The sequence below is a fragment of the Protopterus annectens genome, chromosome 16.part0 (genome assembly GCF_019279795.1).
Source record: "Protopterus annectens isolate FY-2018-M chromosome 16.part0, PAN1.0, whole genome shotgun sequence".
NCBI lineage: Eukaryota > Metazoa > Chordata > Ceratodontiformes > Protopteridae > Protopterus > Protopterus annectens.
This window is the reverse complement of record NC_056750.1, coordinates 808,852,978-808,925,066: the sequence shown is the minus strand read 5'-3', so window position 1 is coordinate 808,925,066 and position 72,089 is coordinate 808,852,978.

Here is a 72,089-nt window from a genome sequence, read left to right as displayed (position 1 = left end):
AAACCTTGCAACTGACTGCCTGGAACATCACATAACAGCAACTAACCCAGACTTATCCCAAAGGGTTAAAGACATTATCCTTGAAGCCCGCAGACCTTCAACAAGAAGGAACTATGCAGGAAAATGGAAAAGGTTTGTCATTTGGAGTACTGAAAGAGGAAAAGATGTCTCGAACATAGATATTGCTAACATCCTGGAGTACTTGGCAGAGCTTCTACATACGGGCCTGTCCTATTCCTCCATCAAGATACATGCATCAGCTATTTCCGCAGAATACAGCTTCGATCCACCTGTCTTTTCGCATCCTCTACTCAGGCAATTCCTCAGAGGGATCAAGAATGTAAAACCTCCTAGGAAACCACCATTACCAGCATGGGACTTGAACTTTGTACTAGAAAAATTGACACTCCCTCCATTTGAACCAGCAGCAACAGCAGATCTTCAACACCTATCATGGAAAACTGCTTTCCTACTGGCAATTACTTCAGCAAGGAGGGTTTCGGAACTACAGGCCTTAATGGCAGTACAACCCTTCCTAATCTTCCATCAAGATAGAGTGTCCTTGAGAACTAATCCTACATTTATGCCTAAGGTGGTATCCAGAGTGTCTTTAAACCAGGCAATCCACCTACCTACCTTCTTTCCCGATCCACAGAACAGGGGGGAAAGGCTGCTGCATACCTTGGATGTACATAGACAGCTACGCTACTACCTGGACAGAACCAAAAGTAACAGAAAAACTGACCAGCTTTTAGTAGCCTATGCAACAGGAAGGGAAGGAAAAGCAATTTCCAAACAGACAATCTCCAAATGGATAGGAAATTGCATAAGATTCTGTTACTCCTACCATGGAAAACCAGTTCCACAGAACATAAGACCTCATTCTACAAGGGCTACAGCCACTACCACAGCTTTCTTACAAGGAGTGGCAACCAAGGACATTATTGAGGCGGCTACTTGGACCTCCGTGCATACATTTGCCAAGCATTATAATTTACCTCTATACTCTAGATCCCGAGCAGGGTTTGCCACTGCTGTATTGCAAGGGATCCTAACTACACCATAATTCTTCTTCCTCCTCCCTAGTTTGGCTATGGTATTCTACCCATTTGTTATGACTGCAGATGCATCCTTGAAGGACATAGTACAGTTTTGTACCTACCATAAATGTAGATGTCTGAACAGGATAGCATCTGCAGTCAGGATTACCCACCCTCCTTCCCCTCTGTGGTACTCCTAGGGTATTTACCCTCCTAATAGCTAGCTGGGGGGAGTCTCTTATGGTGTATTTGTTTGTATATATGTACATACATGCTTATTTTTTGTGTTTGCCTTCTACTATTTTGGAAACATTGGCATTTATCCAAAATTTAGCTTTCCTAGAGGGCATCTGGCATCTGGGGCAAGAAACACTGAGGAAAATGGCGTCAGCTGATGCCTTTATACCCGAAGACCAGCAGAGATGACGTTGGGTGAAGTGCGACATCAGCCGGACTCAGACTTTGGAATCCGGCCGACCGAAGGGCTGCCTGACGACAGGACAACCCATTTGTTATGACTGCAGATGCTATCCTGTTCGGACATCTACATTTATGGTAGGTACAAAACTGTACTTTTCTAATATTAGATATTCGCATGAAATGTCCCAAGCATTGCAGTATAAAAACACATAATTTATACTTGTGATTTAATTAAACAGTGCAGACAATGGATATATAGTCAGTTTTTTTCAATTCTATATGTAACGACCCACCATTGGCCCAGTAATCAAGGAGCCTCAATCATCATCACTGCAACATTGGGGGATGCACACTGAGAGGATAACAAAGAACCCACAAAGTATTTCCAGGTGCAGCTCTCTGCATCAAGTGCAGTTTCCCTTAAGAGCACACAGAGACCACAGTCAGTCTGGGGCTGGTTTCTCTCTCTTTCTCCAGCTCCCCATTAAGACTCCCCACTGGCACAGCTATGGAGTTGAGATCTCAGCTGAGTGACCAAGCCAAGACCTCCAGCACCATCTCTGTCCAACCAGTGCTTTATGTTCCTGCCCAAGTAGGTGATGCACAGACTGTTTGAGGTTTGATTTATCCACACACCTGGGAAAGGCTGGCACAGGTTTACTAGCTATGCCCCCTTTTGCCAAGGCAATAAGTAGTTATCTCTGCCACCTGCCAGCTCCTTATCAGCTACTTTAATGCCCTTAACAAAGGGTGTCCAACCTTACTGTGTAATGTTACTGTCAATACAAAGGGTACTTTGACCAAGAGCAAGGCTGTTAGGAGTGGCCTACACAGTGTCACCAAATAAATATGCAAGTACTGTCAAAACTTAAATATCTCTACACAGATCAGCCACAATGAAAGGTTGAAATATATTTAATAATAAAAGAACAAGACAATGCTAAATATATCTTTACACTGACATTGGAGTTCAAAATCACAAGAAATATTTAAAATAACATTGCAGAACAGTCTCCAATAAATAAAGAAACCTAACTAAGCTTTGCTGCCATGGTGGTGCAGTGGTTAGCGTTGTCGCCTCACAGCAAGAGGCTCTCCGGTTTGATCCATGGCTGGGGTGCCTTTTGTGAGGAGTCTGCATGTCCTCCCTGTGGTCGCGTGGGTTTCCTTCAGGTGCTCCAGTTTCCTCCCACATCCCAAAGACATGGTGTAGGTGGATTGGAGACTCCAAATTGGCCCTAGGCATGAGTGTGTGTGTGTGTGTGTGTGTGTGTGTGTGTGTGTGTGTGTGTGTGTGTGTGTGTGTGTGTGTGTGTGCGTGCGTGCCTTCCGTGGAAGGTTGGGCGTAGGGCTGGCAACTCGACACCATAAAAAAAATTGTACTGCCAATCATGAGCGGACAGGTGATCCACTGTGGTGACCCCTAACCGGGAAAAAGCCGAAAGAAGAAGATCTAAGCTTAGCTGTATTTCTGACTATATCGAAAAGAATTATACTGTTCCCTAGAAACTTACTTCATCAGAGCAAGGCAGATATATTGAATGGATCTTCTCTAGTTGTTGTCAGGTCAAAGACAGGCTATAGAATGCTATGTCTCTCTCTAAAAGACTTCTTAAAGTAACATCTCAAATATTACTGCAGGATAGCATGCAGAATGACATAATTTCTTGTTATTTGACTCTATCGCAGGTGAAACCCTCACTGCTGGAAGCTAGCAGTATTTAGCATCTACCTGTGAAAATATATAGACCTGAGTTCTTGGCAGATAATGGAAGTCATAAAACAATAAAACACTTCCAAGACAATACAGAAAGTTCCCTGGTACAGGCATTGTGTCTCCTTGCTGCATTGAAACTGAAAGACATAATCTTTTATTGTGTAGCCATAAAATAATATAATTTCATCTATTTTTCTGAAGTTTTGCTGGACTGAAGCTAACCTCCTGTGCTCCAGTTTCCACTGTTAAAATATATACATTTAAACAGTTACAGTAGTATATGTACATTTCCATTCTCTTCCAGCAGGGCACACTGTGGATATATCTTTAAGCTGAGTACTTTACAAAATGCCTTTTCAGCACACACTTCTGTACCAGCTGTTTGATATACAGATGACATACAGTTCTAATACGTGTGTAACACAAGCATCTTATATAAATCATGTTGATATCCACAGGTAACATATAATTGTTTACAATAGTCCAGGTAGTGGTGCTGGCAGTATCTCCCTTTGTCACACTTCTTTGTAAATCATGTTGATATTTACAAATGACAAATAATTATTTACAATATTTCAGATAGCTGTGCTGGCAATAACTCCCTTTGTCACACTATGTTATAAAACAGAAATTAAGATAAATTCCCATTATATTAATATGGCCATAACATGTTTTATTCATTCCCTTAAAAATTTATGAAATTTTTATGTAACTTTCTTTTTTAGTTGTAAGTTGTCTATCAAAAAGTAAGATGAAAAGAGAATCGCAATCAAATAAAAACTAATAAAAATAAATGCTGAGAACTGTGGATTGTGCTGACTGCAGTTCTTATTGAACAACATATTATCTACATTTATGAAATGCAGTAGCAGATTGGATAAAATAAGAACATAAATATGCAGATATGTTCAAATTTAAAAGAAGAGGTGTGGTGAGCTTCTTGGAAAAAACATAATGTTTAAATTTACTGCAACTTATAAAGATAATACATGAATGCTTTCAATGGTTATTACAGAATTTCAATATATACAAGTGCAAACGTACTGGATTCTGTGGTCAGGTGTGAAATTTGCAAAAACACTTTTTGGAAAACCTTCTAGAAGATATGAACTACTATTTGATATTTGTTAATGTCTTTAAATGCAGTTGACTTGCCTAAAATATGTTTAACATTTTATTCCATTGACTATTAGGAAGCTACTTGGTTCTTCTTTTTATGTCTTTGTTTATTCATTCTTGATTATAATTTATTGTTTTACAGAAATATAGTCAGGCTAATTTTAAAAATGGATTTCTGTTATAATTCAGTTTTAAGATATATGTACTCTATTTTGATTCTGATGAATGCACATTGTATAATCCTATTGATAGGTTTATAGGATGATACTAGGCTATTGGCCCGGAGGCCCTTGTAAGCCTAGCCAAGAATTTCACCCACGTTCCCTCAAAGTCAGCACCTGTTTCCCCTGTCCAGGAGGGACACAGGTGGGATCCCAGGGGTATATTTTCTGTTTCCCATCCAGTCGTCCAGGTTCCTCTTAAAGAGGTACTCTGCTTGACATGGAGAGGGGGGCTATTCCACAGACGGGAGAGTCTTTGAGACACAAATCTATCCAACCAACAAGTTCTGTTAATGTCACAGACCAGATTAAGGCATTGCGTGTGGGTTGTGCGAGTAGAGTTTGTATTACAGATATGCAGCAACTCCATCAAGGCTGGTTCTGAAATAATCTTGTATGCCAGACACAAGTCACCTCTGAGCAGTCTGTATGAGACTGAGTAGAGGGACAGGGCTTTTAGCCTATCTGTATAGGATAGGTGTTTGAGACCCTGGATTTTCCTGGTCAGGGACCTCTGTGGTCTCCCCAATTGCTGCATGTGCTTGGCAAGGTACATGCCAAAGGGAGGATTGTACTCGATAATGGGGTCTGATAAGGGATAAGTACAGGGATGTTATGACCTCCTTGTTCCTGGATGAACTACCCTTATTTATGAGGTGGGCCATGTAGAAAATTATTATAGAAAGTAAAAACAAATCATCTAAAAACCAGATGATTACAATGTTTGGCTATAAAAAGGAGAGTTCCAATCATTATAAAGGAAAGACATCAAATGTGAGATCAGAGAACACAATGAACACCTCCCCTTAAAGAGAGTAAGGTATCTGGCAAGGATATATAACCATGCATTTCTACCCTACTATTTAAGGTGCAGGGAAGTACTGCTAATGATCTAATACAGTATTTTGCCCTCCATGTGCATCAAGGAAGGAAAAGGATGATGGACTGGAAGAGAGAATCATTCAGTGGACTAGGAGGAAGAGGGTAGTGCTCACAGAGTTCAGAATCTGTCAAGAGCAGACTAGGAAATTCTGAGCTCAAAGGTAGATCTGAAGCAGAAATTAAGTCCTTGGTTACAGGGAATTCAACTGTCTGGTACAGAGTGTACAAAAAAAGGCTGATATTTGGAGCAAGACCTGACTGAGAACTTTGACTGGGAAGGACTCAATCATCTGGTACGAGACTCTCCCAAAAATAATATAATTCTGGATGTGGTCCTTACCATATCAAAAGGGTCATAGATGTCCAGTTGAAGGCACCATTAGCAAACAGTGATTTTATAACTTTGTGGTTTAGGGATGGAGAGAGGCTAAGAATACAAAGAGAAAAATGGTGTGGGATTGTAGGGCAGTGAATTATGGTGTGCTGGCGGAGAGGATCAAAGATGAGTTGAGAGAGAAAGCAAGTAGAAGTAAGCAAGCTATGGGAAGGGGTCAGGGTGGAGTACTTCAATTCCCAAAATTAAGAGATAATACTTGTCTTCTGCTGGAGCCTACTTAAACTACACATTATGGATTTTTGAGTTCTGGAAGCTACACAAGGAGATGGATATCAGACTGCTAGAAGGAATCCAGTAGATATCCACCAGAAAGATGCATATGATGGTGTGGAGAGGATATGACCATAAACTAGAGTAGTTATTGTTCTTTTCATTAAAGGCAAGAAGAGACAAACACACATATAGTGTTGGTGCACACAGTCCTGGCGGGGAGGTGTGAAAGGGACATCATGAGCAAGAAAGACAGAAGGGAGATGAAATAGCAAAGGAAGCAGATTGTATAGACTAACTACTCTCCTGGATTTCAGAAAGTAATTTTTCATAGATAAGTATGTGAATAACTGGAATGAGCCATTGGAATGGGTGTAGGAGATGGAATCAACAGAGGCATTCAAAAAAATGGGAGATACGTGGATAAAGGGGAAGGGGATGGTGGGAATGAAAGAGAGGTTGGATATTAAATGTGGTCAAACCAGAGGCTAAACAGACATACTGTCTTCTTCTGACTTCAAGGAGATATAATGCACTGTAGTTTTACAAAGTCTGACGTTATACGTGCCGACAAAGGCAGATTAGCTAATGAAATACTTGTAACACATAAAACAATATAATTACCAGTGACATCCCAGAATCATGGACATATCATTATGCTAACAAACAGCAAGTACAAATGCTTTAATTTTTGCAATTGATATGAAAACAGCATATCTTTTAACAATAGATCTGAAGTAGTTAACTTCATTTTATCTGCAACCTGTGGGTATTCGGATCCATATCGGGTCCGAGCCGGAAACTTTACAAGTGTCTGCTCCGAGCTCCAAGCTCCTCCCCCTTACCCATAACACACCACTATCTCCTGCCTTCCCTCAGATGTTTGTCACTTCGTGATCTCCACAGCTCTGAGCTTTAGAGTTTATTGTAAGTGCTTTTTGGGGTTTTTGTTTTGAAAGAGTTTCTCAGTTAGTTCCCTTTTCCTCCCCCTAACGCTGGTTCATCGGTTGTTGTCAAAAAAAAAAGTTTATAGATATTGTGAGGTAGTTTTTGTGTAGGCCCTTCCCTTCCCTTAGTGTGTGCATGGTCAGGTAGTGTGTTTGCGTTTTCCAGGTGTGGTTGCTGCTGTTTTTGGGATGTCTGAACAGCCAAAACCTACCTTTAAAAAATGCACAGTGTGTGGCCATAAGCTTTCACCAGTGGATGGCCACACTCTGTGTGTTGTTTGCTTGGGCGTAGCACATTTGTCCTCCCAATGCAGCATTTGTACAGAATTTAATCTGAGGGCTCTGAAAGATAGAAAGGCAAAACTTGTGGCAAAAGGCCTGCTTCCAGCATCTACCTTGGATTCTTCAGCCTTGGCTTCTACAACCCCCCCCCCCAGGCTGGGACTCACTCTCCTGCTAGATCTGCTGAAGGGGATGCGGCCAAAGGGAGAGACAAAAAACACAAGGATGCAGAGAGAGGGCGAGATAGAGAGAAGAAATGGGATAGGCCCCATAAACGGCCTCCAGATCTTGAGTCCTTCCCTAGCCCGCCTTCCAAGGTCTCGAGACCCGTTTCTCCTCGGCTCCACCCCCCTCTCCAGCTACCCTAGCCTCAGCCCCAATCCTCATGACTTAGCCGGGGAGAGTTTCCTCCTTGCTGGGCTCTAAGGAGGTGCTCTCTCCATCAGCGTTCGACGTGATGCAGAGGGTTCTCTCCCAAGGATCGAGACCCCAGCCTATTTCCTTGGATTCTGCCCAGACCCCCCTCGGATTCGGTTACGACTCCCTTCAGCTTGTCTCAGGGAAAGCCCATGCTAGAGGAGCTCCAGGTGGTTTCCCTGGAGGAACCCCCCCCCCCCGCGGCTCAAGAGCCCTCTTCAGAGAGTCCCAATGAGGAGGGTCATCGTAAGCACACATGCAAAAGGAGGTACCTGGTCTCCCCTGAGTCCTTTACAGAAGACACTGATTTAAATGAAGGAGAAGGTTCCCCCAGGTCAACTCCCGAGGATGTCTCCTTTGGGAGACATCATGGAGATCCCTCACAGATGGGAGGTTGGTCAGCCCCAAAACCTTCTACGGACGAATCAGTGTTCCTGGAGGCTTTTGGCACGGGCCCATCTATGTCCTGGGTGTCCTCGCCGGCGGATCCTTTAGTGGATCTTATCGTCACGCGGGCATGGAAGGAGCCTGACACCATAGAGCCGATACCTAAGCACCTGGACAAAATTCTCTCTCCACCCTCTGACAGACAGGCATAGTATAAGGGATCCCCTGTAGATGCTGTGATAGTTGAAGCAGCCACCAAGAGGGAACTGGCTCAAGAGAGTTCCTCAGTCCACCCACCGGATAAGGAATCCAGGACGGTGAATCGATTTAGGAAGTGAGTGTATTCTTCAGCGACGTTTCCTATCCGAGTGCTGAACTACTTGGCACACGTTATACGACTGCATATGAATGCAGCGAGACCTAGTCATGGAGTTAGCTGAGTTGCCCCCAGAGTCTTTGTCGCAGGAGGACAAGTGTCTGTTCTCCGCGAAGATGTCTACTCTGAAATCAGTGTCAAACATGTCCATGCACCTCCTTTCTCATGCTACGGAAGGAGCAGCTAGGACCGGTGTAGCTATGAGATGACACACTTGGCTCAGACTGTCAGTTTGTGGACCCCCTCAAGGCATCTTTTACGAATGCTCCCTTCGATGATTCTTCTCTCTTTGGGAAGACCATAAGTGACACCCTTGTCCAGAGTGAAAAAGACGGGAAAACTTCTCTAGCCCTCAAAGATCCTTTTCCAGGAATCAGAGAGGGCAAAAGAAAATGTGGTTCCGGAAATTGCAGTTTTCCCAGGACTCTCAGGACATCTCATCCCCTAGAGGCAGAGGGGGACATAACAGATGCCGTCATAGAGGCAGAGGGGGTCCGAGGAACTTTGGGTCTAGGGAGCCTTTCTCGGACAGGCCCACGCAGCAGCCCTGAGGGGTTGTCCAACTGTCCTACTCTGGAGGCAGTCGGGGGAAGATTATCATTGCACGCAACGGCATGGGAGTCCATAACTGCAGAATGCTGGGTGCTTCAAATAATATCCAGAGGTTACACCATCCGGTTTGTTTGCCCTCCTATCCAATCAAAACTCCACCCAGATGTTCCACCTGCTCAAAGGGAGACGGCAGCACTAGAGGTTTCCAAGCTGCTTCAAAAACGAGCCATCGAACCGGTCCCCCCAGATCAGTCCGGGTCAGGCGTTTACTCCAGGTTCTTTTTAGTGCCAAGAAAAGACTGGGGACCTCAGACCCATTTTGGACCTGTCAAACTTAAACCTGGCTGTTGCCAAACAGAAATTACGGATGGTCACCCAACAGTCCATTCTACCTTTTCTTCGAGAATGCGACTGGATGTGCTCGATAGACCACCAGGATGCTTACTACCATATCAAGATTCACAGAAGCTCCAAGAAATTTCTCCGCTTTTGGCTGGGAGACAGTCATTTCCAGTTCGAAGCCCTACCCTTCTGTCTCACCGCAGCCCCCAGGGTGTTTACCAAGGTAATAGCAGTTGTAGCGGCTCACCTGAGGCTTCAGAGGATTCAGGTATTCCCTTACCTAGATGACTGGCTCCTCGCTGCTTCCACCAAGCGTCTTCTTTGCCAAGCCAGAGACTTCTTCCTACATCTTGCAGCCCTGTTAGGGATTACGGTCAATGTTCCCAAGTCACTCTTGAATCCGGTACAGATCTTGGACTTTATTGGGGCACAGCTGGACACCCTTCAACTAATCGTCTTCCTCACTCCAGACAGGGTCCAGAGTCTAAGGGCTCATATATCACTAATTCTTGGCCCCAGGTTACCGAAGGCGGCGGGCATTCCCAGAGCCCTGGGTTCTATGGGTGCAGCAATTTCTATTTTCCTCTGTGCATGTCTTCACATGCATGTTCTACAGTGGACTCTAGCCGTATAGTGGTCTTGGCTGGATCTCCCCATGGAATACCCAATTCATATCAGCAAATCCTGCAGGATGTCACTTCTCTGGTGGGTCCAGTCTCCGGAGATTGTTGTGGGACGTTCCTTCGTTCCATCCACAGCCCAAGCCACAGTGACCACAGACGCCTCCCAGCTCGGGTGGGGTGGGCATTATCTGGAGAGGATGGTCCAAGGCACTTGGTCTCAGATCGAGACCAGATTGCTCATCAGTGTTCTTGAGATGAGAGCAGTGCTTTTAGCATTGCAGGTCTTCCATACTGTTCTTCCTCTGGGGACTATTGCAATTCAGTCAGACAACATGTCTGTTCTCTGGTACATCAACAAACAAGGAGGAACCAGATCTTACCCTCTGTTTTGCGAGGCCATGAGAGTTTGGGAGTGGGCAATCTCCACCAGTCGGTTTCTGATTGCAATGCACATCCCGGGACACTCCAACATTTTAGCGGACAAATTGAGTCGAGCTATTTTAATGCTATACGAGTGGTCTCTGAAACAGTCGATAGCGGAGGAGATCTTCCTTGCCTGGGGACAGCCTTGTTGCGATCTCTTCGCATCTCCTCCCAACCCGAAGTGCAACGCGTTCTTCGCTCTGATTCCCTCACCAGGGGGACCCCCCCAGAGACACTCTAGTCCATGCTTGGCTTCCCGGGCTACTGTACACTTATTCCCTATTACAACTCATTCAGAAGGTTTGCCGACTGAGGTGCAAGGTGATCCTCATTACCCCATTCTGGCCTCGTCAGGTTTGGTTCCCCTTCCTCTGGTCTCATGTTCTAGCTCCTCCTTGGATTCTAGATCCCTGCCCAGATCTCATTTCTCATCCTTTGGGCACCTGTCTGCCCAACCTGGACAGCCTTAAGCTGACAGCTTGGTTGCTCCAGTTCCCTTAATTGCCAGAACTCCCAGGCCCGGGGAGAAAAGCTCCAAGGGTAAGCAGATACAGCATTACATAATACCAGCATTACATATTACAAACAGACTATTTACTATTTACTATTTTTGACCTAAGGTGGAAAGTAAGGTAATATCAGCTGGAAGAGAGTTCCAGGATCTACTTACAGAGTTTGCAAAGAGGGAATCACCGGCTGTGTTGTTAATTTTGCTAGTCTGAATTAGTAGTTTGTTAGAGGATTGAAGCGGACTAGGATTGTTATAGGGGGTGATAATATTTTTAAGTGCAGGAGTATTGTCCAGATTATAGAGGATTTTATAGGCCATAATCAGTTGGTTATACTGGATTAGGCTGGGTAGTTCAAGCCAACCAAGCTGATTTAGATTGATGCAATGATGTGTCCTAAAAGTCAGCCCAGTGGCAAACCTGGCAATGTGGTTGTAGCAAATTGAGAGTTTGTTAAGGACAGTCTTGTTCAAATTCGAGAGTAGAGGGGATGCATACAGAAGGGTTGAAAGAAGGTGAGAGCGAGCTATGGCAATTTTAGCTGGAGGGGTTAGGAAGGCTTTTATTCTGTAAAGTGACCCTAGTTTTTTATTGATGGTTTTGATAGTTTGGTTAACATGTAGGTCAAATTTTAGATTATTGTCAATCTCCACCAGTCGGTTTCTGATTGCAATGCACATCCCGGGACACTCCAACATTTTAGCGGACAAATTGAGTCGAGCTATTTTAATGCTATACGAGTGGTCTCTGAAACAGTCAATAGCGGAGGAGATCTTCCTTGCCTGGGGACAGCCTTGTTGCGATCTCTTCGCATCTCCTCCCAACCCGAAGTGCAACGCGTTCTTCGCTCTGATTCCCTCACCAGGGGGACCCCCCCCAGAGACACTCTAGTCCATGCTTGGCTTCCCGGGCTACTGTACACTTATTCCCTATTACAACTCATTCAGAAGTTTCTTCAGAAGGTTTGCCGACTGAGGTGCAAGGTGATCCTCATTACCCCATTCTGGCCTCGTCAGGTTTGGTTCCCCTTCCTCTGGTCTCATGTTCTAGCTCCTCCTTGGATTCTAGATCCCTGCCCAGATCTCATTTCTCATCCTTTGGGCACCTGTCCGCCCAACCTGGACAGCCTTAAGCTGACAGCTTGGTTGCTCCAGTTCCCTTAATTGCCAGAACTCCCAGGCCCGGGGAGAAAAGCTCCAAGGGTAAGCAGATACAGCATTACATAATACCAGCATTACATATTACAAACAGACTATTTGCTATTTACTATTTTTGACCTAAGGTGGAAAGTAAGGTAATATCAGCTGGAAGAGAGTTCCAGGATCTACTTACAGAGTTTGCAAAGAGGGAATCACCGGCTGTGTTGTTAATTTTGCTAGTCTGAATTAGTAGTTTGTTAGAGGATCGAAGCGGACTAGGATTGTTATAGGGGGTGATAATATTTTTAAGTGCAGGAGTATTGTCCAGATTATAGAGGATTTTATAGGCCATAATCAGTTGGTTATACTGGATTAGGCTGGGTAGTTCAAGCCAACCAAGCTGATTTAGATTGATGCAATGATGTGTCCTAAAAGTCAGCCCAGTGGCAAACCTGGCAATGTGGTTGTAGCAAATTGAGAGTTTGTTAAGGACAGTCTTGTTCAAATTCGAGAGTAGAGGGGATGCATACAGAAGGGTTGAAAGAAGGTGAGAGCGAGCTATGGCAATTTTAGCTGGAGGGGTTAGGAAGGCTTTTATTCTGTAAAGTGACCCTAGTTTTTTATTGATGGTTTTGATAGTTTGGTTAACATGTAGGTCAAATTTTAGATTATTGTCAATGATGACACCTAATAGTTTTGTAGATGGGTCAGGGGATATTATTGTGCCATCATTTGATTTTATGGTAAAGGTGAAAGCGGTAGACCTACGTGTTGGTGAAAATAACAGCATTTTAGTGTTTTTGGGATTTAGGATCAGATGATGTTCAGAAAGCCAGTTTTCTATTGTATTAAAGGTGGTCTGGGTAGCTGACCATAACTCTACTGGAGATGTGGCTGAGCAAATCAGAGTAGAGTCATCAGCATATTGGATGCAGCTGACTTTTGGGATGACAGTATAAAGGTCATTAATGAAGATGGAGAACAGCAAGGGCCCTAGTATAGAGCCTTGTGGTACTCCGAGGGTGTTAGGTAGAAGGTTAGAGAGTTTGTTCTGCCAGAGGACAGCCTGCTGTCGACCATTCAGGTAGGATTGAAACCATTGGATGGCTCCAGTATCTAGACAGAATGTTTGCAGGGTGTGGATTAAAAGTTGGTGATCAACCATATCAAATGCCTTGGAAAGATCCAAAAAAGAGGGCTGAGGATATATAATTATTGTTGCGATTATGGTTTATGGTGTTAGTAAAGGCTAGGAGGGCTGAAGTAGTGCTGTGATGAGGACGGGAGCCATGCTGAGTGTCTTCCATAAGGCGATTTTGGATTAGGTGTTGCATGAGTTGTCTACGAATACATTTTTCCATAATCTTTGCAAGTGGTGAGAGTATAGCTATTGGCCTATAATTGGAGAATTCAGTATAGCTGCCTCCTTTAAGGGCGGCCACGGTGGTGCAGTGGTTAGCATTGCCGCCTCACAGCAAGAGGTTCTCCGGTTCGATCCTCGGCTGGGGTGCCTTCTGTGCGGAGTCTGCATGTCCTCCCTGTGGTCGCGTGGGTTTCCTCCGGGTGCTCCGGTTTCCTCCCACATCCCAAAGACATGCTACAGGTGGATTGGACACTCTAAATTGGCCCTAGGTGTGCGTGTGAGTGTGCCTTCTGTGGAAGGTTGGGCGCCGGGCTGGCAACTCGACACCGTAAAACTCCACTGCCATTCAATGTGCGGACAAGGTGATCCGCTGTGGCGACCCCTAACCGGGAAAAGCCGAAAGAAGAAGAAGAAGTATAGCTGCCTCCTTTGTGAAGTGTGATTACATAGGATATTTTCCAGATGGTGGGAATTTTAGCTTCTACTATGGTTCGATTGATTAGTATTGAGACTGGGTAAGCAATAGCATCAGCTGATTTTTGTAGGTACTCGGCAGGGAGTTGATCAGCAGAAAGTGTAGTGGGTTTTAATTTTTTTGATCAAGGTACGGATAAGTGAAGTGGCGACTGGTTGGAAGCTGAACGCAAGTAGGTTTGTAGGGGTGCTACTTTCAGGACCAGGGGAGCTGGGAGGTAGTTGGCTAGCTAGGGCTTGAATTGTCTCAGTAAAGAATTGGTTAAAATTATCAGAAACATCTTCAAGGGTTTTATCAATAGTAGTAGCAGGGATTGGGGTTGAAGTTTGTCCAGGATGTAGTAGATTATTTAAACCTGCCCAAAACTTCTGAGGGTTATTTTGATTTACTGTCTGTAAATTACAGTAGTATTGTTTTTTGTCTTGTAAAATTGATTTTTTGGTTTCGTTCCTAGATTGCCTGTATTTAATGTGATCTTGAGGGTCTTTAGAAGAATGCCATAAAGCCCATGCTCTGTTTCTAAAGGTAATTTTGAGTTTAGACACTATAGAAAGCCATGGTGCAGTTTTTGCCTTGGTTCTCTTTGAACGAACAGGTGCATGCAAATCAAGGATCTCAAGGAATTTGTTGTTAAAGTAGGCTACTGCTTCCTCTAAGGGGAGGTGTTTTAGAATAGACCAATTACGTGAGTTTAGTTCTTGTTGGAATTTGACAGGGTCAAAGTTTTTATTGTTTCTAACCTTTCTGAGTAAGGGTTGTTGGGAATTAATGGTTTTGTGCTTAATTACATATGTGAGAAGGTGATCGCTTAGGCCATTAAGGAGGGTACCAGAGGTGTACCGTTGGGGGTGACTGTTTATGAGTACCCAGTCAAGTATACTTTCTTTTTGGTTGGGTTTACCTATCCTGGTAGGGGTGGATATGATTTGTGTAAATGCATGCAGGTTAATATGGGTGGTTGGGGATTCTAAGGAACAGGTGCCCCAGTCTATGTTAAAGTCTCCAAGTAGTAGGGTTTCTTGGGGGTAGTGACATGATAGCCAGTGCAGGATATCTTCAAATGTATATATATATTGTTACCTGGGGGAATGTACATACAGATTATATTAATGCATTTATTTTTATTAAGTTGCAATTTGGTGGCAAGAATCTCTGAGTTATTAATCTGAGGAGGTTGTATTACATCTATGGTGACATTAAACTCAGATTTATAGAGTACAGCTACCCCACCCCCCTTCCTCGAAGCACGATCCAACCTATGTATGTTGTACTCAGATGGTAACACTTCATTGTCTTTAGTGTTAGGTTTTAACCAGGTTTCAGATAAACAGAGAATCTCAGGGGAGTGGACATCCAGAAGTGCATGCAATTCATGTACCTTGTTATTAATGCTTCTAATGTTGAGATGACAGACTAGGAGAGAGTTAGTTGGCCTGTTAATTGTAGGTTTGTAGCTTAGATTACAAGTAGAGGGGGTATGTGTATCTGAAGTGAGTGGGCCAGGGTTGGGGTGAATATCAACACCAAGTATTAGGTTGAGTCTATACTTGGTGATGAACTTCAGGAATTTGTTTATTAGTTTGTGGTAGTGTTTGGATCTAGAGCTAATGTGCCTGGGGTTGAGATGTTGATAGACTGAACAAGATGTTGGATAGGATCTGGTACTGTAAGTATGGTTGAAGGTGGAAGGATTTACAGCTGGGGTGATAGTATTGCCTTTTGGGACCTGAAATCCCGTGAGAAACTGGTTTTCACACAAGGTAAGGAGGTATGGTGTGAACAAGAGGGGTAGTAAAGAGGAGTATATCATTATATGTGATTCAGCTAGTGAGTGAAGGAACTGTTTTACCTGGTGATGCAACACCAGAAGATAGAGTGGTGAGGTAAAGGTACTGGAAGGGGGATGGGAGAATGCCAGATGAAAGCTAATAGGTGCTATTAAAATGTAGGTAGTAGAATGGGGTGGGTGAAATTATCCCAGATGAAAGCAGATAGGATCTAGAAAGTGGGGGAGTGGCTATAGTACTATAAATTTAGAGGTACTGAGGGCGGGAGGGAATTGGGGGCAGTGAGGGGAGCGAAGAGAGCCTGAGCGTAGCGGGGCTATTGCAGTTTACAAGGTTTCCTAAGGTGTCCTAAAGCTATAAGGTAAGTATTACAGCTCTTAATGTAAGAGTCAATTTACTTCAGTTACAGGGGAAGGAGGCAACCACTCAAGTAGAAACAAAGAGCCCTATGGCTGACCAATATGGTGACCTGCTTAATTACAAAGCACTGTAAGTGAAAGCTTAACAAATGCTTTTTGTGTGTAACCTATTCTGTTTAAATGTTGAGAGAAACTGATTGCAGTCCTGTAGACACCATTTTGTAGGGAACTGTAGAGTTCAACTAGGAAAAGAGAAAAGCAGAAATTCTAGGGTAAGCATGAAGGCAACAACAGGCAGTTATTATATAATAATGCATTCAGAAAGGTTTGGTGGGGGGGTAAAGTAGCATACTTCATAATGAACTAAGATTTATAGCTAAGAAACCTAAGCAAGATAGCAATGCAGTAAATAAACACTTGCCAGATTTTAAAGACATACCAGAAAAACTAAATCAATTATTCACAATTGTACAACTGGAAAATTGCCAGTAAAAGCACTTCAGGTATAGCTAGCCCATGTTATTCAAGTCATAAAAGCACTTCTTCAATGTGTGTGTGCTATTTAAACATTAAAAAACACATGCAGCAAGGAGGAGCTCTGATTATACACTTTCTCTAGTTTGTCTTCCACTCCACCAAATGTATATTAAAATAAACAAAACAAAAAAATGTGACATATGAATAACTCTAAAAGAGACTCCAAAGTCATTCCAAGAATGTTAGAAGCCCACAGGCATCCTGACATAAATAACATGTATATATGTCAATACGTCTGCAGTGCATTATGATAAATGCATTTTTTAAGGAGTCTGGAGTGCAGAAGCATCCTGTTATTTATGTCAGGATGCCTGTGGGCTTCTAACATTCCTGGAATGACTTTGGAGTCTCTTTTAGAGTTATTCATATGTCACATTTTTTTGTTTTGTTTTATTTTAATATACATTTGGTGGAGTGGAAGACAACCTGATTGTACTGGTGTTCTTTTTCTCCACTTAGTGGAGTAGAAAACATGACAGCTGCATTTTTTTAAATCAGTAACTGCAGATACTGGACTTGTTCTCATGAGTAATGCTAGATTTACAATGGCCACACTGATTGTTGTCACCAGTCCAGGGGCACACTGTTGAGTATTAATGAAGTTACACCCCCAGATTTACGAAAGCTTGCACGGAGTGCAAGAAGAGTGTAGGAGCTCACTCCGGCAATATGCCTGCCGTGCGATCCAGGAACAGCCGGCAGGGGCGTGCACGAGTGCTGCTAAAGGTACTCTTGCACGGACAGCATCATGGTATGCAAATTCCTTCATTTGCTGGTGAAAGCCATGCAAATGAGGTAAATGTGCGATCCAGGAAACACTAACCTGTCCGTGGAAGATTAGTGTTAGCTGCAGAAATGTACTCCGTTGATAACGGAGTACATTTCTGCAAATAGCTAAACGGAGCTATGACAGCTCCAAATAAAGGATGCATACAGTTGAGGAAGCATGCCAGTGGCCAAATATAAGGCCATTGGCATTTTAAAATGTTTAAAAATATAACAATTTAACTTTTTTCCCCCGATCTCCGATGTTTAAGCATAGCGCAGCACCGCGCAAATGTGCGGAGCTTATAAAAACAAGAAATTAATTAAAAGAAAAGGCCAAAAATAGGCATTTTCACTAAAAAGCTTATTCTGCCATGCAGGTGAATGGCAGGCTGAAGAAAACATGGCCACTGACTAGTGTTTGCTGAAGGGGGGAAGCTCAGTGTGAGAGATGTAACCATGCTTTACTAGGCAATCCTATGCAAATGAGGCTAAGGATAGTGAATCCCAATTTTCCCCAGCATGTGAGGCATGTCCCAAGAGTGTAAGAGTAGGAGTAGAAGAGTAGAATATAGGTGACATCATGAGGGGGTGTAAGCAAATTGGAGCATAGTGGCTTGTGTTTGCTCTGAGTTGCTCAGGATTGCAAGAGGCGTGTCTACAGTTGTCCTATTTGAAAACCTCAAACCCAAGGTGCACACTGTTAAAAGGTAGGAAACTCCTTGTAAACATGCACACAGCATGTGTGCGTTTGAGCGGTGCTGCACTGAGCAGAAACAGAAAGGCAAAAGGAAGGAAAAGAAGTAGTAGGAAGTTAACCAAGGAGAACTAGCAGAGCTGCCAGGTGAAATATATCAGAATCAGCCAATTATACAGGCAGCAGACTAGCCCAGCCCAGCACTTTAAACTCTGCAAACATCATTCCCCCCTGTTTTTTTCTCAAGAACTCTGCAACACTGCAGTATACAAAGAGGGAAAGCTTAAAAAGCTTAAGTCAGACAAAATGTTAGGGGCTGCTCTTGCTATCATAAACCAACATGTGCAAGGTGCTGAGGGTGGTGATGTGAGTGCTGCTGAGCAACCCACAGTGAGGAGACGGAGAAGAGTGTACAGACCCAGGGTAACCTACCAGGGGGCTACATGAGCTGGAGATAGTGGAGCACTATAGGGTAGACAGAGACCTCCTACAGCAAATTGTTGAGCTGTGCTGGCCACGCCTCACACACAGAACCAACAGAGGGGAACCCATCTCAGTGGATACCAAGGTATGTGTTGGCCTAAGAATACTAGCTGCAGGTACCTTCCAAAGACCAACTGGTGATATGATGGGGATTTCACAGGCATCAGCATCCGGGGTGCTCCACCAGTTCCTGGATGCCATGTCAGCACATGTCGGTGACCATGTATATTTCCCCAATTCCCGTGAGGCATTGGCCAGCAATAGCGTTTTTTCCACCAAATAGCAGAATACCCTGAGGTAGTGGGTGCAATAGACTGCATGCACATACGCATCAAAGCACCACCTGGTGAGCAGGGTAAGGTCCACATCAACCACAAGGGCTTCACCTCCATCAACTGCCAGGTCGTGTGCGATGCCCAGGGCATAATAATGAATGTGTGTGCTGGCTGCCCTGGAAGCTATCATGATTCCCGCATCTGGCAACTGACGCAGCTGTACCAGAAATTTGCCAATGGGGACATCCCTGATGGTTACCTAGTGGGGGATGCTGGATATGCACTGGAGCCGTGGCTGATGGCACCCATCAGAAATGCACACACACCTGAACAAAAACTCCATAATGAGGCACACGCACAAAGAAGAAACATAATTGAGCATGTGTTTGGGATGCTGAAGTCACAGTCCCAGTGCCTGGACACATCTGGTGGAGCCTTGCAGTACTCACCAACTAACATCTACCCAAATTGTTATGGTATGTGCCATGCTCCACAGTATGATCCTGCGGAAACAGCTGCAGCAGGAACAGCATGGGGCAGGGCCAAACAGCCCCCCACCATTGCCAAGGCCTGCACAGGTACAGCGTGACTCGAAGGAACAGTCTGTGCCTGTCCCAGTAGGCAGAAGGAGGTGTGCCCATTATGCCCTGGCCTTGGCAAAGAGGCAACGCATAGCACATACACTGACTCAGTAGGAACCCTGGAAATTACACCTCTCTCTAACTTGCACATACAGTAAAAGGAATGCCTAACTTAACACTACCTGTTTTCAAACATGTATAGAGATTGTATTATGTGCATCCGACATAGGCAGCCCTGCAGCACCACCTGAGGCATGAGTGCCCTATTTTAAGCAATATAAAGCACTGCTAAGAACATTTTACCAGTATTGAGCATATTGCAATACAATTGCGCGTAGCTGCGCACTGTGCTAACCAGCGCAACGTCAGGCAATGTTGAGCAAAGTTGGGCAAAGTTGAGTAAACACTCTCACACCTGCTTTACTGTTCCTTAACCAGTCAGGTCTGCCCTGCAGGAAAATAAAAAGCAATGACAGGACTCAAACTCAGAATACTGTGCACTATAGTCACAGTACTGAATCACTAAGCCATGACAGCATTTCACTGGCACAGACACGACTTTAGTCACTCACACATACCAGTTGGGGGGGGGGGGGTCACATACCTAACAGTCACAGCCAGCAGGACAATTGTAGACAAACGCAAACACAAACAAATGCTGTATCATGCCCTCTGAAGAGGCATATGGGTAACCTCCCCCCAGGCCTATGCAGACAGATAACAGCAGGCCAGGCGATGTGATGTGGGTTGGGTAGGCTATGAAGTCACAAACTAATATGCGTGTAATTGAAAGCTAAGGTCTGTAGTACAGTGGTATGCCTCAAGCCAGTACGATATGCAACAGTACAGACTGAAATGGAGTACCTGACGTAGCAGTGCAGGCCTAGCAAATGTGTATAAGTGTCAGGTGCACCCTTCGTCCTATGTACACCCACAGTAACAATCAGGTGTACCCCCCGGGTAGAAATGTACAAATAATAGCTGTCCCTCCTGTATGGAGAAATGTTGATAAGTCTATGCAAATTGACTCATGGAAGCCCTTTAGGCACAGCGTGCTTCCTGTCGATGTACAACACAAATTTGAGCCTTGAAGTAAAAACCAACTTGATTTTTCATACACATATAGTATATGTGCCCATAGTGGGCATGCTCACACACTTGAACAAATTTCAGTCAGCAACATACTGAAAGGTCATACTGGGCATGCTCACACACTTGGGCCATGTCTGAGTACAGCAGTGGGCCACACATCTGGCAGTTGCAGTTCTTACTCCAGACACATGTCATTATTCACCAATCCTGCCTTGCACACACAGTGATATGAAAACATATCCATATAATATATTGGACCCCTGTCATAATCAAACTATGTAATACAAGTACTTAAGTTGTTCAAAGAAAGTTAAAATACAAAGAAGATCAGTAAATCTCTGATCAGTATCAAGAAACAATGAGCACTCCTAACATTATCCAAGCCAAACTCTGCCAAAAATATTGCCAAAGATTCCATAGAGAACCATGAAGCTTTCTTTAGCTATGTCATAAATATCAGTGTAAACTCATATATGTTCTGAGTTGGTGCAAACTGTAAACGAATACATGTACATGACTGACATTGCCAACATCTTGTCAGACAGGGTCATACATATTTACCCCCCTCTCACTGACAAAAGGGCCCATTACCATACTTGGATATTGTGAAAACCCATAAATCACATATACAATGGTTAAATAGCTCTATCCAAACCTAAAAACACAGCGTCTATGGGATGACTTAGTGTACCTGGCTGTGTCATATGTGAACTCCAAAACAAACAGACCCTGCACCTGAACAGTCTGTTGAGCCTCACCCTCTGTACAGGATATGAAACTGTTGAATGGGTTACAGCAACATTTGGCACACTCTGCAATTGTTGGTGCACAACAGACCATGGAAATTATTGTCTTATAAGCCTGATCTGCAAAGCCATGGAGTCCATCATTATGGAACTCATAAACAGAGCTATTGGGAGCCTACAAACACCCAACCCTACCCATTTTGGTTTGGTCAGGGGCTGATCATAGTCCCTAAACCTGCTAGACAGTTTGCAAGGCAGTTACCCAGGACATACATCAATGAAATGAGCTCCACACAGCCTACATAGACCTTGAAAAGCCCTTTTCCAACATACCTCACACATGTTGTATCCACAAAATCAGCAACCTGTGCATAAACACGTATGTCATCTGATGGATTGCCAACTGGGGCACAGATAGATCCCACAAGGTAAGAATTGTGGACTCCCTGTTGGGACTGTAAGCTGGTAACCACTGCTGTCCCCCATGGCTCGGTCCTGGGACCCCTCCTGTCTGGTGTATTTTATTCAGAAGTACAGTCAAACACACGAGGGCTATGGTTATCAAAGTTTGTGGATGACTGCAAAAAGGTTGTCATAATCGATGTTAGGGACAGCAGAGACATCCTTAAAAGGGTCTCAGTCAGACAAATGTGGTGTCAAAATTATGGCCACGAGCTATAGTCATACAAATACTACATAGGTGCCGACACCCTAAATATGGAGGTAATATTAAGGGATCTATGAACACATGTGGATAGTCATTTCTACTTTCAGAAACACATTCACAAAGTGGTTAGAAAATCATGCTATGCATTCCCACAAATTGCCAAAGTCTTTTCATGTAGGTCAAAGGAGGTTCCCTCTACTCATCAGTCATCAGACCCATCAGAGAGTACCACGACACACTTGCGATAAATCTGACGAGACACCTTCAGCAGCTGAAAAGACCACTGAAGTACCTCAACAAGAGGATTACTGGCCTCAAACAGTTGCCCCATGCAACAAGACTGAAGTAACTCCATCTGTACTCTGTTGCATACCGTCTACTTAGGCGATCTCTGCCCAACAGACAGTTCCATGTCCAATGCATAACTGATGTACATGCTCTATCTGAAGTAAACCCAAGCTCACTGTGCCACATGCTCTAGGGATATAATCATCATAACAGTAAATAGAACATGTTCAAGGGATATATTACTAACTCACAGACTTCCCTTGCTTTGGAACAGGCTCCCAACCTACATTAAGCTGAGTCCCTCACTGACACTCTTCCAGAGGAGCCTTGATGAGTGTATGTGAAACTGAACTGTCACACCATGGATCACTTCATCAGCTCTACTACACAGAGGCATAGGGAACTAACCCCAGGTGTGGTGATAGCTGCACACTCTGGCCATACTAATATATGCCTTCAGGCAGATAGCCTATTGCATACCTATGTACCTATATATGTAGGGGAACACAGTATAATAAGCCAAAGATGGATGGGCAGAGATGTGTGTAAGAGGGTGACCATGACAGGGAGCCATCCAGGACTGTCCCACCAAGCACACATCCCAATGGCACAAAAGACATGAGGAGCACATCTCACCCCACTGTACATAATAGCCACCAGTATCTGTAAGCATTACAGTGTATGTGGTGCATGTGCCTGCTGTACAACATGACTGTACAATGAAGTACACATCTACTATCTGTAGACATGTACCTGTCACATAGGTTCATAGGTATGCAGTAGACTATCTTCACGAAGGCATATATTAGCCTAGGCAAGTTGTGCAGCTTTCACCACCCCATTGGTTAGTCTCCTAAGCCCTAGTCCTAATAGTTAGTACCCTAAGCCCCTTTCTAGTGGGGATGCTGATGTGATCCCTGGCGTGAATTGTCTGTTTCCCATCCACTCATCAAGTTTCCTATTGAAGAGTGTCAGTGAGGGGCTCTGTCTGATGTACATTGGGACTCTGTTCCACAGTAAGGCAAGTCTCTGGGATGGTACTCTATCCCACCAGCATGTTGTATTCATTGTTGCGATGAGGTTCATATCCCTGGAGTGTGTAGTGCAACTCAGTTTTGTTTTCCTTAGATGGAGCATGTTCAACAGTTATGCATTGGACATGGCTCTGTATGTTAGGCAGAGTTTGCCTCTGAGTAGGCAGTACGCAACAGAGAACAGATTTCGTTTTTCCAGTTGTGTTGCATAACACAACTGTTTGAGGCCAGTAATCCTCTTGGTGAGTACCTCTGTGGTCTCTCCAGCTGCTGGATATGCCTAGTCAGGTACATCCAAAATGGTGCATTGTACTCAATGATGGGTCTGATGGCTTAAGAGTAGAGGGCCACCACTACCTCTTCTGATCCTGATGCAAACCCTTTGTTGATTAGATGGGCCACACAGGATTTCCTAATCACTTTGGCAACATGGTTGTCAAAGGAAAGATGACTATCTACTTGTGTCCTCAGATCCCTTATTACCTTGTCAGTTTTTAGGGGTAACACCTATGTGGTAATTTGTGGGTACTTTGTTTCTTTCGCATTGAGCTTGAGGCCATGATTCTGACACCACACATCTGTCTCATAGAGTCCCTTCTGGAGAATATTTGTGTCATCTGGGGAATCTGTTGTGGCAAACACTTTACAGTTCCCAGCAAACTTAGTCAATCACAACCCTCCTGTGTTGGCATGTACTTCTGAGAAGTATATACCAAACAGAAGGAGCCCCAGGACTGAACCCTGGGGGACACCAGTCGTTACCAGTTTAGAGTCTGACATGTAGCCAGCAACTCTTAATTTGTGGGATCTATCTGTGAGCCAGTTTGCAATCCATCTTGTGATGTATGGATTTATGCCCACGTTGGTGAGTTCATCTATGATACCTGACTGGGGAATGGTGTCAAAGGCCTTAGCAAGGTATAGGTAGGCTGTGTAGAGCTCCTTTCAATCATCTGTAGCCTGGGTAACTTTCTCAAAGAAATCCACCCAGTTCAGGAGGCATGATCTGCATTTGACGAAGCCAAACTGGGTGTGCTCAACTGTGTGAAGGTTCCCAATGTCTTTATTGTTGACTTCCATTATGATTGGCTCCATTGCCTTGCAGATCAGACTCGGCAGGCTCATAGAGCAGGAATGCCAAGGGTCTGTTTTGGCCCCACCCCTGTGGAGTGGGAAGAATGTTGCTGTGCAACATTTTGTGGGTACATATCCCGTAGAGAGGATGTAGAGAGAGGTGTAGGTATCCTTGATGAATATGGATACATCCCCGCCCTATGTGCTATGATCCAGGTTCTGATGCTGGAAGGTATGGAATGAGTAGTATCCTGGTAGTGCTGGTGTGCTCTCTGGTGCCTTGAACTAGGTTTCTGTTACTGCACAGATATCAATATTCTCCATACTGAGAAGTGCCTGGTGTTTGTGCATTTGGAGGCTTAGACTTCTGGCAATGAGTAGCATTTATCTCACTTTGTGGTTATTTTTGTTGGTTATGGGGTTTGGTTTGTCCTGAGTGACCGGTGTTCCACACCTGAAGTCAACGCCTCATTGGTCCGATCCAACCATAAGCTAATTACCCTAGATATCCACATTCTGCCCCCACACCCCCATTAAGGAAACCATGGTAAAAAATTTCTCTAAAGCCAACTTCATGCTTCTTAAGACAAAAGTGGTAAACTTCATGACACCCATGCAGATGGACAATACAGTTACAACTACTGAATCCTACACAATTGCACTTTATAAGCACTTGCATGAGTGCATGGATCGTGCTATCCCAAACAGAACTAAGATGCTATCCTCCAAAAAAGGAAGCCAATCTGGTGGTCCCCTACCATAAACAAACTGTACAACGGAAGGAAGAAACTGCTGCAAAAGAGAGTAAAATCCCATGAGTGTAGGAGCTCCCTGGTCAGCCTCAGTAAGAAGCTGCAATCCATGATAAAATCCCCCAAAGCTAGTTACGAAAACAAAATTGCCACTGATTATAAAGACAACCACAAAGCATTCTATAGCTATGTCAAGAATCTCAATGGCAACACTCAGATCTGCTCTGAGTTACAGCACAATGGCACTAAATATACAGACCCAACTGATGTTGCCAACATCCTGGCAGATAGGTTCATTGCTAACTTTACCCCCCCTCTCACCCATTAAAGAGCCCATCTCTATACCGGAAGAATGCAAAATTCCTGTAATCACGGCTGCACAGGTAAAAACCACACTCTCCAAAGCCAGGAACACAGCATCCAGGGGACCAGACAACATCCCAGGCTGCGTTCTACATGAACTACAGACCGAACTGGCACCCCACCTAAGTACCATGTTCAATAATAGCCTCACCTCAGGCTTTGTGCCTTCTGAATGGCGCACAGCGACGGTTATCACACTCCACAAGGGGGGAGCCACCACGGACCCCAGAAACTACCGCCCTAGTAGCCTGATAAGCCTGGTATTCAAGGCCATGGAACGTATCATCATGGAACTTATAAACAAAGACATTGGTAATCTCCAAACTCTCGACCACACCCAGTTTGGGTTTGTAAAAGGCAGATCATGTCTCCTAAATCTGATAGACTTCTTTGAAGCAATCACCAAAGCCGTAGACAAGGGTAAGGTGGTTCACATAGCCTATCTAGATCTTGCCAAGGCTTTCAACACCATCCCCCACTCTTGAATTATAGATAAACTCACTAAACTAGGTATAAATCCCTATGTCACAAGATGGGTTGCCAACTGGCTTCACTGACAGAACCCACACTGTGAAAGTAGCAGACTCCAAATCCGACTTCAGACCAGTGACAAGTGGAGTACCACAGGGTTTAGTCCTGGGTCCTCTCCTGTTTGGTATCTACTTCTCTGAAATACAGGCTAACACAGAAGGTCATTGCCTAACGAAGTTCGCAGATGACTGCAAACTAGGAGCCATAATCGAAACTCATAATGATGTGGACATCCTACAAAAGGGCCTCACTGAGACAGATGCCTGGTGTCAAAGCCATGGCCTCAAGCTCAATGCCAAAAAGTGCATTGTCATCCCCTTTGGTAAAAACTCTGTACCCATGAACTACAACATAGGTGGTAGTATACTTAACACCGAAAGTGTGATAAGAGACCTTGGGACACAGGTGGACAGTAGTCTCTCCTTTGATAATCACATTGCCACAGTAAGGAAATCCTTCTATGTGGCACACCTCATCACGAAAAGTTTCTCATCCAGAAAAAAAGAGGCCATTGTTCCCCTCTATTCATCAGTCATTAGACCCATTATAGAGTACAACGCCCCTTTTGGTATGTACCTCACAAGACATCTACAACAACTGGAAAGGCCTCAGAAATACCTCACAAAGAGGATTACTGGCCTCAAACAGATGCCCCAACACATACCGTCTCAAAAAAATCCAGTTTTACTCCGTCGCATATCGCCTACTCAGGGGTGATCTCTGCCTAACATACAAAGCTATGTCAAACCCAGAGCTGTTGGACATGCTCCACTTAAGAAATCCCAATCCCTCCAAGCTACACGCTCTAGGGACCTAAACCTTGTCACCACAATAAACAGAACATGTCGGAGGGATAGATTTCTGTCCCAGACACTTCCCATACTCCGGAATAAATTACCTATATATATCAAACAAAGCTCCTCATTAGCACTCTTCAAGAAAACTCTTGATGATTGGATGGGAAATAGGAAATTCACCCCAGGTATTACCTCTGTGGCTCTGCTCGACAGTGGCACAGGAAAATAATTTTCTCGGGTGGCAAAAGCCAGTGTATCTTTTTAGGCTGGACTTGTATAGTTCCCAGGGCCGATAGCCTAGTACCTACCTATGAACCTTGGAGCCTTGCCTAAAAAAGGTAATATGGGGACAGCAAGAGCCTTGGCCAGTATTCAGAAGCATAGGGGTGACATAACGAGGCATGTCTATCATGTCATCCCAGGCAGACAGAGACTGGATACCCTTTGAATGACACCAGAAGCTCAGCCAATTGTTGAAGTTTATCATCTTTCTGTTATATTGCAGTATCATGTAGGTGAAGGTAAGATGCTACTCAAGGCCAGGGTCATACCAGCCTGGGCTACATGATCATAGAGCTACTATATATCTTGTCATGTTGTCCTGGGAGGTATGTCTCAGATCATTCACACTAACATGTATAAAGACCCGCGTCATATATGTACTTTTTCTGGAGTGATCTAAGTGCTTGTGTTATGTGGCGGATCAGAGCACCTGACAGACAACTGACAGTAATCTTCCCCTTGTCCAGCCTAGTGGGTGGAACATCTGTGTCCCTGACTATGGTGTCACCTATTACTAGTGTGTTGGGTATGTTGTTTTGCCTTAGGGCCTGTTGTGAGGCACACTGCTTTGGTGTATTATGTGTTTTTTGGATGTGCTTGGAGGTGCATGCTGCTTGCTTGTCTGCTTAGGAGGACACTCTCTCTTTTTCAGATTAATATTTGTATTCTCCAAGTATGGTAATGTGTATTTATGTGTGTGTTTTGCTGGTGCTTATATTGTAGGTCTATGTGAGACTGTTGGTGTTGTGCTTGTATGACCCCACTCCTCTTGACTGTATTGTCCAGTATTGGGTTAACAGAACTTAGCCACCGGTTTGACCCTGTGTGTGCCAGCATGTGGTGCATCAGCCCATATATGATATGGTCATGGCCTATGCATACAATACACTCACAATACACCTAGTATGATAAGCCTGCTGAGGTTAGCAAATGTGAAAAAAAACTTTGGGCAAACTGTCAGCGAGTAATGTCTGTATTGCCTCCTGTAACTCCATATTGATTGCTGAAGTGTAGAGAAGTACTTAGTTTGGATTAAGAACTCTGCACTTGCCAACTGTGTGTGTGTGTGTGTGTGTGTGTGTGTGTGTGTGTGTGTGTGTGTGTGTGTGTGTGTGTGTGTGTATGTGTGTGTTTGTGTGTGTGTGTCTGTCTGTCTCTCCCTGTGGAGAGAGCAACCTTTTTGGAGACTACTCACAGCCCTTAAAAGTGATATACTCATCTTTGTCAAGTCTGTTGATATCACCATCCTACAAATACACCTGTGGGAAGGTGAAATCCCAGTAGTGTGTATAGTGCATCGTGTGAATGCGTACTGCTGTAGTATCATAATTTAGTTAGGTAGGGGTTTGAATCCTGCACTTGCCAACTGTGTGTGTGTGTGTGTGTGTGTGTGTGTGTGTGTGTGTGTGTGTGTGTGCGTCCCCCTGTAGAGGGAGCAACCTTTTTGGAGACTACTCACACCCCTTAAAAGTGATATACTCATCTTTGTCAAGTCTGATGATGTCACCATCCTACAAATACACCTGTGGGAAGGTGAAATCCCAGTAATATGTATAGCGAGTCATGTAAATGTGTACTGCTGTAGTATCATAATGTAGTTAAGTAGGGGTTTGAATCCTGCACTTGCCAACTGTATGTGTGTTCCAGGTGTGTGAGAGTGTGTGACACTGTTGGTCAATGTGGAGTGGGTTTTGATTTTTCTAGTGTATGACATATCACAATGACAACTGTATGTGCATAACACATGTAAGGTAGCTGTGGGGTAAAGCCATATGCATACATGTGACCTCAATTATTTCATAGGAGGGTACTCTGTTTTCTCCACAAACACATCTGTTATCTTTGCCAGAGTGTGCTGGTGCTTTCCAGACCTTAGGTCACTTCTGTATGCTTGTGACAAGCTTAGCCACTGCAGTGATCCCTGGGCTACGTCTTCTGTTTCACATCCACTCATCACGGTTTCTATTGAAGAGTGTGAGTGAGGGTTTATGCTTGAGGTATATTTGAATTCTGTTCCAAAGCAAGCAAGGTCTGGCAAAGATGACTAATCATTATAGGTGTGCAACAACCTCTGTGGATCTGCATGCAAACCCTTTATTGCTTATGTGCTCCACAGAGGGATTTCCAAAACCCTTTGGTAATGTGATTATCAAAGGAGAGATGACTAAACACATGGCTCTATGTATACATTAGTACCTGTTCCACATTTTGGGGGCTACTACCTATGTGGTACTCTGGGGATACTTTGTTTTCTAAAAGTGGATAACTATGCTTTCTTTGACTTATAGCTTTACAGTATGATTTTGACACCAGATATCTGTCTCTGTGATACCCTTTTGGAGGATGTGTGTGTCATCTGGAGAATAAAGTATAGCCCACAGTATGCATTTTCATCAAACGTGGGCAGACGTATCCCTACTGTGTTTGCTTGTACCTAAGAAAGCTATATGCCAAACAGGAGTGGTCCCAGGACTGAGTGCAGGTGAATACCACTTGTTACTGGCATAGAATTGTACATGGAGGCTGCAGATGTTACTGTGTGTCCTACATCTGTGCCTCAGTTGTCAATCCATCATTTAACAATTGTTTATAGTCAGTCTCTTGAGGTTATGTATAATACCAGAATGTGGAATGGGTATGAATTGCTAGTGAGCTATAGCTTAGCTGTGTGGACCTCCCCTCCCTCACCTATAGCCTTGTTAACTGGCTTGAAGTCTACTAGGTGTAGGAGCCATGATCTGGCCTTTAGAGAACCTAAGTGGGTATGGTGCAATGTTTGCAGGTTCATAATGTCTCTGTTAATGAGTTCCATAATGCTGTGCTCCATAGCCTTCCAGATAACATTTGTCTGGTTTATAGGGTGAGAGTTTCCAGGATCTGTTGTAGCTCTACCCTTAATCAATTGATGTTGACATTTGCACTGGGTCAGGATTAGGAATAAGTATATTAGAGGGTCAGCCCAGGTTTGAAGGTTAGTAGACCAAGCCAGATAGGCAGGATTACACTGGTTTGTACATGTGCTGAGGAGAGATGCAGAGTAGATTATGAAATAGATGCTAAGGATGAAGCCGCCAGGTAACAGGAAAAGAGGAATGCCTAAGATGAGGGTTTATGGCTGTGGTGAGAGAGGACATGCAGGTGGATGGTGTGACAGCACAAGATGCAGAGGGCAGGAAGAAATGGAAACAGATGATCTACTGTGGTGACCCCTAATGGGAGCATCCGAAAGGAGGAGAAGAAGTTGTAGCTCAACCCTTGTGGACTGTGAACACCATTATCTGCCTTATTCCACAAGTATGTAACCTGTATAGAGGCTGCATCTGAACAGAGTGTTTAGGTGAGTGGTGACTTCATATGTCAGCTTGTGTATGACACAGCCAGGGACACTGTCCAGTACCATTGCCACTTGGTTTGGACGTTGGTAAAGAGATGTTTTAACTAGAGTGTCTGTGAATTATCAGGTTTTACATTCTTCAGGTCTGGAAATGTGGCCCTTGTGTAACGACAGGGTGGTGAAATCCGCATTCAAACTGTCTGACAAGAAATTGGTAATGTCAGTCAGATAAGTGTACTTTGTGACCATTTACATTAACTGTGACCCGATCTGAGATTTCCCCTGTAGATTATAAACAACACTAAAGAAAGCTTTTGTGTTGTCTTTGGAATCCTTGCCAATTTGTATTTTGAAGCTTGCCTTGTATATTTAATGAGGGCTTGTATTTTCCCAATGATACTGACCAGAGAGGTTATCCCTTCTTGGTATGTAACTCTTTTTTGGTACAACTTCACACCTTCTATTATATATTTAGTTTATGGCAGGGGTCCATGAGACTAATGCACTTTTACTGTATAAGCGAGAATTTCTTGTGTTTGTGATAGCACGGTCCATGCAACTCTGTAGGTGAACAGTGTGCATTACTAAATGATTATGCAGCTGGGACAGTGTTAACCTTAGTAATGCAAACCAATGACAGCAACAACAGCATCACCCACAGCACAGTGTCAACCCGTGTCATACACACACATGCGTACTCCAAAATGTGTGTAGTACAATGCATACTGGCCACCAATAGAAAGTATGGAGTGTTAACACTGGCCAATACAGGGCATGTCACCCTGCCCATGTGTCCAATATGCATGTACATGAAGACAGTGCACCTCCACCATGTTCACAAATGGACACCTGCAAACCTGTGTTGCACACACCCCACACTTACTGTCCACTGCATAATGCATGCTGACACAACTACACACATCAGCCAAGTGGCACATGGGCAAACAAAACACAATTGGAATAAACACTGGTGAAAACAATACAACATTGCTAATTACAGCTTTAATGCATCATGCCTGCTCAGCTACACCTTCAAGGATATCATAACACTTTACTGCTGACAACATGCTACACATCCAGCCATTGCTATACTTTATTAAAGTCACCCTGTGCATCAGCACCATGTTAGCCAGTTCCTGCATCAATGTTGCAGATGACAGGAAGTGGCACAGGTTTCATCATATGCACAGGGTGTGTTGTTGGTTTGCCAGAGGCCTACACTGAGCCATACAATCGACGTGTGTGTGTGTGTGTGTGTGTGTGTGTATGTATGTGTCTGCATGCACACAATTCCACCATGTGGATGCCATATACGGGGATTTGTGAGACAGCTACAAGACTGTACCTGGTAGGCTTTACAGATCACCATCTCTGGCCATGGATACGGAACCTGTGCCTGGCAGGGGTGCTACAGACAGTATCAGGCACTAATCCAGATTGGGTACTATCCAAAGAGGTTGACAAATGTCCACTGGATCCAGGTTCCTCCTGGGACTGGCCAGAGCCATGTGCACATGGTCTGCTAGGACAGTCTATGGAGAGCCCCCCTCCCAACATTGCTGGGGCTGGTACTGGCACTACGGGAGTGGCTGTGACTTGCTGGACGTCCACAGTGACCTCCAGCTGGTGATGTTGCTGGCATACAACCACGTCGACGTCTCAACCGTCCCACTCTGTCCTGACACATGGACATGACATTGTGGAGGACATCCAATGTCTCACCCCGACGTCTATCAATGACCTCAGTGTAGTTACGTATGGCACCTGCTAGATCACGGATACTGTCATTTACAGAGGTGTAATGAGCCCTCTGTTCCCTTAGCCCCTGTCTGATGTACCGCTCCATTCACGTCTATGCCTCCATGACTGCCTGGATCATGCGTGTGGTAGAAAGAGGTGTGGCACGTCTGCCAGGGGCATGATGTCCAGCAGTGCTCTGATGAGAACCCCCAAGCATCTGCCTATGTGGTACCATTCCAGACATCTGGCTATGGCTGCTGTGTTTTGATACATGTGCCATAAATACCACACTGTCCTGGCCAGTGCAAACCGTACACTTTCCCAGGCAGTATGACTGTGTGCATGGATGGGGTGGAGACTTGTGTACTGTCAATTGGTGGCCCAGCAACAGACCCTGACAAACCTGCCTGTGCCTCAACACACCTATCCTCATGATCACTGTCTGTCTCATTGACATCAGGTTCCCTGCTGTACTGAACCAGCCCCACCTCGCCACCTGTGAGAGGAAAACAGGAAACATACTTTAAGACCTGAACATGACTTCAGACGACATGCACACATGCACACCCACAAAACTACACAACTCCTGAAAGCAGACTCACACAACACCAGCAATCACAGAATATACACAATAGCAGGTGATGGTGGAGTACAGTATCACAAGCAAAACAGTCATATCACACATGTCAGCATGCAGGACATGTGTTGCTCAACAGCATGCAGTGCAAGTGTAGTCAGCCCTTGTTACTAACAGTATACATGGCTTTGATGCATGTGTTTTGTTATTAGGTGATGGCCCTCCCCCTGGAACACAATGTATACATGGACACAACATTGCTGTGCAGGTATTTATAACCCTGTGATGTACTGTGCACCATACCTTGCAGGTGTACATACCATTGCTGGATGTGTATCTGTGTGTCAGATAGGTATCCAATGCTGATTACAGCCTCTGTGTCTTTAGCAAATAATTGTGGACACATTTTTAGCACATGCATGATGAGTATTCACACAGTATCATCAATGGTGCATGGATAATAGATGGAATACCATTCGGCCACATACCCAATGTACGGTAATTATGGTGAGTGTAGATCATATTGTGAACATGCCAGTCTCATCCATGACATGGCATGCTAAAACACAACTGCATATTTAAACACTACACATACCCAATATGTGTCATATGCCATAGCCACTCAATAGCATCACAAGACATGTATGTGTCAGTTGTGCAAATGGTGATTGGTATGCATACTGTTTAGAGGTGCATATGTGTGCACACATGCATCATTATGGTGTGTATCAATGACAGCTATGTGTACTACTGTGGTTACAATAACTGGATGAGGTATAGTACCATAGGCCATCATCATGAAGCATCAGGTGGTCTCTCAAGGCTACAAATGTTTCACAAACCAGCACAAATCATGCTGTGCCTGAACTGTACTACCTTGGCTAAATTCACCATTTCACAACCAGTTGTTACATGAGTTTGTAAGGAGGCCAATAAGGAGCAATCCCTGACATGAATGTGTTGTATGTTGCAGAGTGTTTAAATGCCCCAGGATAGGCCTCTACCCCTCAGGTATATTATGTGTAATGTGTGGATGAGATTTTGTATACTGGAGTGTGTCCTTATAGAGGGTTTGGGAATCCTTTATGTGTAGCATGTCAAAATGCTCTGTGTATGACATAGATGTGTATGTTATGTGCATGTTGAGTACCAACAGTTCCTATCCAATGGTCACTACAGTCTAGCCACATTTGTTTGAGATGGTCTGGGTATTGCATGTGTTTGAGGCAGCTAATCACATTAGTGAGATGTGCGTGCTCTTACACCAAACATGCACAGCATGCATTATGGGTAGGTGCGTTACATGTGTACATGGCTTACACCTTAACTATGACATGCACTTTTTATTAACAATAATAAATGTAGAACATACTCACCAGCATCTGTCCGCTGCCTTGACGTCACCCCAGAAGTACCTACATAGATATGAGACAGTTTGTCAGTGGCCACAACTGTGGCATTGCTACTGTGTGTGTGCAATCTTACAGTACAACAACAGTTTACATTCACAGGGCTACAGATTATGTTCCAAATGATCAGTATTGCACAACAGGCTCCACATCTTTGAACGATACACTCCACATCTCACATATGCAACATCTACCAATACAGATAACAGTAGTCTACAGATATGCCATATTACCTACATGCTTCATGTGTGCTTGCTGGCTGGCTCCAACCTCCATCATGCTGTATGTCTGCTGCTGTTGTTGGGCAGGTGCCACCAGGCTCATGAGCAGCTCCTCCACTCTGGTGAGGGGGGGATGGATGTTAACACCACCCCCTGTTGCAAGCTGTTCTCTGCGCACATCAGCTGCACGCTGACGGACATGTCGGAGAAGATCACTGCAGTTGTGGCATACCTGCTCATATGTGCAGTTATGCAGGCCTACCTCATTAACCCTGCGGCAAGATCTTGCCACATTGCAGTCTGCTCCTGCTGGTCCTAGCTGGTTCGTGACAATATTACACGGTAGTGCTGAATCCTACTGCTAGTGATGATATCATCTTCAGCCCTACTGTAGCTTGGGTTCCTGTGGTGGGCCATGATCCCTGGAAGACATAAATACAAAAATATGTCTGAGCAAGTCATATGCCACATTTAACATTATACAGTACAGATATAACTGAACTGCCATATATAGCAATCTATAAGCTAACCGAGATTGAAACAGTGTAACTGCCACTTATCGCTGCTCACCCCACAACTGCTTGAAAGTGCCTTGTTCACTCTCTATCCAATGAACCATGTTCTGCACAGCAACAAAATAAAATCACTATTTAAGACTATACAAGAGTACCTGGCACACTGTATGCAACATGATGCACCACCTAGCCACAGCAGATATATATCAATCTGATGTGTAAAGAAATATATCATCCATCACAGTCAGTGTAAGGTCCAGTAAATGTATTACTATTATACCACACAACTTGTTAATGCCAAACCCGTGGCCAAAATATGTGCACAATTGGGAATATAGGTCACATACTGCTGTAGTACACTATGAATGTTGCTAGATACGCAGTTATATGTATTACCCCACATATGTCAAAGGACATGTTACAGACATACCCACACACACATCAGACATAATTACAGGACACAAAGGTATGACAACCCAGATAAGCTTTGAGTGTGTACTATACAGTACTTAGTGTTTGTACTTACACAACCTTAATCTTGAGAAATGTAATCTGTGATGAATACAGGGACCACACAAAACAGTGGATGCAAGCAATGTGGACATACACCTTACTTTGCTGTACAGGCCCAGAGCTTCAGTTAGTACTACAGTACACACAGGATTTGCATTCAACATCGGTACCAATCAATAATCATAGATGTAGTGCTTTAGCCTCCAATGACACACCCTAGTTAAAACCAAGGGACTTAATCACACTGTATGCAATAGCTATTTTTCTGCCTAGCAACAGAATACATAGCTTTTGCTAGGATCAAAGCAAGGACCCATAATACCATAACATAAACAGTTCTCCACTAAGCTATCCCACAGATACATATCTTTGACATATTCACAAACATATTGACCATCACAGTCAGTCAACAGTACAGAGAATCTATTGCAACAAGTAGATGTAGGTGTGTATGAGTATATATAAATATATATATATATATATATATATATATATGCATATACACATCCATTTGTCTACATATACACACACATATATATATATATATATATATATATATATATATATATATATATATATATATATACATATATATATATACACACATATACATTTCACCTTTCATAGTGAGAATATTGATTATACAAAGGATGTAAGGTGTACAGTAATGTAATAAAATCGCACAGTCTTGGGATAAATGCATTGAAGTTGTTTACAGCCCAGGTAGCTTTAGCAGGCCTTACTGGCTTCAACATTGCAAACTGAATGAACCACCCACAGTGTTTAACTACTACATGTCATATACCAGCACTGTATGCTTTCTTATTTGTCACACATTAAAACCTACATACAAATATGCACATACTGACCTTCACCAACATATATCTCCCCTTCACAAACAGTTGCAATATGTCCCCTGCTCTATGCACATATACAGATGTGAATATATATGACACATATATATTTCTCCGTATTTGTGTGGCATACACACACATGGTCCATACTGTTGTAAGTCCCTGGACCTCACAGGTGAACTGATGGGCCTTTCTGCAACACAAACAGGTGTCACATATGAATATAGACTAACATTAGGGCGGGTATATATGGCAACAGATGCTAGATAAGCATACTAGACTGCTACAGCAGTTGCCAATGCTAAGCTACACTTTAATATGACTATCATGCATGTGTTGTTATGTCACTCCCATGTTTATATAATGTCAGTGCTAATTACCCCAACAGCCATTGGTCACACTACTGTACAGAACACAGATAACATGGATCAGATCTTTGACATTTAATGCTTAGCTACACATTTCACAGGTATGTCCCACTGCTCACAGGTACACACACAGTATTGTCCATAGCAGTAGTTAAGCAGAACATCTGTGCAGAAAGAAGTACTGCTGCCACATATGAATGTTTCACATTATGTAGACTATTCTTTAATAACATGTACTACATGCCAGTAAATACATATGTGTCACATACCTTTCCTTTGTATAGTTTGGTAATATTTATTTTTCCTTTTCTCTCTCTCTCTCTCTCTGTCTCTCTTTCTGTCATTCTCTGCAATAGAGTGATTGAGTTTGTTGGCAGAGATTGCAGCCTGCTTTTGTAGGAATTGCACATGAGCATGTGATGGCCTCTGCACCAGTTAGTGCCCACCATTTGCTAATTGCATGTAGCCTGCTGTGTAGTAATTGCAGTAATCACTGTCATAGCAATTCAGTACTGTAAATTGCTGACTCATCTAGGCATGGCCCTTTCAGCTTTCCAAGATGGAGATCATCTTTGTTTGGTGTGGACATCGTTTAAGACAGATGGTTGGTATAGTTCTTATATCAGAAGCCAGGGGTGTAGCCAGAGATTTACATTTTGTACTCAGACCTAATGTTGTTGCTTCCAGTACCCACTTGTCAGTGTAGAAATGTACTCACCCCTCAAAATGCTACCCCAAGATACATGGAAATATGTACTTTCTTTTCAACTGTTACAATTAACTGCCATACAAAGCTAGTTATAAAGATGTATTCCTTTGGCACAAGAATTGTTTGTGAACTGCTATACTGTGAATATTCATTTACTCAGTTCTAAACAGTTTGTGCTTTTTTAGTGTTGACATTAGCACGAGCTGCTCAGAAAAACTGGACACATTTCAGTACAGTGAGTATGCTTACCTACATCCTTGGTAGACCCTGCACACACAGGTATATTCTACATTTGCATAGGGTTGCAGAAGTACAGAGAGCGTAAGTAGTATTGTGTGGATTTTATCTTGCTGGACTTACAGGGTTGCTGTGTACATGTTAGTTTATCAAGGCATGTAGTCTGTCTGCGTAACTCCCAGCTGTGGACCTATCCACATGATAGCCAGAGAATAGCCTGTTATTTTTTACCTGTGCACCACACAGGTCTTTTCAGCAATAGAGCAATGGCATTCTTACAGTTGGTTGCTACCAGTACATGGCTACATCCATTTGTATTTCAGTGTTTCATTCCCACATAAGGGTAAGCTTCCAAAACTCCTTCCAAAGCTATTTGCACAATGTGTAACAGCAGAAAGGCTAATATGCCTGTGTGTTTCAACGTCTGCCAGACCTCTCGACCAATCAGGTACATATTTGAGCAGAATCAGAGAAGTCAAGAAAAACAGAGGGACAATCAGGGACATCTTTAAAATATTAGTGCCATTAAGTTGAAACATTAAGAGAATCAGAGCATATGAATTAATACACCTTTTCGGAAGTAAAAGAAATGTCTAACTCTTAATTATTGTCATTATTCATTAAGTGTAATTCATCACCTTTCTGCCCAAAGTCAGTAGTTTTAGGAGGGATTCAGAGGGACAGAGCTAAAATTTAGGTCAAAATCAGGGACGTCCCTGAAAATTAGGTACAGTTGAGAGGTATGGCCTCTGCCCTAAACAGATATGCCAGTGTTTGTCCTGCTGTGATACTGTATGGGGTTGTAAAGTGATTGTGTAACATTATTTTCTGCTAGAATGGATGCTTCACTTATCACAGTCATGTAATGTAATCCCACAACAACTGTTGGTCAACATCCACAGAACAAGTTGCGTGGTATGGTATTCCTAATTTTCCTTTACATTCACTCTTTCTGATGCATAATATAATTATTTAAGCACCAACTTGATGTATATCTACCATGGCTTAGTGGTACTTCATGTTGTGTAGTGTGTGCAAGGTCCAGGGTTCAAGACTAACAGAGTTGTTTTATTTTGCTCCTGAGCAGAACAAGGGCCCTCACATACAGAGTGACTAAGGCACTTTTAAGCAGTTGTAAGCGGGTTTGCGCAATGCTGTGCATTGCTTAGCTAAGCGCAAACCTGCGCACTACTGCTTAATAGTGCTTACTCCCGCTCACCCCCACGCTAATTTCTTTGAAAGAAAAGAAAAATGGGGAGATGGGAAAGTGGTGAAAAAGGGGCACAAAGAGAGAAAGATAGTATGGAAAATAGCTTGGGATGTGCAGGACGGGTGTAGGGAAGGTTCATAGCTGCCCATTTCTTCAACAGCTGTGCATATGCAATAAATTTGGAGGTAGATACGAACCTTCAACCCCTGAGAGAGGGGTGAGGACATCAAAGTATGTTGTAATGACAAAATTAAATAACATTTATGTGTCAAAGACATGTGTGCAAAATGGGCAGCTATGTATGGGGCATAATTTTTTTTTGGGAGCAGATTGCCAGAATGTGGGATCGGGGAAGTAGGTATATTTGGAGAGGTAGGTTGGGGAGGTAAACAGACAAGACAAGATGCATACAGGGGCAGTATATGATACATGGTGGGTGAACACCATTGATGGGGAGGGATGTTTGGAAATCGCAAGCCCATGACCCCCCAGATGAAAACAGTGGGACTGAGGTCCCCACCCATGGGCAGTCACCACTGCACCTTCACGGTCCAGAAGGTGGCTGTGCTGGGGGCTGTGTAGGAGGGGCAGGCTGACCCGTGAGTTGCGCCACTCGGATTTCAAGGTGGTGTAGAGGTTCTGCAACAGATCATTCAGTCTCTCTATGCACCTCAGCCCAGACCCTACAAAGGGTGATAAGTGCCTCTCCGCCCACGCTTGCACAGGGGGGCCGAGCCCCATCCCCTGCAGTGCTTCCACCCCAAGGTGGCACATGACCAATGGAGGAGGAGGTCCCAGGCCTGGGCACCGGATCTGCTGGTGCCAGGTGCCAATGCCAGCTGAGGTGGGACAGGTGGGTCCGCTGGGACCGGCCTTCCCATACGAACTATGCTTTGGAGAGATTAATAAAGATATGGGTTTGTAACAATCAACAGCATTGCCAGTTAGTTATAACAGCATTCAGAAGTATTCCCATTAACCCAACACACCAGATTTTCAGCAGTTGAAAAGCAAGCATGACACATGCATATATAGAACAATAGTGGACATTACAACAGCATGCAGGTTTAATTGATGGCAACAGGCCACCAATATTGTGGTATTTTAACAGGGCACATGCATAGAAATAAATGCAAATATTTATAAACCAATAGGACATATGTCCCAACAAATGTTTTGAGGTTAGACATACCGATTGAGGTGTGGAATTGCATTTTTTATGCACATACAGTAGGGTGGAAAAAGATAGCTCAATTAACAACTTATATATTCTTCTAGTTTTTACTACATTCCTGTTATCTGCAGTTATATGTCCCTTACATGTAACCCAATGTCCTTATAGTGTGCAATTGGATTTTGCTAGATCATTATATACATGAGCTGTATCTTACATACAAACTGTCCAAGATGCAGATGTTACTGCAATATATTTTGAGAGTTGCTCACACACAGTACTGCTAAGATGGTACACTGACAGCTCTACTTTCATATAATTATCTAGATATGTTCAGTTGAAAGTATCAGTTATATGTTATATGTTAACAGCTCCCTACATTTCTGGCAGCACACTGACATTTCTGGGGAACACAATACCAAACTACTCATGCCAGATTAACCTGTACATGCTGGCCATGAACCAACAGTTGAGGGCTGTACATATGCATACAAGCTACTGGCACTCCCTTCAGCCACGTTATATGGGCCTACCCAAGTTTGGGCTGACACTGCTTAATACAACACTACTATTTGTAGAATGCAACAGTACAACAACATATCAAAGAAAATGACACAGATGCACTCCATGAATCATACATTTATTAAAGGATTATTACACCTTTATTTATTGGGTTAAAAGACGTTTTGAAGGCTCTCTCATTTATTTTGTATAACAGTACATGCAGAATAATTACCAACCTGCCTCATGACACAGCCTTTGCAGCCTATCTTCATGGGCTTGCAGGTTCATGGCCCGGTCACCTGCAGCTGTGAAGAAAATGCAGTGATATTGAGACACACCTATCCATAGTATAGACAAGCATAGCAATTCTTAACTACTTAATACAATGGCTACTTACTCAGTACTGGGGCATTAGGAATCGTACGGGATTCCTGGATCCACCGGTCCAGTTCATCCCTCCTACGTCTCTTCATGTCAGAATAATGGTGCCTGACCTGCTCACCAGTCCGAGGAACATCAGTGGTACTGGTGAGATCACGGGCAAGACTGTTCCAGGCCTCTGTTTTATATTGGGTACCCTGGTACTGGCCCCACAGGAGTCTTTCCTCATGTTTTGGATGAGGAGCCAAACCATAATTTTGGACTCCTGGATGCCCCAGCATTGCACTCTAAATCGAGTGCCTTCACCAACACCAGCCATGCTGACTGCAGAAGGAATCTACAACCAGTTATAGCAAGTATTCCTCCCTGTGGAGCTTAAATATGCCTCATTTCCCACACTTATTTGTGATTGGCCAGTTTTGAAAAAACTCAGCTGTAGGCATGCCTGCTTAGCTGATGTTGGCAATGTTTAAAATTCCTTTTATAGATATATGAATGTGGAAAGTGCATGTTTGTGAAATGCTGTTATGGATTAGTGGTTAAGTACTGTGACTATAGTGCACAGTATCCTGAGTTTGAGCCCTGTCACTGCTTTTTATTTTCCTGCTGGGCAGACCTAACTGGTTAAGGAACAGTAAAGCAGGTGTGAGCATGTTTACCCAACTTTGTTCAACATTTCCCAACGTTGCTCGATGTTGTTTAACGTTGCGCTAGTTAGCGCGGTACGCAGCTACGCGCAAAGACGCGCTGGTTAGCGTGGTGTGCAGCTACGGGCAGTTGTATTTAAATATGCTGAATACTGCTAAAATGTGTTTAGCAGTGCTTTATATTGCTTAAAATAGAGTACTCATGCCTCTGAATGCATAACCATTTCACCTTCATATATATATATATATATATATATATATATATATATATATATATATATATATATATATAATTCGTTCACCACTACATTTAACATTTCAATGCTTTTTACAAAACTTATACATAAAAAATGTCAGGAAATATTTTTGTATACAGATTTCCCACAGAAAATGGAACGTGCAGTAGTGGGACTCGAACCGGGAATGCCTCCTCTTTGTGCGAAGGCTCTAACCACTACGCTATCGCTGTGTTGCTTAATTTGCATATATTTTTCTTATTATCCTCTTCTGGTGTCAAAGCTGCTAAAGGTAGCTAAGCAATGGGCAAACCCGTGCAAACACATGCAACTACGGGCAGCTATATCGGAAGAAAAAAAAATTATTTTTATTTTTTATTTTGTAAGTTGTTTAACATATGGGGGAGTGTAGTGTTACATTGTACACATGTGAGCGGACTCGCTCATGTAACTGGAAGTTGTGGCATTTCTTCATTGCAGGGGCGTGGATTTTTGGACTGCTCAGCAGTCCGACACGCCCCTACACTCGTCCACGCTCCGTGTAAGCTTTAGAGTTGAGGCAGCGCACCCTCATTAATATGCATGGCGCGCTGCCATCATACTCTTACACTGGCGCTTCCGTGTAAGACTAGTCTAGTCTTACACGGAAGACTAGTAAATCTGGGGGACATTGTATAATGTCTTACATGCAGTACAAGACTTCTGGAAGTAATCACAGTGCAAATCAATCCAGTTTTCACAAAAAGCTAAGTTTAGGCCTAGACTTGACAGGTATAAAAAAGATGAGTTATATTTATGCAAATATGAATGTCCCTCCTGGTTACAGACAAATTAGAAGTATAAACAGGGATCTCCTGGCCTGTAATTAGATCTGTGAAACAAGAAATGATTTTTATAGTTTGGGACAATGAAGACAGAGGATAACCTTACGACACAGCAAACATGTTTCCACATGCTGTTCCACTGAGTCTCATTTTACAGTTTTTCTTCTTTTTTGCTGTTTATTAATAGTATGTTCTCTTAAAACTTTGTCTGTGTTGACAGAAGTAAATGTTTTCATTCATTAAAAATTCAAGTTAGAGAGTCTGAAGAAGTATGAATGATAGATCAAGGCTTAGTTACACAAGCAGCCTGTTTCTTTTTTACTTATTCCACATGTATCGCTTCACTGCAGCCCTCCATGCATTAGCTAGCTGATTTCATGACACCAAGCCTTAATGCCGTGCAAATACTAGGTTGAAAATCCAGAATAATTACATCTGCATTAACTGCCCTGTATCACATTAGCAATATGGCCTAACATCTGTCATTACTTAAGATATTTCTGCTCATGAGACCCCCGTCTGCAACACAGCAGTGACAATATAGCATATGTTCATAGATTAGTAGTAAGCTATCTGCCCTTATGGACCATTTTAAGCCTAGCCAAACTTCCCATCTCAAAGAATCAAACCCTATACCCTGTGTTTATGAGGTAAACACCTTAACCATTATGCAAGCTTCCAAAAGAAAATAAAAACAGACCAGTAGAAAATCACTCCTCAGTGTGAAAAAAAAAATGAAATTCCACACCGTGTTTAGTCTAATGAAACATAGCTCAGAGAAGAATTACTAATTTTACTGCAAACGTTTTGCCAAACTGTTCAGACACTGGGGAAACTCATGTGTATGGGTAAACCCCCTGGTGGTTTCCTTTTGGTGATCTGTCTCTCTTTTTTTTTTTTTTTTTTTTTGTGTGTTAACAGTTGCTCTGTCTTGTGATTAGCGGTAATTCAGTTCTGTTGTGCAGACCCATGCCTTATTGACCTTGACTGCATTGTACATCCAGTAAACTATTTGCCTTTCATTGTCGTATACACAATAGTCATATATTGCATTATATTCTGAACTGTATTTCATATTAGTTATATATTCACTTTGTGTCGTATTGTGTTTTAGTTGCATATCAGCATTGGTACCCTACTTGAATTATGTCATATATTTGTACTGTATATTTTAGGATACCTCCTGGATTTTGTTTTTTGCTTGTCGCCTGTTGCTTGCTAGCTGCTGGTGCTGTTCCTTCACATGCGTCTAAGCCATTTTTTATTTTGTTTCAAGTCTACTAGTTGCTTCTAATTACTCTATTCTACAGGCATTTCAACTCCTCTAGTTGTACACAGTTGCTCTGCTGTAGATCATTTCCCACTGTATGCTGCACTTAGTGTGTCAGCAGGAGGTCCCAAACCATACATTCCAAGCCATTTCTACTAATCATTGTTTGCAACGTTAGCTAGTTGCACCAAGCATTCTGAATTAGTTATTCTGTAGTTTTGGAACTAGAAGACATAGACTGTTTTGGACCAGCTTCTAATTTTCCCTGATTGTTTGACCACGGCACTTGAGATTGGCTTGGCTATATAGCCTTTATCATCATGGGCTCCCACCTGCTCATACCATTTTCATGCCAGCCTGATAGCTCCAGGAGTGTTGGTGTGGTGTAGCAACTGCCTAATATTTATTGACCTCTCTTTACTGCTTGACTATTCTGAATTCATTTGCAAGCAAGATGAGACATAAAAATAAATGGTTCCCCATCTGGAGCTTGAAGCCAGGTTTGTTCTTCCCAACCTGTGCCCCTCAACTCCAATAAAGTCTGCTTTGATGGCTGTCTGCTCCTAACCTCCTAAGCATGGGAGTAAACTAATCCCATTCCTGCTCCCCCTCATTTCCAAGTTGAGGAGCAAAAAAATAAAAAAAAGCAGTTCTGCTTCAGGACTAATCTTTGTATTTTTAAAAACGTTTTAAAACCAGTGCTGATGCGCTTCTGCCCTGCACTCCTATTGGACTGACTACAAAAGCACTATCAGAATTAATTTCTCTGTTGGCATTCAGTAGTGCCAGTACTGAAATTAATACTAAGACTGCACTAGCAATGGAACCCCATCTCCTGATCATGTCCCCCTAACAACTTGCACCAGGGACAGCTCTTCCTTCACCCCACCCTAGCTACAGTGGATATAAAAAGTTTACACACCCCTGTTAAAATGCCAAGTTTTTGTGATATAAAAAAATGAGACCATAATAAATCATTTCAAAACTTTTCCCACCTTTAATATGACCTATAACCTGTACAATTCAGTTGAAAAACAAACAAATCTGTTAGGGGAAAAATATAAAAAATAAAAAACGTACATTAAGCTGGTTGCATACGTGTGCACACCCTTAAACTAATACTTTGTTGAAGCACGTTTTGATTTAATTACAGCATTCAGTCTTCTTGGGTAGGAGTGTGTCAGCATGGCACATCTTGACTTGGCAATATTTGACCCACTCTTCCTTGCAAAACTGCTCTGAATCTGTCAGATTGCGAGGGCATCTCTTGTGTACAGCCCTCTTCAGGTTATCCTATAGATTTTCTATTGGTCTGGGCTCTGGCTGGGCCATTCTAAAAGTTTAATTTTCTTCTGATGAAGCCATTCTTTTGTTGATTTGGATGTGTGCTTGGGGTCATTGTCATGTTGAAAGGTGAAATTTCTCTTCATCTTCAACTTTCTAGCAGACACCTGAAGGTTTTGGACCAAAAGAGACTAGTATTTGGAACTGTTCACAATTCCCTCCACCTTGACTAGTGCCCCAGTTCCAGCTGAAGAAAAGGAACCCCAAAATAATGATACTGCCACCACCTTGCTTCACCGTGGGAACATTGTTCTTTTGGTGATGCGAAGTGTTGTTTTTGCACTAAACTTATGGAATTGTGGCCAAAAAGTTCAACCTTGGTCTCAGCAGACCATAACACATTTTCTGACATGCTTTTGGGAGACTTGATGTATTGTTTTGCAAATAAATTTTTGCCTGGCCTGGATGTTTTTCTGTGTAAGAAAAGGCTTCCATCTTGCAACCCTACCCCATAGCCCAGACATATGGAAAATATGGGAGATTGTTGTCACATGTAGTACACAACCAGTACTTGCCAGAAATTCCTGCAGCTCCTTCAGTGTTGCTGTAGGTCTCTTGGCAGCCTGTCTGACCAGTTTTCATCTTGTCTTTTCATCAGTTTTGGAGGGACGTCCAGTTCTTTGCAACGTCACTGTTGTCCCATATTTTCTCCACTTTTTGATGACTGTCTTCACTGTGTTCCATGGTATATCCAATGCTATGGAAATGTTTTTGTACCCTTCTCCTGACTGATACCTTTTAACAATGAGATCCCTCTGATGCTTTGTAAGCTCTATGTGAACCATGGCTACTGCTGTAGAAGGCTACTGAGTAAATGTCAGGAAAATCCTACTAGGGCAGTTCAACTTTATTTGGAGTTAATCAGAGTCTCTTTAATTGATGGCAGGTGTGTACCCAAGAAGTCTGAATGTTGTAATTAAAGCAAAAGGTGCTTCAACAAAGTATTAGTTTAAGGGTGTGGACACTTATGCAACCAGCTTATTGTACGTTTTTTTATTTTTTATATTTTCTTCCCCTAATAGATTTCTTTTTCAATTGAAATGTACAGGTTATAGGTCACATTGAAGGTGGGAAAAGTTTTGAAATGATTTATTGTGGTCTCATTGTTTTATATCACAAAAACCTGGCATTTTAACAGGGATATGTAAACTTTTTATATCCACTGTATGCCTCTGTTTGCAAGACATGTAAATGCTTACTTAAGCATGCCTCTACACAACAACTGGTGTCAGTAAGCAGCATGACACCCTACCACCCTATGCTGAGGCAAAAAATGTCTGCCTTAGTGTCCTAGGCCTCCACATATCAAAGCTCAGCCACCCAATAACTTATACATAAATGTATCCAAAGCTACTGTTACACATACCTCTGTTGTGAATCATTACAACTGCAGGCCTGCAGCTCTAGGGTCCTATAGGTCTGCAGGTAGTCAGAGTGCCTTTATTCTTGATGAGTCCATACTGACACTGCACTCACCAGACTAGATAAAGGGAGGATTACACTAAGCTATATATCTGGTAGGGCTAGGACTAGGGATGCTACAGTGACCCTCAGAACCCATCTCTATCCCAGGTGTGAGTATGATCTTGTGGTCTTTCATGTTGAGGTGAGGTATCTCAGGCACTCCACCCTAGAGGAGATGCAGAGAGACAGCTGAGTTGTCCTTTCACGGTGCCAAGGAAGGAAAGCCTTTGGTTCCGAGCAGTGTTTTTATCTTCTAGCTTCCCCAGTGATGATATATAAGGTCAAAAGTAAAATAATTGACTTCAACAATTGCCTTGTTAACTGATGTCATTCTAGTTGGAATCCAGTCAGTGTTTGCAGAGAATACGATGGCTGAGAGATGATCTTGCTTTGTCCAGACTGCGTTGCATTTCTTAGCTCCTCGCCTTTTCATGCTGGCTAAAGCCCTTGCTCCTTGTTCCTTTTTAGGCAAAGTTCAACTCAGGGACATGTTCACTTAACGAACACTAAATCAGACAATGCTATGGTAGTGCTGCTGAATGCCTGAAGCTCCAACAGCAAAACGGTGAGGCTTTTCTTCATCTTGACAAAGTATGTATGCATATATTAAATTATGGAAACTTTGGTTCCAGTTTAAAGATAGCACTCCCTCTTTACTAGGATTCAGCTCTTACCATGCGTTCAGATCCACAGAGCTCTGAGAGTCTGTCCATATTTGTTAGGGATACCATTGCTTAATGTCAAATCATGTCTGATAATGTGCTAGAACTTGCAGAAGTCCACAAGACTCTCAGTAAAACTGCATGTCACACCGTTGCCAGCTAAAGGTCACAATGTATGGCCTGCACTGTGCTTTCTGATTATCTAAGACTGAAATGATCTTCATCAAACCAAATATACTTATGACTTACTTTAACTACCTCTGCTATAAACTGGTATATCTTTTAGCACCAAATATGCTTAAACATTCTTAAAACTAGCTAATGTTAGTTTCCTCAACCAGATTGTTCTCCTACCCACCAGATTTGATAATCTTCTTGACTTTGTCTTTACCAGCTTTCCCCCTTCCTGTACTAACCCAAATGTTACTATCTTCTCAGTGAAATCAGACTGCCTAACAGAAACCTTCTCTCTTAAAACACTGAAAAAATCCCTACAGATTTTTGAGATTACTCCAAAAGAAAACTCTTTCTATTTGCAGACCTTGATTAAACTAATACATAGTGCATTTCTCAAAATAATCGTGGACCTGATGCTATTGTATATTACACTGAACTACATTCAATAATATACAGATGCAACATAAAGGAATATTCAAAAAATAAACCATGTGTATTCCCATGTCAACAAGCTTTATTAGAAAAAGGAAATTTCAGGCTATCTCTAACAAATCACCCCTCCTCAGTATAAAAGGGATTTAAAATTAATAAGTAAAATCCTTAAGAATGTCATATGACAGTTCTTTTGAATGTTTTTAACTTACAGCTTACAAGGACACACTAACGGTTGAGAGGCTGAAAAATAACCAAAAGGACTTTCTTCGCTTAATTTAGAAAACTTAGAAAGGATACCCATTAGTGTACCAAACTTATTTTAAATTGTCTGCCACTTTGTTCTCAAAGCCATTCCTAATTTACTTGCAGACAAATTCAGTGCTAATTAAATTCCTGCTATTCTTCCTGGTGCCCTCTCACTACCATCCATCCCCTTCCACCAACCACTTTGGACCAGATAATTAATAGCTACACTATCCAAAACAAGAAATACTAGCTCCCTAGGACCTATTAGTATTTCTGTCTGTTTATTGGTAAGATAATACAAAGATTACTTGTTTTTTTGTTAGTAAGTGCCAAACACCACGTAGCCCATCCTCTCTTGAACCTCCTCAGTTTAATTTCTTTTGCATGGGTTAAGTCTCTGAACTGTACAGAAAGGCCACCCTTGTGTAATGGCTCTACTTGGCACATGACAGATCTCAGAAACTATAATCCTAGAGACAATGCAAGTATCAGCTGTAATTTTAAGAAACACATATTTGCCAAGAGATAAACAACAACATGGATGACCTGCAAAAGCTTTACCCAGACCAATTTGGATTTGTAATAGAAGGGTTATACCTACTAAGCCCAGCTGATTTGTTTGAAATAGCCGCTGAAGCCCATGTTAAGGGCCTTGACCATCTATACTGCATTATTTCACTTTACCAGGGCATTTGACACCATACCACATGCTGGTATCATAGATACACTCTCTCAGCTTGCCATTAACCTTTGTTATCCAATGGATAGGCAGTAGGTTGTTCAACAGAGCCATAGTATTAAGGTAAGGTATTTCATGTTGCTGAGACATGTCACTAGTGGAGTTTGACAGGGCTCTGTTGTGGGCCCAACTTCTTTAGCATCTACTTCATAGAAGTGACAGCAGATATTAAGGAACTGTAGCAAAATAAGTTTGCCAATGACTGCATTCCAGGTGCAACTGCCAAATTCCCAGCAGATGCTAAAATATGCTAAGAGGGCTTGAACCAACTCAGTGCCTGATATGTTAGCTATGGGCTCATCTTAAATGTGACAAAATGCAGTACAGTTATCTTTCAGAAAGATATTACCCCTCCAAATCACATTACTGGTATCCCCCTCAAGACTCATGCATTATCTAGAACATAGATAGGCTCTTGCCACCCCCATAATGACTTTTTTAGGCAAGGCTCAAAAGACAAACCCACCGCCATAAATAGCACAAGTAACAAAAAAACTGAGGGTAATGCTACTCAATGCCAGAAGTCTTAACCTCAAAATGCATGCACTCGAGGCACTCCTCAGTATGGAGAAAATCGATATATGTGCAGTAACAGAAACCTGGTTTAATGCTCCAGAGAGTTCCCCAGCACTACCAGGCTACAACTTATACCATACATTTCGGCCACAGAACCCAAACCGAAATACAAAAGGCGGGGGCGTATCCATATTCATCAAGGATACCCACACCTCCAGGTTAGTGGCACAGCACGATGCTTCAGAGATCGTCCACGTGCAACTAGCAATGGGCAAAACTGCAATTCAAATTGTAGCTTGCTACAGATTACTCACCATATCCCAGGACCCCCATTCCATGTTTCTGGAAACACTGGGAAATATAAAGGGCCTACCAAACACCCTAATACTGGGTGATTTCAATTACCCAAACGTTAACTGGGAGAACTACTCAAGTACTATCTCCCTTGCCCAACTTTTCCTAGAATTTATAAACTCAAACGCCCTGGTTCAATTGGTCAACACTCCCACCAGAGGTGACAACATATTGGACCTGGTCATCACCAACATGGGCGACCGGTGTTCCACACCAGAGGTCAACCCCTCGCTGGTTAGATCTGACCATAAACAAATCACTTTGGATATCTATATTCCGCCCCCACCCCCGGACAAGAAAACCACCGTGAAAAACTTTTCAAAGGCAAACTTCATGTTACTTAAGACCGAGGTGGAAAGTTTCAAAGCCCCCATGCTGAAGGATAACACTGTCCAAGCTGCAAAATCCTTTACTTAATGCATTCTACGGGCAGCTACAAGAATGCATGGATCGTGCCATCCCAAGCAAAACCAAGACTCACTCCTCCAAGAAAAGGAAACCAGTCTGGTGGACTCCTGCCATAAACAAGCTATACAATAGAAGGAGAAAACTAGTACAGAAAAGAGTAAAATCCCAAGAAGGGAAGACATCCCTAATCAGTATCAGCAAGAAACTACGATCCCTCATAAAATCATCCAAGGCGAGCTTTGAAAGAAAAATTGCCAAGGACTCCAGAGATAACCACAAGGCATTCTTTAGCTAGGTCAAGAATCTAAGTGGCAATGCTCAGATCTGCTCAGAGTTAGTGCAGAATGGCGCAAAATACACTGAACCGACCGATATCGCCAACATCCTGGCAGACAGGTTCAGCGCAAACGTCACCCCCCTCTCACCCTCAAAAGGGCCCATAACCATACCAAAAGAATGTAGAGTCCCTGAAATCACAGACACTCAGGTTAAAACAACCCTCTCCAAAGCCAAAAACACAGCATCCATGGGACTGGACGGTGTCCCAGGCTGCGTCCTACACAAGCTCAAAGACGAACTAACCCCTCACCTAAACACCCTGTTCAAACTCAGCCTCTCCACAGGCTACATACCCATAGAGTGGCGCACAGCAACGGTTATTCCGCTTCACAAAGGTGGAGCCACAACAGACCCCAGGAACTATCGCTCTGTAAGCCTGACTAGCTTGGTCTGCAAGGCTGTAGAGCGCATCATCATGGAACTCATTAACAGAGACATTGGGAGCCTCCAAACACTGGACCATACCCATTTTGGCTTTGATAAGGGCAGATCATGCCTCCTAAACCTGGTGGACTTCTTTGAGACCATTACCAAGGCTATAGACTAGGGAAAGGTGGTACACACAGCCTACCTAGACCTCGCTAAGGCCTTCGACACCTTTCCCCATTCTGGTATTATAGACAAGCTCACCAGCCTGAACATAAACCCCTATGTCACAAGATGGGTTGCCAACTGGCTCACGGACAGAACCCACATGGTGAGAGTTGCATGAGTTAGGTCCGACTCTAAACTGGTTACAAGTGGCGTTCCCCAGGGCTCAGTCCTAGGACCCCTCCTTTTCGGCATATACTTCTCAGAGGTACAGGCAAGCACAGGAGAACTATGGCTGACCAAGTTCACAGACGACTGCAAACTAGGGGCTATAATTGACTCTCCGGCTGACACAGACATCCTCCAAAAGGGTCTCACTGAGATGGATACCTGGTGTCAAAATCATGGCCTCAAGCTAAATGCCAAAAAGTGCATAGTCACCCCCTTTGGAAAAAACAAAGTACCGACGAACTACCACATAGGTGGTAGTCCCCTGAACACGGAAGATGTAATAAGGGATCTGGGGACTCAAGTAGATAGTAATCTCACCTTTGATAATCACATTGCCAAAGTGGTTAGAAAATCCTTCTACGTGGCCCACCTAATCACAAAAGGGTTCGCATCCAGATCAAAAGAGGTTATTGTGCCCCTCTACTCATCACTCATCAGACCCATCATAGAGTACAATGCCCCATTTGGGATGTACCTTACAAGACACCTGCAACAGCTGGAAAGATCACAGAAGGTACCTCACCAAGAGGATCACTGGCCTCAAACAGATGCCCTATGCAGCTCGACTGAAGAAACTCCAGTTGTACTCGGTTGCATACCGCCTACTCAGAGGTGATCTCTGCCTGACATACAAAGCCATGTCCAACCCAGAATTAATGGACATGCTCCACCTAAAGAAAACCTTATCCCCCCGAGCCACACACTCTAGGGATCTAAACCTCACCACAACAATAAATAGGACGTGCTGGAGGGATATATTCCTGTCCCAGAGACTTCCCATGCTTTGTAACAAGATCCCAGTCTACATTAGGCAGAGCTCCTCGCTAACACTCTTCAAAAGAAACCTTGACGAGTGGATGGGAAACAGAAACTTTACCTCAGGGATCACTTTAGTGGCTCTGCTGGACAGAGGCACAGGGAACTAATTTAAGGGGGCAGCGAAAGCCAACACATTCTGGCTAGGCTTATAAATGCCTTCGGGCAGATAGCCTAGTACTAACCTATGAACCTATAGGTACCTGTGCTAGCAGTCATTCATCTTTCTTTTGTTCACCATGGCTCAGTAATGGTTAGGAAATCCTTCTGCCTTGCTCAGCTGATATGCAGGGGTATAACCTTTAGGCCTCAAACAGTCTGGCTTCCATTATATTCCTTCCTTATGAGATCCATTCATGAATACATTCCCCCTTTGGAATGTCCCATTGCAGAGTTCTTTGACCAGTTGGAAAAGTCCCAAAGAATTTTAATCAAGAAGGCTGCTGGACTACATGACCTAAGCTAACTGAAATATTAAAAGTAATTTCCCTGTACTCTGTCTTGTTTAGTTTCCTGAGAGGTGACATCTATTTGGTCTTTTGAGTGATGAAGTTCCTGCTCTTTTTTTACATCCTCCACCTTCACAGAACCAGTTGTCTAACCAACAGTTGTGCTGAACAGATTAACTTCCTTCACAGAACCAATCGTCTTACCAACACTTGTGCCGAAGACCTTAGCCACCATTGCAAGATCAACAACACATATTGGTGAGGCAGATTTGTAACCCAGTGCATTTCCTGCTTTTTGGAAGAAACTCCCTGTACGTGTATAACAAACAGACTCCCTATCTATCTTCAAGATCCCTCAGACTGGACTATTGCATGGGATACCATAAATTTATACTTGGGGTATGTGGAAATAATTTTACCAGGGATAGATATACTGCCATTTCTATGAGGCATCATTGTTAAGCTTCTTGATGGCATTTTAGCCATCCATGCTATATGAACCTATTAGCTTCCTAGCAAGATGCTAAGAACACCTGTGTGTCACTGCACATTCAAGATCAACTGTGATAATACATTATTCTTCTAAAGAAATACGTACATCTCTCATTATGTCTTGATACTGGAAGATGTGTGTATATCTTTTGATCTTATGTTGTCCATATCTTGCCTTCGTTCTTGCTGTTTGGGTTTGGAGCCGATCCTCAGCTCCGACTTAGCTGTATACTGTAACTCAAGAGCTTTTACTGGCTTGAGGCTAGCACCTATCCCAGTATGCCTAGTGGTAGTTACCCAGATCTCGTTTGCTGCTTGCAGCATCGAGATTGTGGATACTGGCTCATGCTAAGTGTTCTTTCTCTTATTATATTTTTGAGCAAATATTTCTAATTTAGCTTAGTTAATTTGTTAACTGTAGTTGCCCTTAGCATTTCTGTCTGTCCCTATCCCATCTGAGTGACTTGTTTTTTGTGTAAATTAACTGTTTTTTTTCTCTCTGGCTTTCCCCCTCATTCAAACCCGTTTAAATTAGAGGGTTCTTCTTCTTCTTGCCTTTCCTTTAATTTTTAAGGAGTTGCCGTTTGAGTTAGAGGCTCTCCTTAGTTGGGGAGTTCGCCGTTTAACTTAGAGGCCCCCCCTTTCTCTTTTTCCTGTCTGTTTAAAAAAAAAAAAAAAAAGACATTTTTTTCTCTATTATTACCATAGTTTTTTCTCTTTATCTAGTGCGATTAATAGTGTTATTGCAATAGTGTTATTGCATAGTCCTGTTATTATCAGTCTATAGCTTTAAACATAGTGCTGTTTGCTATTATGTCCAAGGATTCTGCCAAGGATTCGAAACCTTCGAGTTTCAAGAATTGCAACTTGTGCTGCCAAAAGGACATGAGTTGCGTATATTGTTTAGGACCTCTTCACCTGCAGGACTTGTGCTCTGTCTGCCAAGCCTTTAGTTCACAAGTCCTGAAGGAGAGAAGAAATAAACTAATCTTGAGAGGTTTGCTGAAGAGCTCCTTTGATGTGGCCATGGAGGGGACTCAGCCAGCTAAAAAATCAGATAAAGTCAAGCCTTCATCCTCTTCGGCTCCAAGTTTGGAACCATCTAAGGACAAGGATAAGCCACAAGCTAAGTCGGACCCGACAAGACTTCTTCACCTACAGCTCCATCTGTGTTTTGCAAGAGGAGGCATGTGGACTCCCCTGAGTCCTTGACATCAGACACAGACTTGGATGACTCAGAAGGGTTCCACCAGTCCCCCTCTGAAGATGTCTCCTTTTCAGACATCTTAGAAATCCTTAGACAGAGGGGTGATTGGAAATCCCTTGCCCCTTCTGAAGACGATTCAGTGTACATGGATGCATTCGGTTCCCAACCCTCCACCTCTTGGCTGTCTCCTCCTTTCGACCCACTATTGCACATAGTGAGTCGGAAGGCTTGGAGCTCTCCAGACACGAAGGAACCAGTTCTGCGGAGGCCCAATAAATTCATTACAGCCCACAAAGACAGGCTCTTCTTATCTAAAGGTGTTCCCGTTGATGCTATGGTGGTGGCAGCAGCCACCAAGAAGTAATTAGCGGAAACCTCTTCTTCTGTCCATCCTCCAAATAAAGAGTCTCGTATGATGGATAGATAGGGGAAGCGTATGTTTTCTTCAGCGACCTTTACACTTAGGTCGCTGAACTATTTGTCCCACTTTACAAGGCTTCAAAGGTATCTCCTCAAGGAGGATCTTACAGCTGCGGGAGCCTCGGATAAGGTGGCTTCTCAGCTTGTGACCTTGACTTCAGTGATTAACTCCTCCATGCGGCTCATTTCTTCTGCAGCCGATGGGGCGAGCAGGGAGGCAGGCACAAGGGTAGCCTTATACAGAGACACTCCTGGGTGCACCTTTGTCATTTTGCAAAGCCCTTCAAGTCTTCCTTTACCAATGCCCCCTTTGATGGCTTGTCCCTGTTTGGGCCTCAGGTAAAAGAGACTCTCACCAGGTGTGAGCAAGATGGCAAAACTCTCTCTGCCGTAGGAGTACGTTTTTTGCTCCATCTATGCCTTATCCTAAGGGCCAGAAGAGCAGAAAAATGTGGTTCTGGAAATCCCAGGGAGCTTCGCCTGACACACATAGAGAATTTTCCCCCAGGGGCAAAGGGGAGAATAACAATGGAAGATGCTGACTTTGCGGCGGGGGAGGGGGAGTCAGCAGAACCAGGACGACAGAGATACTTTCTCTGGTAGGCCCTTCCAGCACTCCTGAAGGGAGGCCCGACTGTCCAACTCCGGAGACAGCCAGGTGGAGATTATCCTTGTACCCAAAAGCCTGGCAGACAATCACAGAAGATACATGGGTACTATCCATAATATCCAGAGGTTACAATATCCCCTTCTCACTACCTCCCCTATCAAAAAGGCAATACTTTATCCCAGACATTCCACCCAGTCTTCGTGATCGAGCAAACCTAGAAGTTCAAAAGTTGCTAACAGAAAGATTCATCCAGGAAGTCCCCGCAGACCAAATCGGATTCGGAACTTACTCCAGGTTATTTTTAGTTCCAAAGAAAATAGGGTACTGGAGACCCATCTTGGATCTGAGCAGTGAACAAGTCAGTCAAGAAAACAAAGTTCCATATTGTAACACTGCAGTCCATTCTGCCCATTCTGGGGCAGAACAATTGGATGTGCTCCATCGATCTCCAGGATGCGTACTACCATATAAAAATGGACAGACGGTCAAGGAGATATCTACACTTCCGGCTGGGAGCCAGTCACTATCGGTTCAGAGCTCTGCCCTTTGGTCTCACCACAGCCCCCAGGGTGTTCACCAAATGCATGGCAGTAGTTGCGGCTCACCTGAGGCGTCAAGGATTTCGGATGTTTCCATATCTAGAATACTGGTTCCTTACTGCCACCACCGAGCATCAACTAATCAGGGCAAGGGGAATACACAATTCGCTCGTGTTCTCAGCTTGGGATCACCATAAACTATGAAAAATCTGCCTTGTTTCCTTGTCTATATATTACCTTTATAGGGGCAGATTTAGACACAAGGACCATGATAGCAAAGCTGCCTCAAGAAAGAGTATTAACAATCCATCACCAAGTTATCATGCTGTTCACACGAAAGAGGATTCAAGCAAGATTTGTCCTCAAGGTCCTGGGTTCAATGGCGCCGGCAATCACTGGTCCCTATGGCTGGCTTTTACATGAGAATTCTACAGTGGCTTCTGTTTGCACAATGGTCATTCCAGGATTTACCCATGTCACATCAGATTCTGAACACAAATTCCTGCAAAAGGGATCTGGAGTGATGGCTTCTCTCCACTGTGGAGACAATAGGTAGGCCATTTCTACTCCCCCAACCTGTAGCCACAGTGACCATGGACGCTTCCCAGATAGGTTGGGGGGCATTATCTGGGACAGTCTGTTCAAGGGACTTGGCAAAAACAGGAGTACCACTTGCACATCAATGTACTGGAGATGAGAGCGATGCTCCTGGCATTGCAAGCACTTCAGAACTCTCTACCTACAGGGACTATAGCAATTCAAATGGACAATATGTCAGTTGTATGGTATATCAACAAACAGGGTGGAACCAGGTCTTACCCCTTGTGTCAAGAGGCTCTACGAGTTTGGCAATGGGCGATGTCTTCCCAACTCTTCCTGGTTGCAATGCACATCGTGGGGAAATCCAGCGTGATAGTGGACAAGCTCAGCCAGGCTATTGTGATCCCCCATGAGTGGTCCCTGAAGCAGGAAGTTGCAGACTTGATTTTTAGCAAATGAGGCCAGCCATGCTGCGATCTGTTTGCCACCCTCTCAACAACGAATGCGGCAGCTACTTTGCCCTAGTCCCACCACCGGGACAGTCACCCAGGGGTGCACTTGTTCACGATTGGCCACAGGGACTGCTTTACGGTTTTCCACCTTTTCCCCTGATTGCCAAGGTTCTTCAGAAAGCACAGTCATTGGGTTGCAAGTTAATCCTCATTGCCCCTTACTGGCCTCGTCAGATATGGTTCCCATTCCTTTGGCTTCACCTGCAAGGAGAGCCTTGGATCCTGGACCCAGTGCCATATCTTTTGAGACATCAATCGAGGGCTCTCCATTCTTACATTCAAACTCTCAAGCTCACAGCTTGGTTTCTCCACTTCTGGTCTTAGCCAGCCTTCCCGATGTTTCTCCAGCAGTTCAACAAATTTTGATTTCCTCCCATAAGCCCATTACTGGGAGACTTTATGCTAGTAAATGGAAGAGGTTTTGTTGTTGGGCAGCCAAAAATCAGGTTGATCCCTTTACTGCTCCCATTTCAAAGATTCTTGAATTTCTCGCTGAAACCTTTGACCAAGGAGCAGCTGCAGCTACTATCCAAGTTCAGTTGGCTGCCATTTCAAATTTACATATGGGAGAAATGGGTTCCAATATTCTGTCCCACAGGTTATGCAAGGCATTCCTAAGAGGTACTACCCTATTAAGACCTCTGATAAGAGAACCTCCTCCCCCCTGGAATCTAAATTTAGTTTTAGATACTCTGATTCTTCCTCCCTTCAAACCATCCGCTTCTTGCCCACTCAAATTTCTGACTTGGAAGACCTTTTTCTTGGTTGCAGTTACCTCAGCTAGAAGGGTTTCAGAATTACAGGCCGTATCTATTCATCCCCTGTACTTGATTTTCCATAAAGAGCGTGTTTCTCTCAGAACCAGCCCCTCCTTCTTACCCAATGTATGTTCTGACTACAATTTGAATCAATCCATAGAGCTTCCTGTGTTCTTCCCCAGTCATGGCAACAATGCAGAGTACAAGCTTCATCAATTGGAATTTCATAGACAGTTATGTTTCCATTTACACAGGACCAAGGAATTTAGAAAATCTTATCAATTGTTATATCCTTTGCGGACAATAAAAGAGGTTGTGCAGTCTCAAAGGTGACCTTATCAAAGTGGCTTTCAGACACTATAAAATATGTCTACAAACTGTGTAATCAAAAACATCCAGGGAAAATTGAAGGGCACACTTCAAGGGCCTTATCTACCTCTATTGCCTTTCAAGTTAGATTGCCTTTGGATTCGATCTGTGCAGCAGCTGCATGGGCTAATCCTCACACCTTTATCACTCATTACAAAGTAGATGTGGCCTCCCGGAACAGGGCATCCTTTGGTTCCACAGTCCTGAAGAGTTTTTCCAGTGAGCCACCCAAGAATTAGGTGCTGGGGGCGCTGTTCCAAACAGCAAGAATGAAGGTGAGATATGGACAACATAACATAAAGAAGTTATGTACTCACCATAATGTTCCATGTTTGTTGTCCTTGATCTCGCCTTCCTTTTTGCGTCCTTCCCTCCTTCCTGGAGGATCGACAGGAATCCCTTATTCTGTTGGCTGTACTGGCTGGGTTTCCTTTATACCATACCTTATGGTTAGTCTCAGTCTACTACTGTTACTATTGTGGAGGGATTACACCTTTATATGTAGGTGTCATCAGATATGTAGAGTAGAGTATATCTCTTGTCTTTATATATGGTCCAGTGTTGGGTTATCACAAACGAGATCTGGGTAACTACCGCTAGGCATGCTGGGATAGGGGCTAGCCTCGAGCCAGTAAAATTTCTCGAGCTATAGTATACGGCCGAGTCGGAACTGAGGATCGGCTCCAAACCCAAACAGCAAGAAGGAAGGTGAGATCAAGGACAACAAACATGGAACGTTATGGTGAGTACATAACTTCTTTTTTCAGATGAGTTGTATTTTGCAACATATATACATCTGCTTTGGGTCATTTGTTTTCCTTTAAATGGTACAGTGCATTTCTGTATAGAACCCTGATTTAATAGAAATATGTTAGACTCAACAAATATTCAAGATTTGGCCATTTTCCAAAATTACTGGCTTATGTTTTCATTATAAAATCTATGGGACCTAGCCTTATCATGTTTGTCATTGATACTGCACAAATCTGTCTGAATCAGTAATTTTACAGTTGTGCTGTAAAGTCATGCTTCAGATAAGGCTTGACCATTTTACCCGGTATAATTTATGACATGGTATATAAAATGACTGCACATAAAATGTGGGCCAAAATTATTTAGTATCAAAGTAAGGAAGGAATATAAATTAAAAATGAAAAGCACTTTGGATATGGTGTCTTCAGTAAAGTTACACCATATGTTTGGAATGGTCACTTCCCATTGTTATAAAGCAAGAATCCCACAAACCTTCCTTAAGTTATTTGGATAAGGTTACTTTCCTAACAAAAGAGGTACAAAGCCAAAAAGATGCAATCAGTGTGACCCTGCAAGTTTAATAAACCTCTTCCAAAAAACAAGACCAAATGTAAATGCTTTGTACCTCTTTTTGATTTCAGTGTTGTGCTGTGGGTACATTACCATATTTTCTTTTGGTTAATTTCCTAACAAGCCAGACATGCAGGTATGTTGCACTGTAGCTTTTTTAACTTTCTTTAATAAATATACAAACTCTTGTTTAGCAATCTGAGGATCTGTTTATATATATATATATATATATATATATATATATATAAATGATTGCTGAATTGCCTAGATTATGTGTTTACTTCTGTTATGGATACTGTGAACATTATAAATGTTGACCTAATGTTGCCTAGCATATACCACTTGTCTTATTTGTCTTACAGTTTAATACGTATTTACATTTGGAGTCGTATTATGCTGTAAGCGTTGTCGCCTCACAGCAAGAGGTTCTCCCATTCGATTTGCGATTGGAGCGCCTTCTGTGTGGAGTCTGCATGTCTTCCCCGTCGTCGAGTGATGTCTAAAGACATGCAAGTAAGTGCGTGCCTGAATGGGTGTGCCTTCTTTGAAGGTTGGGCGTCGGGCTGGCAACTCGGCACCGTATAAATCCACTGCCAATCATTAGTGGACCGGAGTTCCGCTGTGGCGACCCCTAACCGGGAAAAGCCAAAAGATTATGCTGTAAACATGCTACTGTGATGTGTACTACCATACGCCTTATGCTTTGCCTATTAGTGTATCTGGCTTCTCCTATCTTGTCACTACATTATACTAGTTTGATTATGTGAACATTAATTATTTGACTTTCTCACTGGTCCTCCTTTAGAAGTGGGCCTTGCCTAGAAGGACAGCCTTCTTAATAAATTATAAATAAATAAAATATCCAGAGGGACAAACTCACACTTGTAGTGTTCATAATATCTAGTCCTTTGACATGAAGCATATAATGTACTCATTTCCCTGCATAACATAATAATGAATCTGGAAAAAATTTCAGACTGATATGACTTTTTGTACCTCAGATTACTGCAACACCTTTGTTAGAATGACGATTTTGCATGAAAATTCACCACTGAAAAAAAAATTCACCACTAAATATGTTTGCTGCTTAAACCAGATAATTTAACCTGTAGAAAATATAATAGATGTGGATGTCCAGTTAAAGAGTCTGAAACCATATATTCAGTACACACTTTGCTGTATGAGCAGGCCTCGCACCTCACATTGTCCACGGGGGTACAATAAAATCTGTTTCTCACATACCTTGTCATGCTTTATTGATTACGCAGTAAAGGGTGTGTGCATACTAAATGACAGCTGAGATTATATGCATAACATCTAATCATTGTTAAGGGTGACCTTGAGGCTTTGTTCTGTTACTTGGCTAGAGTTGCATAGTATGCAAATGGATGTTATAGAAATCCAACCCAGGCATGCTGTATATGTTATTCTTTGAAGTTCATTACCTTAACTCACAATTGAGACATTTCACACTTAATATGCAGTTGTTTTTCAATCTATGATTGTGGCTGTTATGAATTTGTGATACGCTCACCCCAAAAGACAAACACATAAGCAATCCATAGCTGTACATTGTGAGGTTTATTATTTATACCACAAAAATGGCAGATAATTTTTTGGACATTAGCATTTGAGTTTGGAACAGATACATCATCTTCTTCTTCTTCTTCTGGCTGCTCCAATTAGGGGTCGCCACTGCAGATCAACTGTTTCCATTTCTTCCTGTCCTTTGCATCTTGCTCTGTCACACCAGCCACCTGCATGTCCCCTCTCACCACATCCATAAACCTTATCTTAGGCCTTCCTCTTTTCCTGTTACCTGGCAGCTTCATCCTTAGCATCTTTTTCCCAATATACTCTATCCCTCCTCAGCCCATGTCCAAACCAACATAATCTTGCCTCTCTGGCTTTGTCTCCAAACCTTCCAACCTGGGCTGACCCTCTAATATACTTATTCCTAATCCTGTCCATCCTCATCACACCCAGTGCAAATCTTAACATCTTCAGCTCTGCCACATCAAGCTCTGACTCCTGCCTTTTTGTCAATGTCACTGTCTCCAACCGATATAACATAGCTGGTCTCACTACCCTCTTGTAGACCTTCCCTTTCACTGCTACTGGTACTCGTCTGTCACAAATCACTCCTGACACTCTTCTCCACCCACTCCACCCTGCCTTACTCTCTTCTTCACCTCTCACTCACCATTCCTCTGAACTGTTGATCCCAAGTACTTAAACTCATCCACCTTCGCCACCTCTACTCCCTGCATCCTCACCATTCCTCTATCCTCCATCTCATTCACACACACATATTCTGTCTTAGTCCTGCTGATCTTCATTCCTCTTCTGTCTAGAGCATATCTCCACCTCTCCAGGGTGTCCTCCACCTGTTCCCTACTCTCACTACAGATCACAATGTCATCTGCAACATCATAGTCCACAGGGACTCCTGTCTGATCTCGTCTGTCAACCTGTCCATCACCGTTGCAAATAAGAAAGGGCTCAGAGCTGATCCTTGATGTAATCCCACCACCTCCACCTTAAACGCATCCGTCACTCCCACCGCAGACCTCACCGCTGTCACACTACCCTCGTACATATCCTGTACCAGTCTTGCATACTTCTCTGACACTCCCGACTTCCTCATACAATATCACAGCTCCTCTCTAGGCACCGTCATATGCTTTCTCTAAAGATATATATTAGTCGTTATTTTTTTTCATTCTGTCAAACTGCAAAAACACAATGTTCTTCAGTTATTAGACGATGTATACAGTCACAATGACTTTATCATGGAGTACAGTCAAATACAGAACATTTCTTGCTTCCTTTTCTCATTCAGAAAGGTATCATCTTAATGAATCTACTTAAAAACAAATATTTTCCTAATATTACAAGTTAATATCTCATTGCATTTTTTTACATTTTAGATTTCAGACAAGCATCCCGTGATCTTTTACTGTCATAGAGTTGAAATAAAAATAGGGGCTTTCTTAATATAGTGTGTAGCAACTGTTTGTGTTTGTACTTTGAATGAGCTGCATGTAAGAAAATATGCCCATTTACTAATGGAATATTAACAGATATCTTCCACAAGTGCATCACTTAAAACTTTAAGATTCAAAAATGTATAGATGAAACTAATCAATTGCTTTGATTGCCCAAATTATAATAGTTATTCCAGGGCATGGAATAATTAATCTTATATTAAATTATTCAGTATGTTGTTTATTTAGTGGGTTTCATGACTTCTTATCATCGAGCAGAAATGGCTACCTGAAAAAGCAAGCCCTTTATGTTCATTTTTATTGAACAAATAGCAACAGTACACATGCACCATCGGTACTTCTCCACAGCTTAAAGCATAATGCAGTAGAAGGCAATTTATTATTTTAAGCGTAACAAAACCAGAAATGTGTAAGAGTGGCATGTTACAAGTAATGATTTGAGATTTTGTATGCATTGTAGTAACTCCTTGTCAGTCAGAAGGTAGTATTAGCAATGTTAATTTTATCTGCATACTAGCTGTACCATTGGAGAACAGTTTTGTTTTCATTTGTCCTACAAGTTGCAACAAGGTATGTAAGTGTGGAAAGTGTAAAAGCAGCAAAGGAGCGACCAAGGCAAAAACAGTCACTGAGATAAACAAAGTCACTGAATCCTTTGTTTATCTCAGTGACTGTTTTTGCCTTGGTCGCTCCTTTGCTGCTTTTACACTTCCACATTTTATTCATTTTGAGAGCAACGGAGCGTTTGCCCGGTGGATTATTATATTTCTTTTGGTTTTATCTTGTATGTAAAAGTGTGTTAACAGTAACTGCAGTGTTATGACTTAGATGATGCAGTTCATTACTGCAGATTGGTGCATTGCTTACTTTTAGGACAATTTAATTCCAAGAACCACTGTATAAACGCATTTTTACACTTAACATTCCTCTAGCCTTGGTTTATTTGACTTAGAGAAAGACTTAGGTGAAGCAGGTGGCTTGCAGAGGACAGTATAAAACAGTGGCTGTAGTAGTGTATCTATGAGGTCAGGTACTGCCTAACTGAATGCTGTCAGACACAATAACTTGAGGACACAGTTATACAGTTGTGCAGTGGGCAGCATGATGCCTCAGTGGTAAGGTCTCATGGCTCTGTCATGCAGCATTCAGTCCTGAGCCCTGCACATTGTCAGTGTGTGGAGACTGCATGTTCGTATGTATGCATGGGTTTTCCTGGGTACTCCATTTTGTTTCACCTTTAAAAAATATACTGGTTGATTTGCAACACTAATCTGACCACACACACACACACACACACACACACACACATATACATATATAGATAGTTACATAGAGATATAGGTTCATAGGAAGTTATTAGGCTAGCAGCCCTAGAGCCTTTACAAACCCAACAATGTCAGTCCCAAATATCCCCACCCGCTCTCCCACTGTAGTTCGCAGAACAAACACATGAACAGAGCGGGTCTGCGATCATCGCCGCCCACCTCCATCCATAAGGGACATGAGTGCCACCCAAGGGGCAAAACTGCAGTCTCCCATCCAGTCATCCAGGTTGCGCTCAAATAGGGTCAGTGAGGGACTCTGTTTCACGCGAATAGGAAGTCAATTACAGAGAAGCGACATTCTCTGGGAGACACGTCTCTTCCGCATGTCACAGGCCAGGCCGAGATCCCCAGAGCGAGTGACTCCCGTGCACCCGACCTGTGGATGTGCAGCACCTCCACCATGGCAGGGTCGGAGACTGTCCCATAGGCCAGGCACAAGTCGCTGGCCTCTCAGCAGCCTATTAAGACACAGAGCAAAGTGACAGGGCCCCCAGCCCTTCCGTGTAGGTCACGGCTCGGAGTCCCTGTATTTTCTTGCCCATAACCCTAGAACAGCAATGTGTTATACAACATGCAATTCAGTAAACCGATGGGTGTGCACACTGAGGGGGGTCTACAACAAGAAAACTCCTCTTTGCTACTACCCTTTCCATGTATGACAGCAGTTCTGGCTGTAGCATACTGGACCATTTAGATAATAGATGTGTGTGTATATATATATATATATATATATATATATATATATATATATATATATATATATATATATATATATATATATATACCCTTACTTTGTGACCTGTGTTGTGGCTGCAAATAGGCTGAGAAGAACCAGATAACCAGAAAGATGAGGTCACTTACCTGGTTAACAAACAAATACAATTATATGTCAAATGCGTATGGTATGAGCAATATTTCTGATCTCACAAGCAGTGATAGCCCATCACAACAGTCAAATGCTGCCAGAGTAATAGTTACCTAGATACCTTGCCTGTATGAGTGAGTGAGTTGAGCTGGACCATGCTGCAAGTGAGATGTCATACATTTGTTTGGCATAAAAAAAGAATATAGTTGCTCCATTGTAGAAAATTAGTGCAACCCAAAGTCCAATGATGACTTTTGTTTTCTTGTCGCAGATGTTTGCAGGCATAGTGTTGTTATACAGAACTGAAAAATATTTCTTGCATTGTAAAAGAAGTGTGTAAAATGGATTGCATAATCCTGAGATTTATGTTTTATTCTCAAAGCACATATGAAAAAGTTTTATAATGGTCTATGCATGCTAGAGATATATGAACAAACCTTCCCTTTAGCTCCTTGAACGTTGTAACATTTTATTTTTCAGTATTTTTCTTGAGAAATTGATCTACCATAAAATAAATGTTATCCAACAAATGCTAGTTGTAACATTTACAATTTAAGAAATAGATTGCTGGCCTCAGGTATATGCTGCCTGTTATCTGTTAAGTGATTCAGTACAGGTAAACAGGAAAAAAGATAGACGAAAACACCACAATAAAAATAAATAAGGTAAGCGAAAATGTGAAATACACGTTCCTACACATTCTGCTTCGCCTGTTTAAGTTTGAGTAACGGATTGTAATTATATCCGCTGGATTCTGTGGAGGGCGCTCTGGGATATGTAGTAACTGAACTGTAATAACAGTAGAGTAATTCTCCCTGTCCTGATTACCAGTAAAAAAATTACTCTTAGTCCAATGGAGCTTAGAATCTTCCATGTGGATCTCCTGTAAGTTCTGCATCCAGCGTGGGAAATGGCCCACAATGTCCATATTTGGGGGGAAACTGGTGAGACCTCTTTCTGGGACTTGAATTGCAGTTCTGCACAGTGGACAGTGGAAAGTTTGCAATCTGTTTATGAAGACACACATCCTGCAAAGGCATTCCACACAAAAAGTGTGTGAGCACGGCAGCAACAGTGGGGTCTTGAACACATTATCATAGGCCATATAACAGATGGGGCACTCTAAGACTGGCCCAGACTCTTGGGCTTCACTTAGTCGAGTTTCATCTTCCATGTCAACATTTTACAGATTCTCTTTGTCTTGTGCTCATTAGCCAAAACTATGCCACAAATGGTTTTATGCCATTCCTTAAACACATTGTAGCTTCAGTTATGCCAAACAAGTTTTCACTGTGCCACTCCGGTGCAAATTATTTTCTGTTCCATTAATGTCACTGTGGCAACAAACTTTAATTCCATGTATTGCAGAGTATTTGCGTGCTGAAAGTTAAACTGAGACTTGAGACTTTTTTACGACCACAGATCTCCTCATGTTTGCATTCTGTAAGACAAATCTTTTCAAAAAGGTATCAGGTTTTTCTTCCCTTTCTTTGCCAAATGACTCTTGTCCTTTCTTTGTGTGCTGCTTAATGGGTTAGGGCTGTTTCTGGCTTTCTTTAGTTCAGTGCTGCGTGCCTCCGTTCATGTTGTTTATACATGGTTGCCAGGCTCCGTGTAATCTGGCTTTGTTTGTTTAAGACTATTATCACAAAGTTTGTTGGAATCTTGTGTCATTCTATACTTCCTTGCTGTCTTAGCAACTTCTCCAGACTAATGTACACTGACTTTCAGTTTCAATGATAACAGAAACTTTTGTGCCCCCGAAAGACTTAATGACATTAATAGCAAGTAAACTTGATTTTTAAAAATGGCATTACAGCCAGCTAGAAGTCTGCATTAGTAAAATGTACACATTCACAGGAGTTATTGAGGAAATATTGGAAAAATCAAACACAAAATAAATAGGTGGTCTTAGGCATTTGCACAACATTTTCTGAGTCCCAAGCATCCACATTCTAGTGTGTGTGTGTGCGTGCGTGCATGAACAGTTTGACAACTTGAAGAGATGCACTAATATTATTTGACCTGAACTTTCAACCTGCCCTTTTATCCCATATTGTGTCATCCTCACACACACACACACACACACACACACACACACACACACACACACACACACACACACACACAGCATTAGCTCTTTTCATTACAGTTTTTGTTTTTGCTGATCAAAAAGAGAAAGATGAAAGAAAGGAATGAAATAAAACGAAGAAAAAATAAAGACAAAAAAAAAGAAACCTGTTGTTAGAGTGTTGCATGACATTTTGTGCTCTGCAGAAATGATTCCTAAAATGCTTTAATATGTGTGTTTGGAGAGTACATGTAGACATACAAGTAAGCGTGAACAAACCGTTGGTCAGATAGTATCATTAAAAACAGAAGAACAGTGCAGAGTTGACCAGCTGAATAACCACTATTCAGTTTCATGAAATGACATGTTACAGTTATTATTGTCTGTCTAAATCTAGTTTTAGGCTGTTTGGTTCTGTTCTCATCTGGGATACCTTAGGTGTGGAGTCTGTACTTTCTCCTTATGTTTGTGTGGGTTTTCTCTGGGTGTTCCTGTTTCCTGCCAAATCCCAAAGGCTTGATGTAGGCAAAGTGAGAATCCTCTGGATTGCTTGTAGTCATGTAAATCATTTTGTGTGTGTGTGTACGCCTGGACCTTGTAATGGAGTGTGTGTGTACCTGCGATGGTGTGTGTGCATGTATGCATTTACTCTGCCATGGACTGGCACCCCATCCACCAGCAATTTAGATGCCCCTTGTGCCCACTGACTGTCAGGGGTCTTGCTCCCCACTCATCTTGAACTGGATTAAGTGGACAATCAGAAAATGAATAAATGAATAATTCTAATGGTGGCAGTAATAAGAAAACCAGTGCTTCACACAGATGTTAACATAGTAATGAAACTTTTAAACAAGTATTTCTTTAGTTAATAGCTGATGTTATGTAGTCCTATCTCGCCTACATTCTTACCCGTGGGTTCGGAGCCGAATATCGGCTCAGACTCGGCCGATTTTACTAGCTCGAAGTCTCTCATTGGCTGGGCTAAGTGGGTATCCCATGGTGCACTGCTCCATATCCCCAGATCTCGTTTGCCGCTCGTGCAGTTAGGACGTGGTCTCGCTTAGCTGTGGCTAAGTACCTTCTTTTCTTGATTTAAGATAAGTTTGATTCAATTAAAAGCTATTTTTATAGCTATTGTTTAAAGCTAGCTAATTTTGTCTGGTGTGTTAGGCTTGGTTGTTGTGAATTTTTGTGAGTTTTTTGTGTGGTATCCCTCTTACTGTTCCCTGGGCTAGGCCCGTTTCAGTTAGAGGGCCTAGTTCTCCTCTGTTTCCATGTGTGTTTACCAAACTGTTTAAATTAGAGGTTTTGGCTACCCTCTCCTTCTGTTCCTTTGTTGAAATTGTGCTTGAGTTTTTTGCAGTTTGATCGCGGCTTTGGTGTTGTTTACCTCAGTGTCGTTCCCGCCTTTATAGAGTGAATGCCTGTTCTTGTATTGACTTGGTTTTTGTGTTGTGGGAGCAGCATTTAAAATGTCTAAGGATACGAAGGAGCATAAAAAGTGTTCAAAATGTGGGTACAAAATGTCCATAACCGATGGACATTCCATTTGTGTCTACTGCTTAGGAGCCATCCATCTGCAGGAATCCTGCAGCTTTTGTCATGCGTTCAGCCCTAGAGTTCTCCAAGAGAGAAAAAATAAACTAATCTTAAAGGGACTTTTGAAACCCTCTTTTGAAGAGGCTATGGATTCGGCTTCCAGTGGCAAGTCTAAATCTGGCAAGTCAAAAAGGAGATCTCCGGCTCCGTCAGCTTCATTGGAGCCTCCGGGGAAGATGACTAAAACTGCATCAACCTTGGCTCCACTGTCCTCGGGGCTGCAGGAAGGATCGATATCTATGGAACCGGCGTCAGCTCCAGTTGTATTGGAACCTCCTAGGAGCTGATCGCCTAGTATCAAACCTACTTCTCCTGAGAGGAGATCGCATTCTCCATCCCTGTCCTCCAAATCCTCCAGGACCCTTTCGGATGTGGATGTGGATAGGGTGGTTCGAAGCTCCTCCAGTCACTGGTTTTGGCAAAATTGTTTTCGGCTCCGACCCAGTCGGCTCCGGAGCCCATCCTGACACCTTCTTTGATCATTCCTCCTCCGAGCTCATCTCTGTCTTCGGAGCTGGAGTGTTCCACGCCGCATGATGTTTCTAGGCCAGTTCCGATGCCCCATTCGGCTTCATCGGTAGTGACATCGGCTCCGACCCCGTCGGCTCCGTCATCGGGGTTCAGGACTCTGGACTCTTCGGTTGGGCCTGAGGGGGACATCTCGGCACTTATTTCGGTTCCGAGTCTCCCTCTCGGTGCTTTGGCTCGGGGAACTCCAATTCCTGTCATGGCCTCGGAGACTGGGTGCTCCTCGGACTCAGGGGGGGGGGGGGACTTCGAGGCTATGCGGACTGCGCTGGCCAGGTCATCAGCTACATCAGGCGGGTCGGTCACTCTGTCCCCCACCACTCCAGTGAGAGCTTCTGCTCACCACCCATCCATGGACAGCAGAGCACCAGAGCCTAGGGATACCCCCACGAGTGGTCCCCAAATTTCTGAGGGTCCCTCAGAGTTGGTGCCTGAGGAGCCCCCCAGAAAGAAAATGTGCAAGAGGAATCACATAGACTCCCAAGACGAGTCTCTCACCTCTGATACTGACCTCGAGGAATCGGAGGGGTCCCCCAAGTCATCCTCTGATGATGTTTCCTTCTCCGATATCCTGGAGATACTAAAACAAAGAGGTGACTGTCCTTCCAAAGCCCCTTCCAAGGAGGAGTCAGTATTCCTTAAGGTTTTCGGTGCTCAACCCTCCGCCTCCTGGGTGTCTACACCCTTCGATGTACTCCTTGACCTGATTTGTCGAAGAGTGTGGGAGAATCCTGATTCTGTGGAGCTCGTGCCCAGGCGTCCCAACAAATTTCTTTCCGCCCCCCAGGGCAAAGAGTTTCTGTCTAAAGGTGTCCCTGTAGATGTCATGGTGGTGACGGCAGCCACCCAGAAGGAAGTAGCAGAGTCTTCTTCATTTGTCCGTCCTCCTAACAAGGAGTCTAGGACCATGGACCTGTACGGGAAGCGTACCCTCTCATCAGTGACCATCACCTTGCTGTCGCTGAATTACTTATCTCATTTCACTTGGCTCCAGAGAGATCTCCTAAAAGATTTAGGAGATACTCTTGCGGGTAACGTTTTTGAGGCGGTGGCTCAGTCGGTTAACGCCCAGGTCTCTACCCTCAACTCCATTGTCAACTCATCCATGCGGCTCATTTCGTATGCAGCCGAGGGAGCGAGTAGGGCAGCAAGCTCAGGGGTCGCCCTTAGGAGGCAAGCCTGGCTGCGCCTGTGTCACTTTGTGGAGGCCTTCAAGTCTTCCTTCACTGACGCCCTTTTTGATGGTTCCTCCTTGTTTGGGACCAAAGTGAAAGACACACTCACCAGTTGCGAGCAAGAGTGAAAGACCCTGTCTGCCATAGGGGTCCATTTTTCCCTTCCTTTTAGGCCTTATCCCAAGGCCCAGTGGGGGGGGGGGAGATGTGGTTCAAGAAATCACAGAGGTTTTTATCTGCCGCACAAGGTAAACCCCCCTCCAGAGGCAGGGGAGGGGGGGGTTATTCAGCGAGACTTGGCCCCAGAGGCAGAGGGGGCCCCCGCAATTCGGGAGACCGCAGTTCCTTCTGTGGTTCTCCATACTCTCAATCCTGAGGGTGTGCCCGACTCCGCTTATCCAGAGCCAGTCGGGGGTCGAATTTCCGTATATCCGGAAGCCTGGGCAAGAATTACCCAAGACCGATGGGTATTACGGATAATTTCCGGAGGTTACCTCATTCCATTCTCTTCAGTACCCCCACCAATCAGAAAAATCCCGGACGTACCACCCAGTCAAAGGGATCAAGCAGCCTCAGAGGTCTCAAAGCTGCTAGAAAAAGGAGCTATCCAACGTGTCCCCTCAGACCAAATCAGATTAGGGACTTACTCAAGATTCTTTTTGGTGCCGAAAAGAACAGGGGACCTGAGACCCATACTAGATCTCAGCCAACTTAACAATCACGTACACAAGTCCAAGTTCCATATGGTCACACTACAATCGATCCTCCCATTGTTGGGAGATGAAGTATGGATGTGCTCCATCGACCTCAAAGATGCTTACTACCATGTCGAAATGGACAGAGCATCCAGGAGTCACCTACGCTTCCGGCTGGGAGCCAGTCACTTCCAGTTTCGAGCCCTGCCCTTTGGTCTCACCACAGCCCCCAGGGTGTTCACCAAATGTATGGCGGTGGTGACGGCTCACTTGAGACGTCAGGGATTCCAGGTGTTTCCATACCTGGACGACTGGCTCCTTACCGCCCCCACCAGGCATCAACTAGTTCAAACCAGGGTCGCTACCATCAATGTCACCAGTTGGGCATAACAATAAATTGGGAAAAAATCTACCTTATTGCCCTCACAGCATGTCACCTTTATAGGAGCAGATTTAGACACCATTCGAATGCGAGCATTTTTACCACAAGAAAGGATCACAGTATTACAAAAACAAATACACATGCTGATGCCCCTGAGACAAGCGAAGGCAAGACTGATTCTCCAACTCCTAGGGACCATGGCAGCAACTATCATGTTGGTTCCTCTAGCGAGATTACACATGAGACTTCTTCAGTGGCTCCTCTTTGTTCAATGGTCTCTCCAAAGACTCCCACTATCTCATCCCATCTTACTCACGGAGAGGTGCAAGCAGGACCTCTGTTGGTGGTTGTGCACCAACAGTTTGAACAGGGGAAAGCCCTTTGTCCCACCCGTCCCTATTGACACGGTGACCACGGACGCCTCCCAGATGGGGTGGGGGGGGGCATTATCTTGGCAGGACTGTCCAAGGCACGTGGCAAGAACACAAGATACATTTGCATATAAACATCCTGGAGTTGAGAGCAGTGCTTCTTGCATTGCAGGTACTTCAGAAGGTTCTTCCTCTAGGGACAATTGGGATACACTCAGACAACATGTCAGTAGTGTGGTATCTCAACAATCAAGGGGGAACCCGGTCTTACCCTCTGTGCAGAGAGGCTATGCGAGTGTGGCATTGGACAATAGCTTCCCAACGGTTTCTGGTGGCAACGCACATTCCGGGGAAGTCCAACGTAATAGCGGACAGGCTAAGCAGAGCTATCCTGATGCCTTACGAGTGGTCCCTGAATCGCCTGGTTGCAGAGCAAATCTTCAGCAGATGGGGTCAGCCTTGCTGCGACCTTTTTGCCAGACCTCTCAATGCGAAATGCAGCAACTACTTCATGCTGATCCCCCACAGGGAGAATCACCCAGGGACGCTCTGGTTCACGATTGGCCCTCCGGTCTGTTTTTTGCTTTCCCCTGCTGTCAAGGGTGATTCAGAAAGCGCAGTCCTTGGGAAGCAGAATGATTCTGATTGCTCCACACTGGCCTCGTCAAGTCTGGTTCCCCTTTCTTCAACCATACATTGTGGACACTCCTTGGATTCTGAACCCTCAACCAGATTTACTGACATACATGTCGGGACAGTTCCACCCCTCTCTGATGACCCTCTGGTTGACAGCCTGGCTACTCCACTTCCATTGTTAGTCAGACATCATAATTTTTCACCGGAAGTGGTCCATATATTATCGTCCTCTCATAAACCATCCACTAGAAAGATTTATTGTAGTAAATGGAAAAGGTT